Raw genomic sequence first — 72,089 nt, forward strand, 5'->3', positions numbered from 1 at the left:
TGAGTTGTGGGCGATATAAGTCATACTGCCTACCAGCATGTCATACTTTGGTTCGGCGGCATTTTTGGACGAGACGACCCGGACCAACATTACGCGTACGCTTACGCGAGACCGGTTCCCCCGACGTGCTTTGCACATAGGTGGCTTGCGGGCGACTGTCTCTCCAACTTTAGTTGAACCAAGTATGGCTACGCCCGGTCCTTGCGAAGGTTAAAACAGAGTCTATTTGACAAACTATCGTTGTGGTTTTGATGCGTAGGTGAGATTGGTTCTTGCTTAAGCCCGTAGCAGCCACGTAAAACTTGCAACAACAAAGTAGAGGACGTCTAACTTGTTTTTGCAGGGCATGTTGTGATGTGATATGGTCAAGACATGATGCTGAATTTTATTGTATGAGATGATCATGTTTTGTAACCGAGTTATCGGCAACTGGCAGGAGCCATATGGTTGTCGCTTTATTGTATGCAATGAAATTGCGATGTAATGCTTTACTTTATTACTAAGCGGTAGTGATAGTCGTGGAAGCATAAGCTTGGCGAGACGACAACGATGCTACGATGGAGATCAAAGTGTCACGCCGGTGACGATGGTGATCACGACGGTGCTTCGGAGATGGAGATCACAAGCACAAGATGATGATGGCCATATCATATCACTTATATTGATTGCATGTGATGTTTATCCTTTTATGCATCTTATCTTGTTTTGATTGACGGTAGCATTATAAGATGATCTCTCACTAAATTATCAAGAAGTGTTCTCCCTGAGCATGCACCGTTGCGAAAGTTCTTCGTGCTGAGACACCACGTGATGATCGGGTGTGATAGGTTCTACGTTCAAATACAACGGGTGCAAAACAGTTGCACACGCGGAATACTCAGGTTATACTTGACGAGCCAAGCATATACAGATATGGCCTCGGAACACGGAGACCGAAAGGTCGAGCGTGAATCATATAGTAGATATGATCAACATAATGATGTTCACCAATGAAACTACTCCATCTCACGTGATGATCGGACATGGTTTAGTTGATTTGGATCACGTAATCACCTAGAGGATTAGAGGGATGTTTATCTGAGTGGGAGTTCTTAAGTAATATGATTAATTGAACTTAAATTTATCATGAACTTAGTCCTGGTAGTATTTTGCAAATTATGTTGTAGATAAATAGCTTGCGTTGTTGCTTTCATATGTTTATTTTGATATGTTCCTAGAGAAAAAATTGTGTTGAAAGATGTTAGTAGCAATGATGCGGATTGGATCCGTGATCTGAGGTTTATCCTCATTGCTGCACAGAAGAATTATGTCCTTGATGCACCGCTAGGTGACGGACCTATTGCAGGAGCAGATGCAGACGTTATGAACATTTGGCTAGCTCAATATGATGACTACTTGATAGTTTAGTGTACCATGCTTAACGGCTTAGAATAGGGACTTCAAAGACGTTTTGAACGTCATGGAGCATATGAGATGTTCCAGGAGTTGAAGTTAATATTTCAAGCAAATACCCGAGTTGAGAGATATGAAGTCTCCAACAAGTTCTATAGCTAGAAGATGGAGGAGAATCGCTCAATTAGTGAGCATGTGCTCAGATTGTCTGAGTACTACAATCGCTTGAATCAAGTGGGAGTTAATCTTCCAGATAAGATAGTGATTGACAGAATTCTCTAGTCACCATCACCAAGTTAGTAGAAACTTCATGATGAACTATGATATGCAAGGGATAACGGAAACGATTCCCAAGCTCTTTGTAATGCGGAAATTGACGAAGGTAGAAATCGAGAAAACATCAAGTGTTGATGGTAGACAAGACCACTAGTTTCAAGAAAAGGGCAGAGGGAAGAAAAGGAACTTCAAGAAGAACGGCAAGCAAGTTGCTGCTCAAGTGAAGAATCCCAAGTCTGGTCCTAAGCCTGAGACTAAGTGTTTCTACTGCAAAGGGACTGGTCACTGGAAGCGGAACTACCTCAAGTGATTGCCAGATAAGAAGGATGGCAAAGTGAACATAAGTATATTTGATATACATGTTATTGATGTGTACTTTACTAGTGTTTATAGCAAACCCCTCAATATTTGATACTAGTTCAGTTGCTAAGATTAGTAACTCGAAACGGGAGTTGCAGAATAAACAGAGACTAGTTAAGGGTGAAATGACGATGTGTGTTGGAAGTGGTTCCAAGATTCATATGATCATCATCGCACACTCCCTATACTTTCGGGATTAGTGTTAAACCTGAATAAGTGTTATTTGGTGTTTGCGTTAAGCATGAATATGATTTGATCATGTTTATTGTAATACGGTTATTCATTTAAGTAAGAGAATAAATTGTTGTTCTGTTTACATGAATAAAACCTTATATGGCTACACACCCAATGAAAATAGTTCGTTGGATCTCGATCGTAGTGATACACATAATCATAATATTGAAACCAAAAGATGCAAAGTTAATAATGATAGTGCAACTTATTTGTGGCACTTCCGCTTAGGTCATATTGGTGTAAAGCGCATGAAGAAACTCCATGCTGACGGGCTTTTGGAATCACTTGATTATGAATCAGTTGATGCTTGCGAACCATGCCTCATGGGCAAGATGACTAAGACTCTGTTCTTCGGAACAATGGAGCGAGCAACGGATTTGTTGGAAATCATACATACTGATGTATGTGGTCCGATAAATATTGAGGCTCGCGACAAGTATCATTATTTTCTGATCTTCACAGATGATTTGAGCAAATATGAGTATATCTACTTGATGAAACATAAGTCTGAAACATTTGAAAAGTTCAAAGAATGTCAGAGTGAAGTGATAAATCATCGTAACAAGAAAATAAAGTTTCTACGATCTGATCGTAGAGAAGAGTATTTGAGTTACGAGTTTGGCCTTCAGTTAAAAACAATGTGAAATAGTTTCACTACTCATGCCACCTGGAACACCACAATGTAATGGTGTGTCCGAACGTCATAACCGTACTTTATTGGATATAGTGCAATCTATGACGTATCTTACCGATCTACCACTATCGTTTTGGGGTTATGCATTAGAGACAGCTGCATTCACATTAAATAGGGCACCATCTAAGTCCGTTGAGACGACACAATCTGAACTGTGGTTTGACAAGAAACCAAAGTTGTCGTTTCTTAAAGTTTGGGACTGCGATGCTTATATGAAAAAGTTTCAACATGATAAGCTCGAACCCAAATCGGAGAAGTAAATCTTCATAGGATATCCAAAGGAAACTATTGGATACACCTTATATCACAGATCCGAAGGCAAGACTTTTGTTGCTAAATTCGGAAACTTTCTAGAGAAGGAGTTTCTTTCGAAAGAAGTGAATGGGAGGAAAGTAGAAAAACTTGATAAGGTAATTGTACCTTCTCCCTTATTGGAAAGTAGTTCATCACAGAAATCTGTTCCTGTGGCTACTACACCAATTAGTGAGGAAGCTAATGATGATGATCATGTAACTTCAGATCAAGTTACTACCGAATCTCGCAGGTAAACCAGAGTGAGATCCACACCAGAGTGGTACGGTAATCCTGTTCTGGAAGTCATGTTACTAGACCATGACGAACTTGCGAACTATGAGGAAGTGATGATGAGCCCAGATTCTACAAAATGGCTTGAGGCCATGAAATCTGAGATGGGATCCATGTATGAGAACAAAGTATAGACTTTGGTTGACTTGCCCGATGATCGGCAAGCCATAGAAAATAAATGGATCTTCAAGAGGAAGACGGACGCTGATAGTAGTGTTACTATCTACAAATCTAGAATTGTCGCAAAAGATTTTCGACAAGTTCAAGGTGTTGACTACGATGAGATTTTCTCACTCGTATCTATGCTTAAGTCTGTCCGAATCATGTTAGCAATTGCCGCATTTTATGAAATCTGGCAAATGGATAAACAAAACTGCATTCCTTAATGGATTTACTAAAGAAGAGTTGTATACGATGCAATTAGAAGGTTTTGTCGATCCTAAAGGTGTTAACTAAATATGAAAGCTCCAGCGATCCATCTATGGACTGGTGCAAGCATCTCGGAGTTGGAATATACGCTTTGATAAGTTGATCAAAGCATATAGTTTTATACAGACTTGCGGTGAAGCCTGTATTTACAAGAAAAGTGAGTGGGAGCACTACAACATTTCCGATAAGTATATGTGATTGACATATTGTTGATCGGAAATAATGTAGAATTATTCTGTAAAGCATAAAGGAGTGTTTGAAAGGAGTTTTTCAAAGAAAAACTTCGGTGAAGCTGCTTACATATTGAGCTTCAAGATCTATAGAGATAGATCAAGACGCTTGATAAGTTTTTTCGATGAGTACATACCTTGACAAGATTTTAAAATAGTTCAAAATGGAGCAGTTAAAGAAAGAGTTCTTGCCTGTGTTACAAGGTGTGAAGTTGAGTAAGACTCAAAGCCCGACCACGGCAGAAGATAGAAAGAGAATGAAAGTCATTCCCTATGCCTTGGCCATAGGTTCTATAAAGTATGTCATGCTGTATACCAGATCTATTGTATACCCTGCACTGATTTGGCAAGGGAGTACAATAGTGATCTAGGAGTAGATCACTGGACAGCGGTCAGAATTATCCTTAGTAAAATAAGGATATGTTTCTCGATTATGGACGTGACAAAAAGGGTTCGTCGTAAACGGTTACGTCGATGCAAGTTTTTGACACTGATCCAGATGATTCTAAGTCTCAATCTGGATACATATTGAAAGTGGGAGCAATTAGCTAGAGTAGCTCCGTGCAGAGCATTGTAGACATAGAATTTTGCAAAATACATACGGATGTGAATTTGGCAGGCCCGTTGACTAAGATTCTCTCACAAGCAAAACATAATCACACCTTAGTACTCTTTGGGTGTTAATCACATAGCGATGTGAACTAGATTACCGAATCTAGTAAACCCTTTGGGTGTTGGTCACATGACGATGTGAACTATGGGTGTTAATCACATGATGATATGAACTATCGATGTTAATCACATGGTGATGTGATCTAGATTATTGACTCTAGTGCAAGTGGGAGACTGAAGGAAATATGCCCTAGAGGCAATAATAAAGTTATTATTTATTTCCTTATAATCATGATAAATGTTTATTATTCATGCTAGAATTGTATTAACCGGAAACATAATACATGTGTGAATACATAGACAAACAAAGTGTCACTAGTATGCCTCTACTTGACTAGCTCGTTAATCAAAGATGGTTATGTTTCCTAACCATGAACAATGAGTTGTTATTTGATTAACGGGATCACAACATTAAGAGAATGATCTGATTGACATGACCCATTCCATTAGCTTAGCACCCGATCGTTTAGTATGTTGCTATTGCTTTCTTCATGACTTATACATGTTCCTATAACTATGAGATTATGCAACTCCCGTTTGCCGGAGGAACACTTTGGGTGCTACCAAACATCACAACGTAATTGGGTGATTATAAAGGAGCATTACAGGTGTCTCCAAAGGTAGATGTTGGGTTGGCGTATTTCGAGATTAGGTTTTGTCACTCCGATTGTCGGAGAGGTATCTCTGGGCCCTCTCGGTAATGCACATCACTTAAGCCTTGCAAGCATTGCAACTAAATGAGTTAGTTGCGGGATGATGTATTATAGAACGAGTAAAGAGACTTGCCGGTAACGAGATTGAACTAGGTACTGGAATACCGACGATTGAATCTCAGGCAAGTAACATACCGATGACAAAGGGAACAACATATGTTGTTATGCGGTCTGACCGATAAAGATCTTCGTAGAATATGTAGGAGCCAATATGGGCATCCAGGTCCCGCTATTGGTTATTGACCGAAGACGTGTCTCGGTCATGTCTACATTGTTCTCGAACCCGTAGGGTCCGCATGCTTAAGGTTACGATGACAGTTATATTATGAGTTTATGCATTTTGATGTACCGAAGGTTGTTCGGAGTCCCGGATGTGATCACGGACATGACGAGGAGTCTCGAAATGGCCGAGACGTAAAGATTGATATATTGGAAGCCTATGTTTGGATATCGGAAGTGTTCCGGGTGAAATCGGGATTTTACCGGAGTACCGGGAAGGTTACCGGAACCCCCCGGGAGCTAAATGGGCCATGATGGGCCTTAGTGGAAAAGAGAAGAGGCAGCCCTACATGGGCTGTGCGCCTCCCCCTTCCCCTAGTCCTATTAGGACTAGGAGAGGTGGCCGGCCCCCTGTCTCTCTTTTCCCCCTCCGCGAATCCTATTCCAACTAGGATTGGGGGGGGGGGGGAATCCTACTCCCAGAGGGAGTAGGACTCTCCTGGCGCGCCACACCTTGGCCGGCCAGCCTCCCCCCTCTAGTCCTTTATATACTGAGGCAGAGGCACCCTAGAACACACAAGTTGATCCACGTGATCTATTCCTTAGCCGTGTGCGGTGCCCCCAGCCACCATATTCCTCAATAATACTGTAGCGGAGTTTAGGCGAAGCCCTGCTGCTGTAGTGCATCAAGATCGTCACCACGCCATCGTGCTGACGGAACTCTTCCCCGGCACTTTGCTGGATCGGAGTCCGGGGATCGTCATCGAGCTGAACGTGTGCTCGAACTCGGAGGTGCCGTAGTTTCGGTGCTTGATCGGTTGGATCGTGAAGACGTACGACTACTTCCTCTACGTTGTGTCAACGCTTCCACAGTCGGTCTGTGTGGGTACGTAGACAACACTCTCCCCTCTCGTTGCTATGCATCACATGATCTTGCGTGTGCGTAGGAATTTTTTTGAAATTACTACGAAACCCAACACATATCACATCACAACATGCCCTGCAAAAACAAGTTAGACGTCCTCTACTTTGTTGTTGCAAGTTTTACGTGGCTGCTACGGGCTTAAGCAAGAACCAATCTTACCTACGCATCAAAACCACAACGATAGTTTGTCAAGTTGATGCTGTTTTAACCTTCGCAAGGACCGGGCGTAGCCACACTCGGTTCAACTAAAGTTGGAGAAACTGTCACCCGCAAGCCACCTATGTGCAAAGCACATCGGGAGAACCGGTCTCGCGTAAGCGTACGCGTAATGTCGGTCCGGGCCGCTTCGTCCAACAATACCGCCGAACCAAAGTATGACATGCTGGTAAGCAGTATGACTTATATCGCCCACAACTCACTTGTGTTCTACTCGTGCATATAACATCAACACATAAAACCTAGGCTCGGATGCCACTGTTGGGGAACGTAGTAATTTCAAAAAAAATTCTACGCACACGCAAGATCATGGTGATGCATAGCAACGAGAGGGGAGAGTGTGATCTACGTACCCTTGTAGATCGACAACGGAAGCGTTTGGTTGATGTAGTCGTACGTCTCCACGGCCCGACCGATCAAGCACCGAAACTACGGCACCTCCGAGTTCTAGCACACGTTCAGCTCGATGACGATCCCCGGACTCCGATCCAGCAAAGTGTCGGGGAAGAGTTCCATCAGCACGACGGCGTGGTGACGATCTTGATGCACTACTGACGCAGGGCTTCGCCTAAGCACCGCTACAATATTATCGAGGACTATGGTGGAAGGGGGCGCCGCACACGGCTAAGAATATGATCACGTGGATCAACTTGTGTGTCTATGGGGTGCCCCCTGCCCCCGTATATAAAGGAGTGAAGGAGGGGAGGGCCGGCCCTCTCTATGGCGCGCCCTAGGGGAGTCCTACTCCCACCGGGAGTAGGATTCCCCCTTTCCTAGTCCAACTTTTTTTTGAGACAAACCAAGCTTTATTCATTCATAAGCCACATAGTGTGGGATACAATTTGGGTTATGGGATTAGCCATACCAGACATGGCGTCCCAGCCCTAACGAAAGAGAATGCTTGGCTAACTTATGAGCTTCTAGGTTCACTTTATGACTCTCAAAAGTAAAATTACACTGAAATAAACTAGAATAGGCCTTGATCTCAGAAATGATTGCTCCATACACTCCTTTTGATGAAGTATTGATATCATTCACCACCTTCTTAGCATCCGAAGCAATGACCACTTGGTGTAGATTTAGATCCTGCGCCAATGCAAGGGCTTCTCTGCATGCAATGGCTTCAAGGGCGGCTGGATCATCTACTCCGCTCACAACCAGTGAGGAGCTGCCCAGGTAGGTACCGCGATCGTCTCGGCAAACTGCCGCGGCAGCACCACCTCTTCCTCTCCGCACTCCTGCATCGATGTGTACCTTTGCAAAACCTGCTGGAGGCGCTTTGGGTCGTAGCGTACGGGCCCCAACTAATCCATTTGGCTGTCTCGGCTGTGGTGCCTTTTCCTTGATCATCTCGAGCTCACTTATAAATCTGGCGGCGAAAGCATGGATTGATTGAGGGCTTTGGAAAACTCCCTCATGAATTGCTTTCCTCCTTGCTGACCATAGTGCCCATAATGTTACTGACAAAGTGACAAAGAGATTATGTGGAAGTTCCTCCATCATGTTAAACAGCCAACACTTAGCATTAAGCTCAGCTGCTGTTGACATTTTATGTACGAGGTCCTCATCCGCCAATGCCCAAGTGCACCGTGACATATTGCAGTCCAGCAAGGAGTGTCTCCATGAATCTGGCGCGCCACACAGGCCGCATGTAGAGGTATCTGACATGTGTCTGTGAGCTCGAACATCCTCCATTGGCAATGATTTCTTTGACAATCTCCACAAAAACATTCTGACCTTCCCTGGTACCGCAGTTTTCCATAGGTAAGTCCATGCCTTTTGTTCTCCATTATCGCTGGAGGAGCCAGCGTCTCCATTAAGCCAAGCTTCTCGTCGGGTTTTTGTATCCACCAGCATGTTATAGGCAGATTTGACAGAGAACGTCCCACGTTGCTCAAAGTGCCATCCCCAGAAGTCTGACATATTCCGAGTACACAAGGGGATTGATAGAATAACCCTCGCATCCATAGGCATGAAGATTTGTTCCACCATGTGCCTATTCCATGTTGCAGTTGTGGGATTAATTAGCTCCGAAACTAGCTCCGGAGGGTTTTGAATTAAACATCCATATGGCTTCAGCATCTCACTCCTAGGGAGCCAATTATCCTCCCAAATTCTGGTAGACTGTCCATTGCCTATCCTCTTTATAATACCTTGCTTCATAACATCCCTGCCTTCAATAATGGCTCTCCAAATTTGGCTAGGATGACCTCCCAAGTCGGCCTCAAGGATAGAACAGTGGGGAAAGTATATGCTCTTCAACAACCTAGCTTTTAGTGAGTCGGGAGATTCCAACAAGCGCCAGGCCTGTTTAGCTAGCATGGCTAGGTTAAATAACTAAAAATCCTTAAAACCGAGGCCACCCATACCTTTCGGTTTCGTCATAGCTTCCCAGGACACCCAGTGTGGTTTACGTTTTCCTTCCTTGCTCCCCCACCAAAATTTGCGTATCAACATATTTAAGTGCTCACATAGTCCTCTAGGCAACTTAAAACACGACATGGAGAAGACAGGCACAGCTTGAGCGACGGATTTTACTAACACTTCCTTCCCAGCAGTTGACAGAGTCATCTCAATCCAACCCTGCACCTTGCTCCAAAGACGGTCCTTAAGATATTTGAAGGCCCCGTTTTTTGAGCTCCCTATATCTGAGGGCATCCCCAAATATTTCTCATTCAAAGTTTCATTTGGCACATTAAGCAAGGTCTTGATCTCCTGCCTAACACTTTCAGGCACCCCTTTGCTGAAATATATAGTTGATTTTGCATGATTTATTCGCTGGCCTGTGGCCTGACTGTATATGTCCAGAACCTGGTTTACCTCAGTAGCTCCCACACCGTTTGCCTTAAAGAACAGCAGGCTGTCATCTGCAAATAGGAGGTGGGTCCTTCCATGTAGTAGGAGTAGGAAACAAGGAAGGGGCGCAGCCCCTCCCCCTTGTCCAATTCGGACTAGGCCTTGGGAGGGCGCGCGGCCTGCCCTAGGCAGCCCCTCTCTCTTTCCCGTATGGCCCAATAAGGCCCAATACTTCTCCCGGCGAATTCCCGTAACTCTCCGGTACTCCGAAAAATACTCGAATCACTCGGAACCTTTCCGATGTCCAAATATAGTCATCCAATATATCGATTTTTACGTCTCAAACATTTCGAGACTCCTCATCATGTCCCCGATCTCATCCGGGACTCCGAACTCCTTCGGTACATCAAAAATCATAAACTCATAATATAACTGTCATCGAAACCTTAAGCGTGCGGACCCTACGGGTTCGAGAACAATGTAGACATGACCGAGACACGTCTCCGGTCAATAACCAATAGCGGAACCTTGATGCTCATATTGGCTCCTACATATTCTACGAAGATCTTTATCGGTCAGACCGCATAACAACATACGTTGTTCCCTTTGTCATCGGTATGTTACTTGCCCGAGATTCGATCGTCGGTATCCAATACCTAGTTCAATCTCGTTACCGGCAAGTCTCTTTACTCGTTCCGTAATACATCATCTCGCAACTAACTCATTAGCTGCAATGCTTGCAAGGCTTAAGTGATGTGCATTACCGAGAGGGCCCAAAGATACCTCTCCGACAATCGGAGTGACAAATCCTAATCTCGAAATACGCCAACCCAACATGTACCTTTGGAGACACCTGTAGAGCTCCTTTATAATCACCCAGTTACGTTGTGACATTTGGTAGCACACAAAGTGTTCCTCCGGCAAACGGGAGTTGCATAATCTCATAGTCATAGGAACATGTATAAGTCATGAAGAAAGCAATAGCAACATACTAAACGATCGGGTGCTAAGCTAACGGAATGGGTCATGTCAATCACATCATTCTCCTAATGATGTGATCCCGTTAATCAAATGACAACCCATGTCAATGGCTGGGAAACTTAACCATCTTTGATCAACGAGCTAGTCAAGTAGAGGCATACTAGTGACACTCTGTTTGTCTATGTATTCACACATGTATTATGTTTCCGGTTAATACAATTCTAGCATGAATAATAAACATTTATCATGATATAAGGAAATAAATAATAACTTTATTATTGCCTCTAGGGCATATTTCCTTCAAGATCAAGACGCTTAATTGGACTTTCACAAAGCACATCCTTGATAAAAGTTTTGAAGAAGTTCAAAATGGATCAAGAAAAGAAAGGGTTCTTGCCTGTGTTACAAGGTGTGAAGTTCAGTCAGACTCAATGCCCGACCACTGCAGAAGACAGAGAGAAAATGAAAGTCATTCCCTATGCTTCAGCCATAGGTTCTATCATGTATGCAATGCTGTGTACCAGACCTGATGTGTGCCTTGCTATTTGTTTAGTAGGGAGGTACCAAAGTAATCCAGGAGTGGATCACTGCACAGCGGTCCAGAACATTCTGAAATACTTGAAATGGACTAAGGATATGTTTCTCATATATATATGGAGGTGACAAAGAGCTCGTCGTAAACGGTTACGTCGATGCAAGCTTTGACACTTATCCGGATGACTCTAAGTCACAAACCGGATACGTGTTTTTATTAAATGGTGGAGTTGTTAGTTGGTGCAGTTCCAAGCAGAGCGTCGTGGCGGGATGTACGTGTGAAGCGGAATACATAGCTGCTTCGGAAGCAGCAAATGAAGGAGTATGGATGAAGGAGTTCATATCCAATCTAGGTGTAATACCTGGTGCATCAGGTCCAATGAAAATCTTTTGTGACAATACTGGTGCAATTGCCTTGGCAAAGGAATCCAGATTTCACAAGAGAATCAAGCACATCAAGAGATGCTTCAATTCCATCTGCGATCAAGTCAAGGAGGGAGACATAGAGATTTGCAAGATACATACAGATCTGAATGTTGAAGACTCGTTGATTAAGCCTCTCTCACGAGCAAAACATAATCAGCACCAAGATTCCATGGGTGTTAGAATCATTACAATGTAATCTAGATTATTGACTCTAGTGAAAGTGGGAGACTGAAGGAAATATGCCCTAGAGGCAATAATAAAGTTGTTATTTATATTTCCTTATATCATGATAAATGTTTATTATTCATGCTAGAATTTTATTAACCGGAAACTTAGTACATGTGTGAATACATAGACAAACAGAATGTCACTAGTATGCCTCTACTTGACTAGCTCGTTGAATCAATGATGGTTATGTTTCCTAACCATAGACATGAGTTGTCATTTGATTAACAAGATCACATCATTAGAGAATGATGTGATTGACTTGACCCATCCGTTAGCTTAGCACGATGATCGTTTAGTTTGTTGCTATTGCTTTCTCCATAACTTATACATGTTCCTATGTCTGTGAGATTATGCAACTCCCGAATACTGGAGGAACACTTAGTGTGCTATGGAACGTCACAATGTAACTGGGTGACTATAAATATGCTCTACAGGTGTCTCCAATGGTGTTTGTTGAGTTGGCATAGATCGAGATTAGGATTTGTCACTCCGAGTATCGGAGAGGTGTCTCTGGGCCATCTCGGTAATGCATATCACTATAAGCCTTGCAAGCAATGTGACTAATGAGTTAGTTGCGAGATGATGCATTACGGAACGAGTAAAGACTTGCCGGTAACAAGATTGAACTAGGTATTGAGATACCGATGATCGAATCTCAGGCAAGTAACATACCGATGACAAAGGGAACAACATATATCGTTATGCGGTTTGACCGATAAAGATCTTTGTAGAATATGTGGGAGCCAATATGAAAATCCAGGTTCCGCTATTGGTTATTGACTAGAGACATGTCTCGGTCATGTCTACATAGTTCTCGAACCCGTAGGGTCTACACGCTTAACGTTCGGTGACGATCGGTATTATGAGTTTATGTGTTTTGATGTACCGAAGGTAGTTCGGAGTCCCAGATATGATCACGGATATGACGAGGAGTCTCAAAATGGTCGAGACATAAAGATTGATATATTGGATGACTATATTCGGACACCAGATGAGTTCCGGGGGTCATCGGATAATTATCGGAGTGCCGGGGGGTTATCGGAATCCCCGGGGGAACTAATGGGCCACATGGGCCTTAGTGGAGAGAGATAGGGCCGGCCAAGGCAGGGCTGTGCGCCCCCTCCCCTCTGGTCCGAATTGGACTAGGGAAGGGGGGGGCGCCCCCCTTTCCTTCTCTTCTCTCCCTCTCCTTCCTTCCCCCTAGTAGGACTAGGAAAGGGGAGTCCTACTCCTACTAGGAGGACTCCTCCTCTCCTGGCGTGCCCCCAAGGGTCGGCCGGCCCCCTAGGACACACAAGTTGATCATTGATCTCTTAGCCGTGTGTGGTGCCCCCCTCCATCGTAATCCACCTCGGTCATATCGTCGTAGTGCTTAGGTGAAGCCCTGCGTCGGTAGCTTCATCATCACCGTCATCACGCCGTCGTGCTGATGAAGCTCTCCCTCAACACTCAGCTGGATCGAGAGTTCGTGGGATGTCACCGAGCCGAACGTGCGCAGATCGTGGAGGTGTCGTACTTTCGGTACTAGGATCGGTCGGATCGTGAAGACGTATGACTACATCAACCGCGTTGTCATAACGCTTCCGCTTACGGTCTACGAGGGTACGTGGACAACACTCTTCCCCTCTCGTTGCTATGCATCACCATGATAAATCTTGCGTGTGTGTAGGATTTTTTTTGAAATTACTGCATTCCACGACAAGACCAAACCCACCTGAAATTCCACCAAATCGCCTCCTACCTAGCCGGACCTGCCTTTTTCTCCTCCTCTCTTCTCCCGTGTTCGCCCACCCCTCATTAGCTCCGCCGCTGACCCGGCCTCACAACGCTGCCACTACCATCAAAAAACTTCTCCCCGCCATTCTCACCGCACTGTCCACCGCCGCGGTGTGTCCCGCTTTTCACGTCATACACCTTGCCTTCTATGTGTTCGAAAAATGCCCGAGCAAGTTTTTTTGGATTCTTTTGTAGGCAAAATGATGGATTCATCAAGTTTCAGACAATGAGTATCAAGACATGGAGCTTGATGAATTCATTCAAAAAGAGTTCTTCGATTCGCTCGATTTGGACAATGAAGATGCTGACTTGATGATGATGATGATCAGTTTCCAGGAGGAAATGGAGAAGAAAGTGGAGCAAATTAGTGGAGCACATTGTGAACTTCAAGGGTTCGGTCAAAGGGAGGAGAGTTCTAAACCGGGATAGGGTCACTGGCGCACGGTAGCTCTACAAGGACTAGTTCTAGCCTGGACCAACATTGCTTGATACATTTTTTATCGACGCTCCATATGCGCAAACCCTTTTTCTTGCAGGTGGAGGGAGTAGAAGCACATCAGTCCCTACTTTAGGCTCAAGAGAGATTGTTGGGGACAACTGTCATTCTCTCCTTTGTAGAAATGAAAGGCTGCTTTAGGATGCTTGCATTAGGTATCGTCGTCGATGTCGTTGGTGAGATGGTCTGGATAGGGGAGAGCACATACCTTGATACCACTTCGAGATTTTCCTATGTGGTGGTGAAGGTGTTTGGAGCAGGGTGTATGAGAGAACCCACTATGCAAGATACAGAAATGCTGATGGCTATTGAAAAATGAGAAGTTTTTCAGGTATGCTCAGTTGAGTCGATTGCATGCATTGACAATAGAATAACTACCCCAAAGGGTTGGGAGGGGTGTACCAATGCCACACCAGAAATGCCATCATATACTAGAAGCAGTGGCATCAAGGGACCTGTGGGTTTGGCATGCATTTTTTGGTATGCCTATGAGAACGACACTACAAATTTAGAACCTATGAGAACAAAATGAGAGAACGAGGGTATATTAATTTCTTTTGTTTTATTTTCATGATGGGTACAACGTGTATGTGACATGACCCATATTGTAGTTACCTAGGTGTACTTCGAACCAAGATAACGGTTAAAGGCTTTTGAGCAGAAAACATAGGATGATACAAAGGGTGCATATATTTTTATAGGGGCAAAATGAGCACCCTCGTAAACAAGCGGCAAAACTGTCTAGGGTGAGTCAACTAAGGGCATGAATGTAATTTTCCCCTTTAGTTACTATCACAGTCAGTGCAACCAGTGGCAAAGCTAGCCCAATGGGTCAGGGCGTTCCAACAATAATGAAATTATCTATATGCATCCATTTGTTTTTATTTATGCCCCTAAGTGCAACCCATGCCATTTATCTCATGGTAAAACAATGAATGACTACCAACCTTTGTGTCCATCAATAGCGAATTTTTGGTCATTGCCCCTTTATATACAACACCGCAACTTCATTCGAGCAGATTACAAACATTCCTATCTCCATTTGATCTCAAGACGTTGGTAGACTTTTCTTCTTAATATTGCCAACAATAGCTTAGTACATCAAATAGGAGATAGTCACATACACGCATCGAGAGGTTGAGAGAAGAAACAATGCAAAGGTTAGAATTCCTCCCAAAAAAATGCAAAGGATGGAACCTATGGGAACGGAAGACATCAGGAATAGCCGTGGTGGAACATTTCCACCTCAAAGAGCCCTAAGAGAAGCATAAGATTTTAGATCTTCATGAGAGGGAAATGCTACATGACCCCTGTTCTCTCCGTTTTATCTACTGTACTAGCCAAGTGGTGAATGATGCAGTATAGTTTATGGATAGATCACTGTCCTCAATTTTGATCCCGAGTGTGGTAATCAGAAAAACAAATAAAGGGTGTATCCTTTTTCCATTTCCCGTGTTTCTTTCCTTTCTGATATATATATAGAAGAAAAAAAGTTTATTTTAAGAACATAGCAAGTGAAACAGCCGATGATTCGAACTCAGTGACTGGCTATATTAGTTGCGTTTGTTGTTGTTTTTTCGCGTGGCGTGCTTTTACTGTGTCTAGTTCCTTCTGCGCCGAATCCAAGCCATGCCGCTGACACAGAAATGTACCGGCACACCTGTTCGTCGTCGAAACAGACATTACTATGCTACTAAAAGAAAGAAAAAGAAAAAAAGATGACTACAGCCATGAGAACAGGGCCGTGGATTTTCTCACAAGCAGCATCACCAAAGTGTGCGTGCGTGTCTATTGGACGGATAAGACTAGCCACAATGGGAGAAACATAGGTGGTAACATCACACATATCTAGATAAAATAGATGACGTGACAAGCAATTAATGAAAAAAGATAGGTATGTGGTAACATAACTAGTTACTAGTAGTGTGAGTAACATCACATATAGCAAGGTAAGATGAGTCTATAACCTAATAAATGAAGTGTTGCATTATCCTACACATATATTACTCCCCACATATGCATGTTACTAATCTAAGTTGTGGATTTTCTCACAAGCGGCATCACCGATGTGTGCGTGCGCATCTACTGGACGGATAAGACTAGCCATAATGGGAGAAACATAGATGGTAACATCACACATATCTAGATAAAATAGATGATGTGACAAGCAATTAATGAAAAAAGATAGGCATGTGGTAACATAGCTAGTTACTAGTAGTGTGAGTAACATCACATATACCAAGGTAAGATGAGTCTATAACCTAATAAATGAAGTGTTGCATTATCCGGCTGGCCATAGTGGAGTAACATAAGTAGTGTCATGTACTTGGGACTCGCAAATATGCTTATGTGGCAAGCAATTAAAGAAGAGAGAGATGGTTATAGTAACATAGATAGATATCGTAACATAATAAATATGGTGCTACTATGTGTCATGCATGACAATAAATAAGGCTACCTATGATACTAATCTATGATACTATGCACTATAGATGTAGTAACATATACTAATAACATATGTATGTTACTAGTGTAAGTTACTCCCCACTATGACCAGACTCCCCACATGTGCATGTTACTAGTCTAAGTTGTGGATTTTCTCACAAGCAGCATCACCGCTGTGTGCTTGCGTGTCTACTGGACGGATAAGACTAGCCACAATGGAAGAAACATAGATGGTAACATCACACATATCTAGATAAAATAGATGATGTGACAAGCAATTAATGAAAAAACATAGGCATATGGTAACATACCTAGTTACTAGTAGTGTGAGTAACATCACATATACCAAGGTAAGATGAGTCTATAACCTAATAAATAAAGTGTTGCATGATCCTACACATATGTTACTCCTCACATATGTATGTTACTAGTGTAAGTTGTGAATTTTCTCACAAGCAGCATCACCGATGTGTGCATGCGCATCTGCTGGATGGATAAGACTAGCTGCAATAGGAGAAACATAGATGGTAACATCACACATATTTAAATAAAATAGATGATATGGTAAGCAATTGTTGAAAAAAGATACGCATGTGATAACATAGCTGTGAGTAACATCACATGTATCAAGATAAGATGAGTCTACAACCTAATAAATGCCCCACATATGTATGTTACTAATCTAAATTGTATACTATTTATCGTGGCTAGTCTAACAGTTGGAGAATTTTCAAAAAAGATGCATTGAACGGCTATTGGAGATGCGGGGTATCGATGCCCGTACCTCACCTCTCGCCTAAGCGAGCGTTCTACCATCTGAGCTACAACCCCGGCGATGTGCAGCTTGAAAACTTGCTTTCTTATTACTCTGTAACTCGTGGTAGAACGTACATCGGCCCCATCCATTTTTTCGATTCACGGACGAACTACTCCGCGATCACACGAGAGTACACCACAGAACCGGGCAGTACAAATGGCATGATCAAACGAGAGTACCTTAGGGTGTGTTTGGTTGGGGAACGAAGTAGAACGTAATGTCATGGTTCTATTCCACTAGAATGGGTTGCTTCCATTCCTATGTTTGGTTTGGGCAAGTAGGTGAAATGGAATGGTTCCATTTTAGTGTTCGGTTGGGGATATGGAATGGAATGCATTTTGGTTCATCTCACCTCTTGCATAAAACTAATGATGTTTCTTCTCACATATATATGCACAATTGACATTAGTCTTCATGTTTTTAACACATAATAAAGAATTTCCAAGGAAAATACTACTTATTCACTCATATACATGTTAAAAAAGTCTACCAAAATACAAGCATCCACCTATATTCATGTCAAAACACAAGGCATCCACCCATGTGAGGTCAAAAGATCTGTCAAAATACAAGTCATTTACTCAAAATTGAGCTTGCCGTGATTAGGAAAAGGAAGCTAGCAAGGGGCAAAACACAATTCTCTTCCCCGTCAGAGGTTGATGTGATTACGACAAGCTAGCAAGTAAAAATGGTCGTTACTGCCGCTGCTTGCTGTGACTGCTTGCCGCTGCTTGCCCAGCTGCAGCACGTAGCCCATGGACGGGCACTGCAAAGCATGTGCGAGGAGGCAGGGAGAGCCCAGCAGAGCAGAGATGATGGACGATGGTGCCGGGAAGCCGCGCGGAGCAGGAGGTAGTGGGAGTCGCGGGCGCGGCTCTGCCTCCCAGATCGGACGACGCCGCTGCTCTGCTTGTCAGATAGGACGTCGCCGCCGCTGATTCGCCTGTCAGATAGGACGCCGCCGCCGCTGCTCCGCCTGTCAGATAGGACGCCGCCGCCGCTGCTCTGCCTGTCAGATCGGATGCCCGCCGCTGCTCCTCCTGTTCCCGATCGGACCCGAGGATCCGGCCGCAGAGCGACAGGAGTGTGCCGGTGGTGAGACATGAGGGGAGGGTCAAGACGGGGGATTGGAGGGAGAGAAGGCAGAGTCAGGGAAGAAGGGAAGACACGAGGCGTTCCGCCTGGTTCCTCCGATTTGGAGGTACCAGCGGGTTCGGCATCTGGGGCGAATATGCCGTTCCACGGAATGACTTGGTTCCGGTTCTTGGACCGAACCAAACGCGAGAACCACCCCTGGATTTGGGACGGACCCGTTACATTCCACTCGATGATCTAAACCAAACACACCCTTAAAGGCTACAAGCAGACATCTCAGCCTGACGTGGCCCAACCGCGCCTTTGGAATTCCCGAAAAAAAACTGCGCCTTTGGAAAGCCTATCCAACTTTCAGGCCCAAATCAGAATTCGATCCAGCGCCCCACACGCCCCCTCGGCTGTACCTACAGAAGAAACCCAAAACGTCCCTTCACGTCACTAGATTGGGCGGACACTTGGTTGGACAGCGCAGGAGACATGTCCTCCTAAATTTCCCAAGCCAGCCATTCCGAATTGCAATCCAAACTCAAAAAAAAAAAAGTTATACTTCAAATGTAAAAAAACGGAAAAGCAGTGAAACTGCTGCTTCAGGAAGAGAAAGAAACCTCATACGTCTGACTAAAATTCTCCTACTCCCTCCGATTCATATTAATTCTGGCTCCCTTAGTACAACTTTAGTATAGAATTATTCCGCAAAAGAAAAAAGAGCTTTAGTACAGAATTTCGCATTTGACGACCTCTGGCCGCTACCACCATGTAGTTAAAGCAAGTACTCCCTTTGTTGCAAATTACTCGTTACAGAAATGAATGTATGTAGAACTAAAATACATCTAGATATATCCATATTTGCGACAAGTAATTCGGAACGGAGGGAGTAGCTAGTTTCAGCTAAACCTAGGTGAGGTGGCCACAAAATCATGAAATGCGACGCATAGTTTGTATCTTGCGTCCATACCACACATTGTTGATTTGTTCCAGCACCCCTTCGCCAATCACCAGCCCTCCTTCCGCGGCCAATGCGACCCATGCTAAGCCTCGGGTGGCCAACAACCGATGCTTGCAAAATGCCAAGCCGTGGGAGGCCGTCAGCTCCCCTTGCAGAAATTTAGAGCTGCGGCCAGCTCGTGGGCTAGCTATAAGATGGACATGCAGGGCTCCGTTCATTGCACCACACGCAAAGCAACGAAACAACTAGTCCAAGAGAGCAACTGAGTACGTAGCAACGCGCCCATGGCCTCCACGCCGACGAGCTTCGTGGCCGTGGCGCTCCTCATGGCCGTCATGCTCAGCACGTGCGGTGCTGCGCGCCTCCTCGCCGACATCCCGGCCTTGCCCGAACCGACGCTGCCGGCCTTGCCCCTGGTCGTTCCCACGGTCCCTGCCGTGCCAGGCGGCGTCGTGCCCACCGTGCCGGAAGTGCCGACGGTGCCGCTGCCAACAGTACCCAGCGGCGTCGTGCCAACCATCCCGACGGTTCCCACCGTGCCGGAGGTGCCGACGGTGCCCACCGTGCCAGGTGTGCCGGCGGTGCCGCTGCCAACAGTACCCGGCGGCGTGGTGCCGACCGTCCCGACTGTTCCCACCGTGCCGGAGGTGCCGACGGTGCCCACTGTGCCAGGTGTGCCGGCGGTGCCGCTGCCAACAGTACCCGGCGGCGTGGTGCCGACCGTCCCGACTGTTCCCACCGTGCCGGAGGTGCCGACGGTGCCCACTGTGCCAGGTGTGCCGGCGGTGCCGCTGCCAACAGTACCCGCTGTGCCGACCATCCCGACAGTTCCCGCCGTGCCAGGCGTGCCGACGATGCCGCTGCCGGCAGCACCCGGCGCCGTCGTGCCCACAGTGCCAACCGTGCCAGGCGTGCCAACGTTGCCTCTGCCGTCGATGCCGTCCATCCCCGGTGACCTGCCCATGGTACCAGTGCCATTACCACCGGTTCCGTCCATCCCCGGCGACCTGCCCAAGCTGCCGGTGCCTCTGCCGCCTCTGCCGTCCCTTCCCGACCTGCCCAAGGTGCCACTGCCGCCGATGCCGTCCATCCCTGGCGTGCCTAAGATACCACTGCCGTCTGTTCCGGGTGTGCCGGCCGTGCCGTAGTTCCTCCTCAGCCGACGCACTAGAGGAGTATATATACGTACGTCATGACCGTGCATGCACGGGTGTGGGTGGTCGTTGTTGCCCTACCCGATTTACGAGTGTAATATAACTTTGACTTGACAGCATTTGTTTGAGCACTACATGTACAAGTCAAAGTACGTGCAAGAGAGAGGGAAAAAAAGTGAAGTACTCTCTTGTGTGCGTGTGGTCTATTTGCAAGTGAGTGTGGTGTGGATGTATAATGTTTACCTGTCTATACTTGTCCCTTTATGTCATTAGGTGGGAGTCATTCTTTGTATAGGCTAGGGGTATTGCTCCATTTTGTACGTGTGTGCACTGTATGTTGTTTTCTTTTCACTTGTATCAATATACGCACTATTGATGCAGGTATCATAAGTTTCAAAAGCTTGCCTTTGCCTTTACGTATGTATGTCAAATTATTCTGCCGTGGTCGCCTTATCTTGTAATTGTTCTGTCATGGTTGCCTTTGTTCTGTACTCTGTGTAATAATCAATAAGAATGTTTGTGTGCAATGCAATGATGCAGAGGCTAGGGGGCTTTAACCTCATTTAAAAAAAATGTATGCATGTCAAATTCAAGAGCTTACATGGATCCAGAGGGTTTTGGATTATGTGACTCTTATCTGCGTTTGGAATTTTTTTTGTATAAATATAATTGATTCATATGTTTTATATGAGTTGTGTTAAGAATAATAACCGATGCATTCATATAGTTGATATCTTAGGTTGTTACTCCATCCGTCTCAAAAAAGAGTGTTTATTATTTCAAACACTCACATACTAAGGAGGAGTTAAGAGAGATTATTTAGGGTCCATGCAATCCCATCACATGTAGCTATAGATGCGTAAAGGGTCTCAATCTATGAATTTATGGGTGTACTGCCTATGTAATCACATCACATCATACATGTTCTAGCATAAGTACGAAATATTTCACTTCTCATATCTATGCTATACATCTTTGTCACACTTCTATCTTTGCAGAGTTGTTATTAGTGCAACTATAAACACTGGTCCAATTTCACAAATAAGAAACACCTTTGAACATCTTCTTTTTTGTGATGCCTTTGAACATTTTACACGAGCTTTCAGTTTCCATCATTATTTATTCTGAAAATACACAAATACTTCAAACCTTATTATATGTTAATTACTTGTTGCAACTAGCAAAGCTAGTGAGTAGCAACAATCTTATTGTCTAGACCCGACCATTTACGAAATTTGTCTATTGTCTAGACCCAACCATAAAAATTGTTTGACCTGCCTTCCATGCAGCTTGGCAAGCCCAAATTTTAGGCCTACTACAACCGTAAATTCTCTAATAGGAGAAACAAAATATGCAGCATTAAGATACAACCCACAAGGCCCACAACATATTGATCTGGGCATCTAGCTCGCTTCTCTCCCATACGTAGCATGGCAGCGCCCACGGCTCTTCTATGTCTCTTTGCATAATCATAGGGATGCAAGCGGAAAATAAGCTAACCACTGCTACTTTAATAACCGTGCTAATGTAAAGTCGATCGACGTGGACGGCCGCAGACTTCGTGGACGTTGTCCCGCGTGCACCCCTAGGCCTAATCTGCCTCCTTGATCCTCAATTTTCACACCGTGAAAGACTATCTAGTAATCTCAATTCCTCTATCGCCTCTCCGTGGATCTACATAAGGATGACCAATGACAATCCTATTTTGATTTGTTGTCGGCCGATCAGCCACAACCGCACAATCTTTAGTCTAATAATCCGCTGACAATGAGTGTCCGAGTCTAGGTTTGCACTCTTCAGGTTGACCTCTGGCCTTCTTGCTGCACAGGTATGCTAGTGTAAGTTTCATACTAAAATTTCTCACCTTCTTTATATTGAATTTCTCTTCCTTGATTCATTTAGGAGTGATTGACTTATTTTTTATGTGGAGAAAGATATATTTTCACCATTGTGTAATGATGTCATGATTCATCTCTTTAAGACCATAAAAGACCAAGGAGGGAAGTATAAAATGTGAGTCTCACATTACATTACATTCTAATTTAATGATATTTTTATATATGCTTCCTGTTTTGTACCATTCTTGTGAATATAGTATGTTATTTGCTTCATCCGTAGTTGCAATTGAAGCCTTAAATTCATATATTTTTCTTGGTTCATTTTTGATATATGACTTTGCTCTGTGATTACTCTAACTTGGTATGAAAATCTTTTGAATATAAAATAATATCATTGGCTTCTTGCATATTTTCATTCTTTGTACTACACGCTGCAGTTATTTATATTGCCTTGCCATGGTCATAGTCGGCTGTGAGGCAGGGCTCTTCCATTTCCCTATCTCGGAATACCCATCCATCACCGCAAACTCACCAACAAGGAGCAAAAAATTATTGAAGTGTGATTCGAAAATAAGTTCAATAGTTGGAAGGGTAAACTCGAGTCTCATAAAGGAACTTTAACTCTCATCAATCATGTTTTTTAGTGAGGGAAAACTTATTGCCTACTACCAACCCGTGCGCTTGGGGCGCCCAACACAACAATCACTAGGCCCAGGTGACAGTTTACCATAGTCAATATTTGTTGGTTCTATGCGTTTATAGTTCACAACACATTTTGAACTTGAGATTTCAAACATGTGGGGCTGATGAATTACTAGCATAACCAAAGGGGTGTTCAAAAGGCTAGATTTTATCGTTCTAGATTTTTCTGGCAATGCGATGAGCGGAAAAGGAAGTACAAGCTTGTGAAATGGGATATTTTGTGCGGGCCTAAGGATCAAGGGATTTTGTGTATTGAAAACCCGAGGAAGAAAAATAGGAGCTCACTCAACAAATGGTTGTATAAATTACTTAATGAGAGGAAGGTGTTTGGCAGGAGCTCTTACACAACAGAACCTGCATTCCAAAACGATTTCTCAAGTAGTTGCTAGGACAACTAAGTCACCGTTTTGGAAGAAATTGATGAAGGTTAAGTATTCATTTCTAATAAAGGTTATTTTATGGTTGGTGATGGCTAATCAACTAGCTTTTGGGAGGACACATGGTTGAGGGATATTCCATTAGATCTCCAATACCAAACCATATATAACATTGTGCACCGAAAAGAGGCCTCGGTGGCCTCGGTGCTTGAGGCAAACCCCTTGAATATTCAATTTCGTAGGGCTTTAATTAGTGATAGATGGACATCATGACTCCATTAGATTAATGTCGATCATTTCATCACAAACGTAAGGATGCCAATTTACCCATGGGTACCTGACCCGCATGGGTTGGGTATGGGCATATTTTTGTGCCCATGGGTAGTACCCCAACCCTACATGACTAGTCATGGATAGGGCATGGGTACAATTATGTGCCCATGGGTAATGCCCAAACCCGACCAAATGACCATATATGCATGTGATTCACATGTGTCATAAACCTAAGGCACCGAGTCTCTCTATATAAGTTGTGAAGAACTACGCATCCATACCTTAGTCATCATCTGCTCGCAAACCAAACCTCTTTGTGGAGCCAATGGATCTAGCAACTTTGCCTGGTAGGCCCGATAGGTACGGATACCCATAGCGTATGTGCACTGGCATTGATTCATACCCGATGGGCAAGGTATGCGAACGATTTTATGCCCATGTGAAACATGGGTATGGGTATGTGATTATTGTACCCGCACCATACCCTAAACATTGCCATCCTTACACAAACACCGAACATATTTTGATGGAGGTTGAATACTAATGGTGTCTTCACCATTAGGTTTCTATATGTGGACCTCATTAATTTTGGGACTATTTACCATAAACAAAATATCTAGAAAACCATGGTTCCCAACAAGAGTAAAGTGTTCATGTGGTTTTTGCAGAGGAAGGTCATTCTTATAAAGATATCTAGCCAAAGAAAACTGCCAAGGTAGCAAACAAAATGTTGCTTTTCTGATCAAGACAAAAATATTCATCATCTTACGATCCAAGTTTGGCACCCGATTCATGTTGCATATAATTTGTTACCACTAACAAGTATATTGATTTTGTGCGGAAGTTGGTTGGGTGATATCTAGCCAAAGCTCAAGCGACACCTCTGAGTGGGAGTTTGTGCCCTTCTATGGGCGATTTGAAATTGTTGCAATGATTCCATTTTTAACAGACCATCTATATCGATTTTTTTGCAGATTATCTTTGAGGCTACGGTGTTGATCCTTGTGTGAGCATTACTTCAGCGTGCGGACACTCAAGAGCATATGGCCTTTGGTTGCATCTATTTAGAAATGCTCGCATGGTAATTATTCAACAAGTTTGGTTGTTGTGCCAGTAATAGGTTGTGTGTCTAAGTCATGTAGTGTCATTATCAACTGATAGTGGTCTTAATTTTTTTTCCTTTTTATAGAATTGTTGTGTACTTTGAGTAATGATTTAATAAAATGGTTATGTGCATCACAATAATGTAGAGGCAAGAGCTATCGACGCGGATTTTTGGGACATGGTGCCACGCGATGCCGAAATCTCGACCGCCCGCTTGTGCTTTGAGATTACTAATTAATATAGGACATTTTCCAATAAGATCACAGCTACTCAATAATACATTGGAATACGCAGCAGTGAGTGGGCCATGGCACTTTAAATTCGTATGCACTTTGTCTGGTAGTTGGGTTTTGGCACTTTGTCAGATATGTTGAATTAATCCCTGCTGGGTACTTGATGGCCTGCGTAGCATTTACAAGTCTATGCAGTCAGTACGAGTTAATGGGGGTGGCTTGTGCAGGGCATGTATTTTAGATATGCTTCATGCAGGTGGGTGTATGAAGGACATTGTTGAATCTTATCATCAGATTGGCTGGGTATAGAGCAAATTTATTTACACGGGATTACTTGATGTGTGAGCTATGATTCAGCCACATCGTAAAAAAACTCCCATGGGAGGAGCTAGAGAATCGATGTAGGACATTGATGAAGACATGAATAACACTATGACATGAACATAAAATGATGTTGTTGTAGGAGCTGATGGATATAAAAAGTTGGCACGACAGAGAAGATTTGAGAGAAAGAGAGGGTGAGAAATATGGATTGCTCTTAGCTAGACAGTCATTGAGTGACACATAACTACCAAAGCTGAGAGAGAGAGAGATGAACTACTATAGCTACAATTCCACATCTCCATTTTTTTGAAAAGAAACTCTAAATCTTCATGTATGAGTTCTAGCTAACCATGCCCTGAACGAACAGCAAAAACAAGAGAAGCAAGATGAGTGCGAGAGGAGCTGCGGAATGAACAAGGGATGGGAGAAAATACATGCAATGGTGCAGGTTGTGGTTAATGTACGCTGCAAATAATTGAAAGAACTCCTCTAATCAATAATGTGGGATCAGTGTGGTCATCAATGGGGCTTTAACTGCACTTGTGCAGATCCGTGGGCCATACTCATCTATTATCCATGGAATATGACCAATATACGTTTTGGCATTGTAAATACAACACGAATCACGAAGAAATGAATGGTCTGGATACCATCCTCGCGTGGCACCATGTCCACTCGTGATTTATCGCAAGAACTATCCCCTTTTTGAAGAAAAAAGGTAAGTTTCTTGTGGTGAAATACGAAAATATGGCAAAGGTGGTGAAGACTAAGAAGGTGGCGACAAACTTGGAATCTTACGCTGGATTCATTGTTCGTGGTCTACAACACTCCTTGCATAGTTAGTAGGACTCTCATCAAAGACCTCTTATGCTACTTATGGCCCATAAAGTAGCATCATGGTGCATGAGTGCACTATAAAAGTTCATACTCAAGTACCGTTCTTCCTCCTAAGGTCCCGCCTTCGAGAGAACTATAAATTTCTCTGGGAAAAATGTAGAGCTACAATGTTGTTTCTTGATAAAATTGGACCGCTCTTTATCCGGATATCTCGCTAGCCGAGGCCCTCTGCACTCCCCCACCTTTGATCGCTTTTCGTCGCGAGCTTTCTCCCACTGAAAGTAACCGTTGGACCATGTTGTGTCTGAGGCTTGGTTGTGTTAGCCTGTCAATGACACATACACGGTGTCGTGCCGCGTCACCACTTCTCGCCAAATCGGTCAAATTGATGTACGCCCAATTTACGGAAAGCCAGCTTGTTGCTTATCAAAATTTTCATGTGGCAAATGTTTAGAATATACTTTTGACCTCTAACAACTAGCCAAACGTAATGGGCATTCAGATGGGAATTGCGTGATTTGTGCTATTCTAGAAGATGCTGACCAGACGATCTTCAGATGCCCCCTAGCCCGCTTCACGCGAGTGCCGTTAGGGAAGCCGCGGGCACGAGCTGGAACCCTTCGTCTGGTGCCGAGCTTCTTACGATCATCTGAGCTCTTCATGGCTCGATTTAGGGCACGATATAACGTTGTGTTGGGGCACTTCAGTGGGTTGTCTGACATATCCGCAACAAAATTACTACCAAGGCCATTTTCCTGGCTCACCCGGTTGTCTGTCTTTCCAAATGCATTCTTGTAATGCCCTCGATGCGGCTATATCTCCCACGTGTCGAAGCACGACTTAGAGGCATAACCGCATTGAAAGCAATGTCGCAAGTGAGGTAATCTTTGCAAACAACCCATGTAATACAATAAGGGAAAAGAGATACATAGTTGGCTTACAATCGCCACTTCACATAATACATGAATAAAGCATTACATCATCCAGTTACACACAAGGTCCGACTACGGAACCAAAATAAAAGAAGACTACCCCAAATGCTACACAGATCCCCGATCGTCCCGACTGGGCTCCACTACTGATCAACTAGAACGAAACAACACGAAGGACAAGATCTTCATCAAGCTCCTCCTTGAGCTTGGTTGCGTCGTCTGCACGGACTCATCGGCACCTGCAAGCTGGTTTTGGAAGTATCTGTGAGCCACGGGGACTCAGCAATCTCGCACCCTCGCGATCAAGACTATTTAAGCTTATGGGAAAGGTAAAGGTATGAGGTGGAGCTGCAGCAAGCGACTAGCATATATGGTGGCTAAACATACGCAAATGAGAGCGAGAAGAGAAGGTAAAGCACGATCGATAAACTATGATCAAGAAGTGATCCTAGAACAACCTACGTCAATCATAACTCCAACACCGTGTTCACTTCCCGGACTCCGCTGGAAAGAGACCATCACGGTTACACACGCGGTTGATGCATTTTAATTAAGGTCAACTTCAGGTTTTCTACAACCGGACATTAACAAATTCCCATCTGCCCATAACCGCGGGCACGGCTTTCGAAAGTTCAAATCCCTGCAGGGGTGTCCCAACTTAGCCCATCACAAGCTCTCACGGTCAATGAAGGATATTCCTTCTAGCGGGAAGACCCAATCAGACTCGGAATCCCGGTTACAAGACATCCTCGACAATGGTAAAACAAGTCCAGCAAAGCCACCCGATGTGCCGACATCCTGATGGGAGCTGCACATATCTCGTTCTCAGGGCAACACCGGATAGGTCAAGGTACGAGTAAAACCAGCCCTCAAGTTTCCCCGATGTGGCCCCGCAGGCACTGGTAGAAAAAGGGCCTATAGTCCCGGTTCGTAAGGGCCTTTAGTCCCGGTTCAGGAACCGGGACTAAAGTGTCGGTACTAATACCTCCACCCTTTAGTCCCGGTTCAATCCAGAACCGGGACTAAAGGCCCTCCACATGGGCAGTGCGCAGAGCCCAGTCAGGAGACCCTTTGGTCCCGGTTGGTGCCACCAACCGGGACCAAAGGGTCTCCTGACTGGGCTCTGCGCACTGCCCACGTGGAGACCCTTTGGTCCCGGTTGGTGGCACCAACCAGGACCAATCGGCATCCACGCGTCAGCACTTCTGTGGCTGGGGTTTTTGTTTTTTTTAAAGGGGGAGGGTTGGGGGTTTTAGGGGGTTAATTTAGGTGTTTCATATATTGTGTTAGCTAGTTATAATTAATAGAGAGAAGTGTCCTCTGTTATGTCTGTGCTTGGTCGACGCTACGTACTATACATACGTATATAGAGAGGACTAGACACGCTAGCTAGCTAGTAAGCAAATGAAGGAAACAGAAGATCGTCATGAACATATATGCATCTATACAGAGAGAAGTGATATCGACCACCTCTCCTTCTCTGAGAGATTGGTCGAACAACAAGTTCTCGTATATCTATCTGACACTACCGGCTACATATATACAGTAATTATCTCTTACAAATATAATCATACGGACTCAGGGTTAACATAGAATTCTCCGTCTTCAGGGATCACGTGGTCAAGAAAGAATGCCGCCAATTCCTCTTGAATTCCTCGCATGCGAGCTGGTGCTAGGAGTTCATCCCGCTTCCGAAACATCTAATTTAAAGAAGGGGGTCAATACATATATATATATATATATGAATGAATGAAACTCAACATAAATGATGGTAATAAAATAAAATTGTGAATGTTGTTATTTACGTACTTCATATTGTTCGTCAGTGTAGCCCCGCTCACAGGTCGTGTGGCGGATGGACTCGCAAACATAGTAACCACAGAAATCATTCCCTTGTTGCTGCCACAACCACTTTACAAGAAATAGAGGTTAATCAAACTGATAAGCAAGAATGCCAAATGGTATTGATGAAACTAGCGCTTGAATGACTAGTAGATGCGCTTAAAATGCTACTATAGCTAGTACTTACTTTCGGGTGTCTAAATTGCAGCTCCTTCGGCAGTCCCGGAGCTTTTCTGGTGAATTTTCTCCAAACCCTACCGGACAAAGAAAACAATTACTTGATATATCAGGAAATGAACAAAGTTGCTGATATGGTGGATAATGATCGATTTAACTTACTTCTCGAGTATTTGAGTCATGTCTGCATAGTCCTTGGGATCTTTTCGTCTTGAGTCTAAGACGGTTACTAGTCCCTGCTCAAGCTTAATATGTAGGAGAATATAGTGGAAACTGCACACGCATGCATAACTCATCAATTACATTACTATAACCTTGACAAATATATAAGGGAAACCGAATACGCACAAGACAGTAACACTCACTTGAAGTTGTAAGGAAAGAGTATTATATCTTTGTTTTGATTTATTATCAACGATTCTAGCATGCTGGCCTCGGTTTCTGCGGCATGAAATTTAACCTGAGTTGCATCTATGAGATTTGTGTTAATGAACCCAATATCACCGACTTGTCTTTTCTTCAATTCGATGATCTTCAATCTGCATAATATAGTGAGGATGATTATAAATACATGCAATGAAAGAGCTAAGCTATATAGAGAAACTTAATGACAGAAGTAGTACTACTTACAGACAGTAGCAGGTGACAGTTGCTTTATCGAGGGCCAATTGATTGAAGAACTGATAGAACTCCTCAAATGGAACAGGCAACAGATCAATTCCAACGAGGTCATGCTTCGGTTTAACTCTCGCATACAAAGTACTCCTCCCCCCAGAGTCTCTGCAGATTTTCAAGTACCAATCATGCAATCTTCGCATCATCGTTGATAGAGATCTTTCATCTTTGACGAGAGGCTTCCCGTACTCGTATCTTTGTATCTGCACGTCCATGGGGTCATAATGTACTTCGTCGGGCAGGTAATCTGCAGGATTGCTATAACCGGGCACCATCCTTGGATCATTATCGACGTTGTGGCTAGGCACCTTGAGCGGGGGGCACGATTGCTTCGCTTGTTCGCCGAGCTGGGCAATTTGTTTCCCAGCTCGTCGTTGTTTCAGCCTTTGATCACTGACAGTACTTCCCGACCGCTCCGCTTCGGCAAATTCCTTTCCAATAATGCGGTCATAGTTTCCTTTCGGCGAATCAGACTTCGGTGTTTTTGTCAGGGCAGCCAGAGTGCGCTTCACTTTCACCCGATCTACCTTCTCCTCCGGAGGTGGATGTTTCTTTGCTTTCACCCCTTCAAAGAATTTCTTCACTTCTTCTCGCGCGATCTCGGCGTTCTCCTCCTGGGTCCTCTCGTATGGTAACTTCTCTGGAGTCTTCAGAGAAGGACCGAATCTGTATGTCCTCCCGCCTCTGGTTGTACTGCTAGACGCCGACCGAGCAGACGTAGCAGTTGTCTTCTTTACTTGCTTAAGCGGCGGAGGAGAAGGACTACGACGCGCCGGAGCAGCTGGAGCGGCGGCAGGTCTCTTCCGCCCTTGCTGACGAGGCGGAGAAGGAGGAGGCGGGCTGCTCGGGCGCGTCGGCGCAGGCGGAGAAGGAGGCGGAGTGCCGCCGCGCACCGGAGAAGGAGCCGGCCGAGGGCCCTGATCGTCACTCGACGGAGGAGGAGGAGGAGGCGGTGGCGTCCAGTTCGGAAGGTTGATGAGGCCCTTCCGCCATAGGCATGGAGTCTTCAGAGCAGACCCCAGCCGAGTCTCCCCTTCACCGGTAGGGTGGTCAAGCTGGAGGTCCTCAAATCCCTCCGTTATCTCATCCACCATCACCCTAGCATATCCTTCTGGAATCGGCCGGCAGTGAAAAGTTGCGCCGGGTTCAGTAGGATAAACAGAGCTAACAGCCGCCTTGACCTTCAAATTCATCCATTGCGTCATAAGGTGGCAATTTTGAGACTCCGTGATAGCATCCACGGGATAGCTGGCAGGAGCCGTCAAGGCATGCTCTAGCTGAAGCAGCTCGGTGGAAGCCACGCTGCTTCTGCGCTGAGATGGCGGGGTAGCTTCGGGGGAGGCTTCGGCAGTACGTTTGCTGCGATTTGCTTCTCGTTCCTCTATCGCGTCCACCCTTGCTTGCAGCGCCTGCATTTGGGTCTGCTGCACTTATTTCCTCCTCTCATGGGATTTGTAACCGCCTGCGTCCGGAAACCCAACCTTCCACGGAACGGAGCCTGGCGTGCCTCGTGTCCGTCCAGGGTGCTCAGGATTCCCGAGGGCCATTGTGAGCTCGTCGTTCTCTCTGTCTAGAAAGAACGTCCCATCCTGCGCTGCTTCGATATACTGCTTAAGCTTACTAACTGGTATGTCCATTTGATCGTTCGTCCAAATGCACTTCCCTGTTTCAGGGTCCAGGGTTCCGCCAGCCCCGAAGAACCAAGTCCGGCAACGGTCTGGCCAGTTATTTGTCTCTGGTTCAATCCCTTTATGAACCAGATCATTCTCACTCTTGGACCACTTAGGCCGGGCTACGAGGTAGCCACCTGACCCCGTGCGATGGTGAAGCTTCTTCTTCGCAGCATTTTGCTTGTTTGTCGCCGACATCTTCTTACTCTTTTCTGATGTCTTGTGGGCCACAAATGCGGGCCAGTGATCTCTGATCTTCTCATATCTGCCCTTGAATTCTGGTGTCTCATTTTTTTCGACAAACTTATTCAGCTCTTTCTTCCACCTCCTGAATAGTTCTGCCATCCTCTTCAGAGCAAAAGACTTGATTAATTTCTCTTTAACTGGGTTCTCTGGATTATCCTCAGGCGGTAGGGTGAAATTTGACTTCAGCTCAGTCCAAAGATCATTTTTCTGCATATCATTGACATAAGACACCTCAGGGTCTTCTGTAGCCGGCTTAAACCATTGCTGGATGCTTATCGGGATCTTGTCCCTAACCAGAACCCCGCACTGAGCAACAAATGCGCTCTTTGTCCGGAGGGGTTCAATAGGTTGGCCGTCGGGCGCGATTGCTATGATCTCAAACTTTTCATCCGAGCTCAACTTTTTCTTCGGGCCTCGTCTCTTTACCGAAGTTGTGCTCGATTCGGAGGGCTAGAAAAAAGAACAAAGACTTAATTAATATGTGTACATACCAAAACAATGAATGCATCAATCATCTAGTCAGCATAGGCTTAACTAATATATATACCTGGCCGGACTCGGTTCGGTCACCGGAGCCGTCATCACGGTCTCCTTCTTGCACCGGCATTGGGTCACCGGAGCCGTCCTCATGTTCTTCTTCTTGCACCGGCATTAGGTCACCGTAGCCAGCTTGTTCACCCTGTCCTTCCAGACCATCGGTTTCGTTGAGAAACAACGAGATGGCATCACTTCCTTCTGCGATTATGTCCCTCAACAACGCTTCTTTTGTTGCTTCGTCTAGGGCGGTGTCCATAGTTTCTACAAATATTTACAACATGGATATTATTATTCAAACATGATAGATGGATATATTAGTGCCAAACGTAGAACTAGCTACCTAATCATAGTAAGCTATCGGGAGGGGGTATATATCGACAACGACGACACTACATCTATGTCCCTCGACGACCCTCGTTCCCGATAAAAAAAAGAGGAAGAAGAAGAAGAAAAATAAGAGGAGAAGAAAGAATAGAGGAGAAGATCTCCTCTATTCTTTCTTCTCCTCTTTTTTTCTTCTTCCTCTTCTTTTTTTATCCTCTTCTTCCTCTCATGTTCGATAGGATCGCTGAGGGGTCGGGAGGTTGCGTAGTGTCTCAGGATTCAACAAAACCATGTCTTCATCATTAGGCGAAAGTAACATGTGCATGATGGTACGAAGCTCTTCAAAGTTGTTCTGGAACGGACTCCCAGATAGGATAATCCGCCTTTTGGTACAAAGTTCAGCAAGAGCCTTCCAAATATCGCTATTTGGAAGGCCTTTGCTGAATTGGTACCAAAAGGCGGATTATTCTATCCGGGACTCCATTCCAAAACAACTTTGCAGAACTTCGTACCAACATGCCCTGGTTACTTCCAGCTAATGATGAAGGTATGGATTTCTTCAATACTTTGATACTAGGAAACCTCTCTCGACCCCTCGGCGATCCTCGACCCCTCGAACCCTCGACGACCCTGGAACCCTCGACCCCTAGACGACCCTCTTCTTCCTCTCATGTTCGAGAGGATCGCCGAGGGGTCGGGAGGTTGCCTAGTGTCAAAGGATTCAACAAAACCATGTCTTCATCATTAGGCGAAAGTAACATGTGCATGATGGTACGAAGCTCTTCAAAGTTGTTCTGGAACGGAGTCCCAGATAGGATAATTCGCTTTTTGGTACAAAGTTCAGCAAGAGCCTTCCGAATATCGCTATTTGGAAGGCCTTTGCTGAATTCGTACCAAAAAGCGGATTATTCTATCCGGGACTCCATTCCAGAATAACTTTGCAGAACTTCGTACCAACATGCCCTGGTTACTTCCGGCTAATGATGAAGGCATGGATTTTTTCAATACTTTGACACTAGGAAACCTCTCTCTACTTCCGGCTAATAAGAAGAAGAAGAAGAAGAAGAAGAAGAAGAAAAGAAGAAAAAAAAGAGGAGAAGAAGAAAGGAATAGTGGAGAAAAGAGAAAATAGAATATATTCTATTTTCTCTTCTTCTCCACTATTCCTTTCTTCTTCTCCTCTTCTTTTTCTTCTTTTTTCTTCTTATTATTTATTTCTCCTCTTCTTTTCGGTAGAGGAAACCCTAAATAGCTAGCAAGTATCGTGGGTGTGAGATACATGTGGCCTTCGGTGTCGGACACTACATCCACGTCCCACAAGTGACGTGGGGGTCGAAGCCCGCGCCACTTGTGGGATGTGGATGTAGTGTCCGACACCGACGGTACATGTATCTCACACCGACGATACTTTCTATTTAGGGTTTCTCCTCTACCGCTCGGCGACCCTCTCGACGACCCTCGTTCCCGATAAAATAAAGAGGAAGAAGAAGAAGAAAAAAGAAGAGAAGAAAGAATAGAGGAGAAGACTTCCTCTTCTTCCTCTCTTCTTCTTCCCCTTCTTCCTCGCCTCTCTCATGAATGTCCGGCGTTCTCGACCCCCCCCCACGTGTCGAAGAAAAAAAAGAAGAAGAAAAATAGGAGAAGAAGAAAGGAATAGAGGAGAAGAAGAGAAAAATAGAATATATATATATTCTATTTTTCTCTTCTTCTCCTCTATTCCTTTCTTCTTCTCCTCTTCTTTTTCTTCTTTTTTCTTCTTCTTATTTATTTCTCCCCGTCTTCCTCTCCCCCCTCGGCGACCCTAGACCCCCTCTCGACCCCCTCTTCTTCTCCCTCTTCTAATTCATTTGTTCATATGAATATACAAACATTTTCATATTTACAATAATTAATATCACCAAAAAAATCTATGAACAGAAAAAAATCCTATATTCTTTCTTCTCCTTCATATTTACTATTTTTTGCATATGAACAGAAAAAAATCTATGAAAAAAATCATATGAAAACAATCCTATATTCTTTCATATTTACTATTTTTTGCATATATACATGAAAAAAAAGCATATAACAGAAAAAAAAAGCATATAACAGAAAAAAAAGCATATTACAGAAAAAAAAGCATATAACAAAAAAAATATGCTAGCTAGGGCGCCGCGGCCGGACCAGAGGACGACGGCGACGGCGACGCGGGCGACGGCCACGGCAACGATGGGGGCGGGCGGGCGACGGCGACGGCGACGATGGGGGCGGGCGGGCGACGGCGACGGCGGGGCGGCGCGCGGCGCGGGCGACGGCGACGATGGGGGCGGGCGGTGTCAGGGCAGGGACGAGGGTGGTGCGGGGCGGCGCAGGGACGAGGGCGACGGCAACGGGGGCGGGCCGGGGTGGCGCGTGGCGCGGGCGACGGCGACGATGGGCGCGGGCGACGGCGACGATGGGGGCGGGCGGCGTCGGGGCAACTGCAGGATGAGAATGAAAAAATGCTAAGTGCTTCCTTATATAGAATAGGCTTTAGTCCCGGTTCTTGGCAGCAACCGGGACCAAAGGTGGGCATTAGTCCCGGTTGGTGCCACGAACCGAGACCAAAGGTCAATTTTCGGCAGGCCAAAGGGCGGGAAGCGGCGACCTTTGGTCCCGGTTGGTGCCACCAACCGGGACCAATGCCCTTGTGCGCCCCGCGCCCAGAAGTTTAGTCCCACATCGCTAGCTGAAGGGCGCCGATACTGGTTTATAAGCGCTGCTCTGCCTCCCCTTTCGAGCTCCTCTCAAATGCAGGCTTTCGGGCCTAAACTGCTACTGCCTGTGGGCCTATTGGGCCTCTGCGGGGCTGAATCCTGGCCCATGTAGGGTTTCTAGTCGTATTCAGGCCGTGGAGGCCCAGTAGGTGGCATTTTTTTTGGTTTTTTCTTTTCTATTTCTACATTTTTTTGGTTTTTTATTTTTTTGTTTCTACTTAAAACTAAATAATTATAGTTTTTTTAGTGATTTCTTTTTGCTTTTAGGTCACAAAAATTATAAACTTTCTGTTAGTGCCATTAATTTTAAATTTTAAATAGTTTAAATTTGAATTTTTAAAAATTTGTGTGAATCACTAGTTTATGAATAACTTTACTATAAAATTAGAAATTTTTTTCTATTTATTTTTTATTTCTACTTACAACTAAATACTTACAGTTTTTTAGTGATTTCTTTTTGCTTTTAGGTCACAAAAATTATAAACTTTCTGTTAGTGCCATTAGTTTTAAATTTTAAATAGTTTAAATTTGAATTTTTAAAAATTTGTGTGAATCACTAGTTTATGAATAAATTTACTATAAAATTAGAATTTTTTTCTTCTTTGCTATTTATTTTTTATTTATACTTACAATTAAATACTTATAGTTTGATTTTAGGTCACACAAATTATATTCTTTTTGCTATTGAAGAATATTATAGTTTTATTTAGTTGATCATAACATAATATTTTAATTGATTGTTTTTATTTTCATAAAAGTTTTGTAGTTCATTCTGTTTGCTATTAATTCATTCTTTGAGCTAAATGACTCTGAAATTGGAAAGCATTTCAAAATTAACTCTGAAAAGGTTGAAAGTTGGCATGGTATCATCATTTCACCCACATAGCATGTTCCAAAAAGTAGAGTGGGTTACGACAAAAACTTGATGCACTTCGTGTACAAAATGGACAATCACTTTCGAAGTATCAAAGTTTCGAACCATAAGACATGAAAGCATTTCAAATGAACTCTGAAAAAGTTGAAAGTTGGGATGGTATCATAATTTCACCCACATAGCATTTGCTTATTGCGGGAGAAAGTCTTCACTTTTTCTTTGCTTGTGTCATTTGCTTATTGCGCCGTAACCATGGATAATCTTCATTGTTTATCAGGATGCTTGGGTCAGCCTTGACATTGAAGGGAGGAATTTCATGAAACTTTTCATAATCTTCAGACATGTGTGTCTTGCCGTCCACTCCCAGGATGTCCCTTTTTCCTGAAAGAACTATGTGGCGCTTTGGCTCATCGTATGATGTATTCGCTTCCTTATCTTTTCTTTTTCTCGGTTTGGTAGACATGTCCTTCACATAGATAACCTGTGCCACATCATTGGCTAGGACGAACGGTTCGTCAGTGTACCCAAGATTTTTCAGATCCACTGTTGTCATTCCGTACTGTGGGTCTACCTGTACCCCGCCGCCTAACAGATTGACCCATTTGCACTTAAACAAAGGGACCTTAAAATCAGGTCCGTAGTCAAGTTCCCATATGTCCACTATGTAACCATAATATGTGTCCTTTCCGCTCTCGATTGCTGCATCAAAGCGGACACCGCTGTTTTGGTTGGTACTCTTTTGATCTTGGGCGATCGTGTAAAATGTATTCCCATTTATCTCGTATCCTTTGTAAGTCAATACAGTCAAAGATGGTCCCCTGGAAAACAAGTACAACTCATCACAAACAGTGTTGTCACCTCTGAGACGTGTTTCCAACCAACTGCTGAAAGTCGTGATGTGTTCACATGTAATCCAGTCGTCGCACTGCTCCGGGTGTTTGGAGTGCAGACTGTTCTTGTGTTCATCGACATACGGGGTCACCAAGGTAGAGTTCTGTAGAACTGTGTAGTGTGCTTGAGACCAAGAATATCCGTCCCTGCATATTATTGAGTCTCTTCCAAGAGTGCCTTTTCCAGTCAGTGTCCCCTCATATCGCGATTTAGGGAGACCTATCTTGTTAAGGCCAGGAATGAAGTCAACACAAAACCCGATAACATCCTCTGTTTGATGGCCCATGGAGTGCTTCCTTCTGGCCTAGCGCGGTCACGGACATATTTCTTTAGGACTCCCATGAACCTCTCAAAGGGGAACATATTGTGTAGAAATACGGGCCCCAGGATGACAATCTTGTCGACTAGATGAACTAGGACGTGCGTCATGATATTGAAGAAGGATGGTGGGAACACCAGCTCGAAACTGACAAGACATTGCGCCATATCACTCCTTAGCCTTGGTACGATTTCTGGATCGATCACCTTCTGAGAGATTGCATTGAGGAATGCACATAGCTTCACAATGGCTAATCGGACGTTTTCCGGTAGAAGCTCCCTCAATGCAACCGGAAGCAGTTGCGTCATAATCACGTGGCAGTCATGAGACTTAAGGTTCTGAAACTTTTTCTCTGGCATATTTATTATTCCCTTTATATTCGACGAGAAGCCAGTCGTGACCTTCATACTGAGTAGGCATTCAAAGAGGATTTCTTTCTCTTCTTTCGTAAGAGCGTAGCTGGCAGGACCTTTATACCGCTTCGGAGGCATGCCGTCTCTTTCGTGCAAACGTTGCAGGTCCTCTCGTGCCTCAGGTGTATCTTTTGTCTTCCCATACACGCCCAAGAAGCCTAGCAGGTTCACGCAAAGGTTCTTCGTCACGTGCATCACGTCGATTGAGGAGCGGACCTCTAGGTCTTTCCAGTAGGGTAGGTCCCAAAATATAGATTTCTTCTTCCACATGGGTGCGTGTCCCTCAGCGTCATTCGGAACAGCTAGTCCACCGGGACCCTTTCCAAAGATTACGTAGTGTAAATCATTGACCATAGCAAGCACGTGATCACCGGTGCGCATGGCGGGCTTCTTCCGGTGATCTGCCTCGCCTTTGAAATGCTTGCCTTTCTTTCGACATTGATGGTTGGTCGAAAGAAATCGACGATGGCCCAGGTACACATTTTTCCTGCATTTGTCCAGGTATATACTTTCAGTGTCATCTAAACAGTGCGTGCATGCGTGGTATCCTTTGTTTGTCTGTCCTGAAAGGTTACTGAGAGCGGGCCAATCGTTGATGGTCACGAACAGCAACGCCTTAAGGTTAAATTCCTCCTGTCTGTGCTCATCCCACGTACGTACACCATTTCCATTCCACAGCTGTAAAAGTTCTTCAACTAATGGCCTTAGGTACACATCAATTTCGTTGCCGGGTTGCTTAGGGCCTTGGATGAGAACTGGCATCATAATGAACTTCCGCTTCATGCACATCCAAGGAGGAAGGTTATACATACATAGAGTCACGGGCCAGGTGCTGTGATTGCTGCTCTGCTCCCCGAAAGGATTAATGCCATCCGCGCTTAAAGCAAACCATACATTCCTTGGGTCCTTTGCAAACTCATCCTAGTACTTTCTCTCAATTTTTCTCCACTGCGACCCGTCAGCGGGTGCTCTCAACTTCCCATCTTTCTTTCGGTTCTCACTGTGCCATCGCATCAACTTGGCATGCTCTTCGTTTCTGAACAGACGTTTCAACCGTGGTATTATAGGAGCATACCACATCACCTTCGCAGGAACCCTCTTCCTGAGGGGCTCGCCGTCAACATCACCAGGGTCATCTCGTCTGATCTTATACCGCAACGCACCGCATACCGGGCATTCGTTCAGATCCTTGTAGGCACCGCGGTAGAGGATGCAGTCATTAGGGCATGCATGTATCTTCTCCACCTCCAATCCTAGAGGGCATACGACCTTCTTTGCTGCGTATGTACTGTCGGGCAATTCGTTATCGTTTGGAAGCTTCTTCTTCATTATTTTCAGTAGCTTCTCAAATCCTTTGTCAGCCACAGCATTCTCTGCGTTCCACTGCAGCAATTCCAGTATGGTACCGAGCTTTGTGTTGCCATCTTCGCAATTGGGGTATAGCCCTTTTTTGTGATCCTCTAACATGCGATCGAACTTCAGCTTCTCCTTTTGACTAATGCATTGCGTCCTTGCATCGACAATGACCCGACGGAGATCATCATCATCGGGCACATCGTCTGGTTCCTCTTTATCTTCAGCAGCTTCACCCGTGGCAGCATCATTGGGCACATCGTCTGGTTCCTCTTGATCTTCACCAGCTCCCCCCGTTGCAGCATCACCGTATTCAGGGGGCACATAGTTGTCATCGTACTCTTCTTCTTCGCGCGTCTTCCATCATAACCCCTATTTCTCCGTGCCTCGTCCAAACATTATAGTGTGGCATGAAACCCTTGTAAAGCAGGTGGGAGTGAAGGATTTTCCGGTTAGAGTAAGACCTCGTATTCCCACATTCAGTGCATGGACAACACATAAAACCATTCTGCTTGTTTGCCTCAGCCGCACCGAGAAACTCATGCACGCCCTTAATGTACTCGCGGGTGTGTCTGTCACCGTACATCCATTGCCGGTTCATCTGCGTGCATTATATATAATTAAGTGTCCAAATTAATAGAAGTTCATCATCACATTAAAACCAAAGTGCATACATAGTTCTCATCTAACAACATATAGCTCTCCAGAGCATCTAATTAATTAAACCATACATTGAAACTATGTAAAACATTTCAATGCGAAAACAAATGCGATCATAATCGCAACCAAGGTAACAATTAATCCAACGGCATAATGATACCAAGCCTCGGTATGAATGGCATATTTTCTAATCTTTCTAATCTTCAAGTGCATTGCATCCATCTTGATCTTGTGATCATCGACGACATCCGCAACATGCAACTCCAATATCATCTTCTCCTCCTCAATTTTTTTTTATTTTTTCCTTCAACAAATTGTTTTCTTCTTCAACTAAATTTAACCTCTCGACAATAGGGTCGGTTGGCATTTCCGATTCACATACATCCTAGATAAATAAAATCTATGTCACGTTGGTCGGCATAATTTTCATAAACAATAAATGAACCAATAGTTATGAAGATAATATACATACCAAATCCGAATCATAGACAGGACAAGGGCCGACGGGGGCGGATACCAAAACCATCGCACTATATAAGATGCAATAATAAATGTAAGAAAATGATACAAGTATCTATCTAAACAGACAAGTAAGAATATTTTTCCTTTCAGAAAGAAGATAAGAACAAGAGGCTCACCAAGGTGGTGTCGGTGATGAGATCAGCGCGGGTGATCGACGACGGTGAAGACGGGGACGGGGCGTGACGGACCGCTAAATCTAGACAAATCTCGAGGAAAATGGAGCTTGGAGGTCGAGCTTCGAGAGGAGAAAGTTTAAGTAGTGTGGCTCGGGCATTCCATCGAACACCTCATGTGCATAGGAGGTGAGCTAGAGCACCACAAACCCCTCCCCTCGCCGGCCAGAGAAAAACAGAGCACTGGAGTGCTCTGCTCGCGGGCGAGGGTATATATAGGCACCTCATTGGTCCCGGTTTGTGGCAAGAACCGGGACTAAAGGGGATCCTTTGGTCCCGGTTCAAGCCACCAACCGGGACCAATGGTGGTGGGCCAGGAGCGAGGCCCATTGGTCCCGGTTCGTCCCACCAACCGGGACCAAAAGGTCCAGACGAACCGGGACCAATGGCCCACGTGGTACGGCCGGCCCCCTGGGCTCACGAACCGGGACCAATGCCCACATTAGTCCCGGTTCTACACTGAACCGGGACTAATGGGCTGAGCCGGCCTGGACCATAGCCCTGTTTTCTACTAGTGAGGCTGCCCATTTCGGACCAACACTTAGACAAGCACTGGCCCGGGGGGGTTAAAATAAAGATGACCCTTGGGCTGGCCTAACCCAAGGGAAAAAGAGGCTAGGTGGCGAATGGTAAAACCAAGGTTGGGCCTTGCTGGAGGAGTTTTATTCAAAGCGAACTGTCAAGGGGTTCCCATTATAACCCAACCGCGTAAGGAACGCAAAATCCGGGAACATAACACCGATATGACAGAAACTAGGGCGGCAAGAGTGGAACAAAACACCAGGCATAAGGCATAGCCTTCCACCCTTTAGCAAGTATATAGATGCATTAATTAAATAAGATATATTGTGATATCCCAACAAAACATCCATGTTCCAAACATGGAACAAGCTTCAATCTTCACCTGCAGCTAACAACACTATAGAGGGGCTGAGCAAAGCGGTAACATAGTCAAACAACAGTTTGCTAGGACAAGGTGGGTTAGAGGCTTGGTTCAACAATATGGGAGGCATGATAAGCAAGTGGTAGGTATCGTAGCATAGGCATAGCAAAAGAGCGAGCATGTAGCAAGCAAAGATAGAAGTGATTTCGAGGGTATGGTCATCTTGCCTGAAATCCCGCAAGGAAGAAGAGCGAGTCCATGAAGAAGACAAACGGGCGTAGTCGAACGAATCCTCACAACTCCGGAACGAAACCGAAGCTAAACGCGAGAAGCAACCCGGAAAGAAGCAAACAACAAAGTAAACAACCATCACATAAGCATGGCATGATGCACAACCAGGTATGATGCATGTCCGGTTTAAATGAGGCATGGCATGATGCACAACCAGGTATGATGCATGTCCGGTTTAAATGAGGCATGGCATGGCAAAATGCACAAACAATCCTACAAATTAAATGGAGCTCAATATGCAACGAGTTGCATATTGACGAAACACCACATGACTTATTTAGTTCTCTCTCGTTTAGGTACTCAACAATATTAAATGTTGTTAGCATGGCAAGAGGTGAAGCATAATGAAACTATCTATCTAGGCAAGTTTAAATGAGGCCGGAACAACAAAACGACAAGTCCGGAAAATCCCCATATGCATTTAGCAATTTAAAGCAAACAACAATTTTAAACATTTTAGTTGTTGTTATCATGATGCGGATGACATGAGCAAGTTTTATGCAATATTTATGAAAATGTTGGCATGATAAGATACGATGCATTTGTCATCGTGGCGGAAACGAAAGGGGTGCCACGGCAACGAATCCGAAAGTGATGCCACGGCAACATATCGGTTCCGATAGCTCATAGAGATACCGGTGCAAAAGGAAGTGGCGGGAGCGAGCAAAAGAAGGTGGGGCGCTCCCGGATACCGGGTGTCCCATGTGTCGACGGCATGGCAACCAAGGGTCGTGCACGTAACAAACGGGCACGCTGCAAACATGGGGTTCATCTCGTATCACATAACATGCATTCGGTCCATGGACGGTCGTGTCGATGGTTATACCTTTCGAAGCGTGCCTTATCGGAACGGATCAAGTTCGTAGAGGGAAGTAGGCGTTCTCGCGACGGCGGTAGTGGAAGTAGTTGTTCACACGACGGTAGTCGGACTTGACGATTCCGTTACATGGGTCTTCGGCAATGGTAGTGGTACCCATTTTGTAGTCGTGCACATTCCGTAGATGTTTGAGGTCACGGCGAGGATCTTGACGTCCACGGAGTCTTCGAGGGTCGACGGTAGTGGTACTCGGGTCATCGGCAACGGTAGTCGTTCTATGCATCGGGCGTCAAGGTACTTGTCGTTCTTAGCGGTGCCGAAAACGGCGGTAGATGAACAAGATGCGTCGTCGTGGTACTTGGCAAAAATCTCAAAGAAAATGCCTGATGGTCCCCGTACGGGTCTTGGCGACATTCTTGCCCATCCAAAACGAAACAAGACATAAGGGCCTCTGGTGGGCAGCGGGCGAGCAGCGGCAGAAGATGTCGAGCCATAGCTGCTCATGCCCAACAATGAAACAACCAAATCGTCCATGACTTGGTGCTGGTGCAGAGCATCAGGAGGCAGGGCATTGCAGGAGAACGGGTCGGAGATGGGGGCAGTAGCAGCGGAGCGAAGCAGAAATGACAGAGCTCGGGGTTCGTGGTGCAGGGGAGCATGAGAGGCACCATGGACGCAGAGGAGACAAGGTGCATGACGGCAAGGCGAAACAGGCCCGGGGTCGAGGTCGCCAAGGGAGGGAGGCAGCAGGGGTGCGGCGATGCTGATGGCCTCGCAGGCCATGGCGGGCGACGGGCGTAGTCTAGAAGGAGTAGGGCCGACCGAAGCCGGGAGTTGCAGCAGCGAACATGCGGTCGGGCGTGACCGAGAGAGCCGAGGGCTTCGCATGCCAGGAGGATGCGGCAGATGGCAGCGCGACGACCGGAGGGGTCGCGGGCGAGGAGCTACTCTCCTGTGTGTGTAGTGCGTGGAGCGCACAGGGAGAGGAGATCGAGCAGGAGGTGGCGGACGACATCCATGGCCATGGCGGTTGTGGGCGACGAAGCAGCAGAAGCGCGGGCACCGGGCCATGGCGACAGGGAGACGAGGCTTGGGACGACGCAGAGGCGCGAGGGTTGAGGGGATCGGGCGCAGACGTGATGATCTTCCCCTCTCTGCGTGTGGCGGCGCAGGAGGAGGACGAAGAGGAGAGGGTGGAGATGGGGATCGAGAGAGAGGAAAGGGAGGAGGGGATCGGGCCTAGGTGGCTCGGGCGCCTAGGGTTGGAGGAGTTAGATGGGCCGGCTGGGCCTAGCAGGCCGGCCTAGGCTGGGCTTTTCTCTCTCTCTCTCTCTCTTCTCTTATATCCTTTAGCAGAAAAGAAAATCAAGAGAGGGAAAAGAAGGAGAGGGTTACGGAAGGATTTTGCGCATAGGGATAATTTCCCCAGACTTGCAAAAATGAGCTTGATCCCGCAAAATAGAAGTGGGCACGCGCTTGAAGTTGAATTCAAACTCATCTGAAATTAATTCAAATGATTTGAATAGGAAGTGAGGTTTGGGAAGGTCCAAAAATATTGAGACTTTTGGAGGAGCCTCAAAAAAAGAAGAAAGAATTTTCGGCAAGGTTTGGAGATCAATTCGAAGCAGAAAGGCATGGGATTATCTGCACGTGTGTTATGGGTGATTCCAAATTATTGGAATATAATTTATATAGATCCCTAAAATATTGGGAGAATAAGTTTTAAAGAGTAATCACCATAGTGAATATCCCTCGATTTAAATGGACCGAAGATCCATGCAATTTATTTAGTTGAGTTAAGAAAAGAAATGACATGATGCAAAGATGAAAGCGATGAACCAAACAAATCACACGAAGAAATCCGGAAATCCTGGAAGGCAACTGAAGCTCTGGTCTTGAGGCGTTACAATTCTCTTCTTGCAGCAATGGGAATCATTGGGGAAGAACATGGACACTAAGGACATGCATTGGGCGTTGAACAAGCTACACTACATCCATAGCATCGCCAGAACCCCGTTCCGAGCCTACGTGCTCTTGTTGGGCGTTCCTAGTCTAATCCCCTAGAATTATCTTTAACTCGATCGAACTCCCTTGTTATGTTTTAGGTTTTGTGTTGGGCTCCATGTACTCTGCCTATTGTGGGATTTATTAATTAAAGTCGGACGTTGTTTGCGTTTTCGTTCTAAAAAATGTTACTTGGATGTGAAAGAAATTTTCTCTATTTTTGCTCACACAATTATATCTTATGTTTTCTCTACCGGCTTAGAACTTGAAATTTCCAATAAAAAATTCAAACTCAAGAGGAATTGCATCGTGTCACATTGCATGTTAATGCACACCTCTTCAAAATTAATCACACCAATGCTCATCTTCTGAAAGACCTGCGGTAATTAAGGGCCTATTCAATCCATAATATTAAAAAAAGTAAGAAAATGAAAAAAGCAAAATTGTAACATGTGCAAACGATTCCTACTAAATGGTTGAATTCGCACTGAATTACAGATTATTTGATTATAACATATGAAAAAATATTTTCAAGAGATACTACTCAACGAACAAAGAATATATTAGGATGAAAATGTATATGACTCAATCATACAAAACAAGCAGACCCATATAGCAAAAATCCCTAATTATTCTGATCTTAAAATTTCATTATGAAATCTTTTGACTCGTAGAGGTCCTAAGTACATATGTAGTATTGTTGCAGCTGATGCATACATTTTCTGATCCCTCTCGTGGAAGTTTTGAACTTTTCATATTTTTCTAATATTTCAAGGATCTCAGATTTTCTAATGGAATACTAAGACGAAGAAAACTGAAGTATTGGAAAGGAAATATTAAAATAATTATAAAGCTATTAAATTAAAAAAACCTTAAAATTATCTATGAACACTCATGAAAAATATGGAAAATGAAAAAAATTCGGTTACACTATATTTAACCTTATGTGGATATATGAGTGCCCCTTCATGTGTGAGCGATTTTATTTTATGTATGAGGTTTGTGATTTTCTTCTTTGCTTTTTTTCTTTTGTTGGCAGTTCTTTTTTTTTTTTTGCAAAAGAAGCACAGAAAGCCCGCATCGTGTTGATTACATATTTATTGAAAAAGTGTGATATATACAAGGTATGTTATATGCCCAAAGGCCAGGAAGATATAAACTTCACAGGTTGATTTTCTAATTTTATTTTTCCCTACTTACTAAGCTTTCCTCGTTAGCGAAAACCACCATCCGGTTTGTTAGACACCAAATCTAGAGTTGGACGGATAATTAAAGGATAAACGTGTTTTCAGAATTTTTGTTCCCTATCACAACTAGTGCGCCCCATGCCATTCAGCTTATGGGAAAAATAATGAATGCCTACCAACCTTTTCTGCTTGCATGAATAATGCTTTTAGGCCATAGCCCTTTATATACACCACTGCATCTTCCTCGAGCAGATTACAACCTTTGCATGTCCATTTTATATCTTATAAGATGTTGGTAGAACTTTTCTTAGTATTGGTAGCACTAGCTTCGAAAATCAAATGGGTGATGGTCACATTTACATATTGAGTAGAGAATGAGAGAAGAAACAACAGAATGTTAGAACCAATGGGAACAGAAGACATCGAGAGCAGCGTTGGAGACACGGGTAAAAGAATCCGAAGGGAAATAGGACATTCTGGATCTTCACGAGAGTACAATGTTACGAAGCTTTCCATTGATCTCTACTCCTAATCTCTACTCCTAATGTCTCAGTTGGTAGATCGCGTTCCGGGTTTTATTTTCGTCCCACCATTTTCGTCCGGATTTTTTTCGTCCCACCATCCACTGGTTTTTTTTCTAGGTTTTTTTTTCGGGGTTTTTTTCGTCCGCTCCTCTCGATCCCCGCCGCCGCCCGATCAAGCTCCGGCTCCCCGACGCGGCCGCACACCGGCGCCTCTCCTCCTTCCTCGCGCCCCGCCTGCTTCGCACCGACGCCCCCGCGCGGCCCCTCGCCGCCGCCACCCCTGCCCAGCGGGTCCGCCTCTACGGCACCGACGACCGCGACCCCTCCCGCGCCGTCCTCACGCTCAAGCGCCGCCCGCGCATCGACGCCGGCGTCAGCCGCGTTGAGGAGGTCGTGGAGCCCCTCGACCCCGCCCTCGTCCTCACCTGCGTCGACAACCCCGCCCGTCTCGGCGCGGTCGACTCCCCCATCGTCCGGCTCGTCTCCGACGAGTACGGCCTCGGCAGGGACAAAGCGCCGTTCGTCTGCCTCGGCGGCTTTCGGAACACCCGCGGTGTGTATGAGCTCGAGGAGTGCGAGGGGCAGGGGCTCATGCTAGAGCTCGACGAGACACACTTCGATTTCGGCACAAACTATGAGATGGAGTGCGACACCGCGGAGCCCGACCAGGCCAAGGAGGTCCTGGAGCGGCTGCTCACCGTGCCTGGGGTGCCGTATGAGTACTCCCGGAGCAATAAGTTCGCGTGCTTCATGGCCGGGAAGCTGCTTCCGTGACTAGGTTTGTGGTTGGTCTTTACCGTGTCCCAAATGATGATTAAACCGTGGTTGCTATAAAACTTGTGTTTCATTAGCACTTTCTTGCGACAATAGGCTTTGTGGCGAGTGATTTCAAATCTCACAAATGTAATGTTTAGTTCTGTTACATTCTGGTATTTGATAACTTTCATCCAAGAATACTATCTTGGGTGGCAGCATAGCAACACAAGGGTTTGCATTTCAATCCTCGTAAAAAAACTTGTCCTGGAGCATGATCCGACAACCTCTGGGAAGAAGCCGGGGCTGGTATGTCTGGTTCATTTATATACAGGACATACAATCTACTCCCTTTGTTTCTAAATATAAACCTTTTTTAGAGATTTCAATACGGACTACATTCAGATGTATATAGACGTATTTTAGAGTGTAGTTTCACTCATTTTGCTTTGTATGTAGTCCACATTAGAATATCTAAAAGGGCTTATATTTAGGAACAGAGGGAGTAGCTAGGAACAAACTGAATTTCGTATGTCCGCCACACGGTTATGGGCAATGGGCCTGTTATTGCAGTCTCACCACACCACATCTTGTTCTGCTCTCCGGTGCAGATGGGCATCCTTAGATTCACCACCTCCCTGATGAGATGCTTCTTGTCTTAACCCACCTTCCTGATGAGCTGCTTCTTAGTCTCAGGCATACACGGTCATCGTTGGTATCTAAGTTGCCACCTGACAGATCTGTTCTTATTTCTTATTAGGTACCTAAAAGGCTGAACCTGATCTTTGATGAACTAGAAGACCAAGATACCAAGGTATGCCTGAGTTCATAGCTTGATTCCTTACCATATAATTGCTGAAACATGCAGCGACATATGATTAACCTTTGTACTTTATACTTTGCTAAAACATTTAGGACTCGAGTGGGCGACTCCAAGAATGGGTACTCCTGAAACTTTAGCCAGTGGCCATGTTGATGGTATTTTTTGGGAACAGGGGAGGGCGTGTGTTATTGTTCAAACCAGGCGCCTGATTTTTTTTAATCTTTAGCCAGTGACCACATTGCTGCCCTAAGCGATGAATAGGGGAGGGCGTGTGGTATTGCAGTTAACTATGTGTCATCTGATCATCATAGTGATTGGTAGATTAAAACCGTAAGCCACCTCTGAATTCATATCGAAGGTAGTTCACCAAGATCTGCGGTTTTTATTTGCATTTTATAAGTTTTAGAGTTTCATGTTACCGCTTTAAATACGTAATTATGGTTTCATCTTCCCTTTTTGGCGCCAGTCATGCGAGCTGGTCTTTTTCTGCTTTGATCTCCAGGATGTGGGAAAACACTAATGACAATTTATTTTGAGATTGCCATATTCTTTCTACCTAATTTGTGTTCTGTATAAACTGTACAATGTTTCCTTTCCTGGAACTTTAGGGGCCTGAACAATTGAACAAGTATATTGGGGAGAGTGAATCAGAAGTAAGGAAAATATGAACCCGTGGAAGCACTAACTCACCATACATCCTATTTTTTTGAGGTAATTTTTTATGTTTAGCTGATTGCGTGTGTGGATTTATTCTTTCGGGAACACTTGGTAGTTACTTTGTACAATTATGAATGCGTGGTACATCTGTCATGTGATTTATGAATGTGCAACGCGTGGAATTAAATTGTTTGACCATGCCTTCCTTGTTTAGGTAAAACTAAGTAGTTGTGGCAGCTTTGGATGAGAGAACCTAATTCCTGGTAAATTGGACACCATCAATGAGTTCGTCGAGTTTGATTGAACTCTCATACTTTGAACATGCTCTATTGAAAGCAAGGCCATCCCTGTCATAACAGGTACAGTAAAATGCCAACACATATATGATTGATGTTATGGCAGTATACTTGACTTTGGGGATGACGAGATCGACGGAAGCAACAGGAGCCCACGACTCATGAGTTCAGCGGCGTCTACACGCTCTACATGTAGTTGTGCACCTCCTCCTCCTGTTTTCTTGCATGTGATCAATGGTTTCAGATCTCTATTTATCACGGATTAGAATATATATTCTGTAACAATGCTTTCCTACATTTGGTGGATTATTGCATTTGTATTTTTTATCGTTATTATCTAGAAGATTATATTCTGTATGAATGCTTTTAACAATGCTTCGTCAGGCTGTTCCCGCCGATGCTGCTGTTCATGCCGTACCCCCAGTGCCTAGCATCACCGGCAACAAGTTCAGCGCTGTCCGACAAGGTGTCCTGCAGGGACAACCTCCGTCGACCTGTCATCGAACTTCAGTATGCATGCTTTGTTCTCTGAAACTGAATTCAGACTTTGAGTACTACTTTTATTTGAAAGAAAATATGTGCGTGATTCCACAACTTATGCCAAAATGCATAGCATAGCTTGGTATACACGAATTGCAATCTGAACGTTGTTCTCGGTGTCTTCGTCCTGCTTTCTGGTTCTCTGTATCTGTCATCTTATATCTCTGCTTTCTGCTTTCTGGTGCCTAAACCGAACCGTCGAATCTGTAAATATGTACCAGTACCAGTTTGAACCAGGGGATGGTTGGTTGTTTATGTGTGCTGTTAATGAGTTCATTCTGCTCTCTAACTCATTGAATTTTTGGATGTCAATCAACAAGCTTCCCCTGACTGACTGATTGATTGATTGATTGATTTTTGGCCGGTGCTAGCTTGTGTGTCTTGTGTCGGGCGAGGGAGAGGGACGATGTGCATACGGGGTTGCAGTGCAGAGGCGCCGGTGGTTTCAAGTTGCAGGGCCGGGAGGTGAGGGAGCATAACGACAACAACACTACGTCTCCCTTCTCTCTGTTATCTCTCTTTGTACTGAATTGTCCCCTCTTTGTTGTAGAAATTTCACGGCAACCAGGAGTAACAATATTTTTGGTTACTTGGGAATACGATGATGTTCTGGTGACATGGAACATGCTGAGATTTGGACTTCAATCCTTGATTGTGCACGGGTATGCATGCTTCACACCCATGCTGCAAACATATTTTCATTTTCGAAGAAAGTAATAATACTATAACTACAAAATTCATGTTGCAGATTTATGCTCCATGTAGTATACTGGCCCATTATAGCTTTATTCAGTTCACCGTTTGCACCATCATGTTCTGAAGTTTGAAATGTACTCCCTTTTTATGTAGGGATTTCCGAAACAAGCAGAAGACTAATAACTTCTACGACATCAAAGATCTCTGAGATTTTAGAGTATGCACCATATTGATTTACTTATCGATTTATTCACACGTATATTGAGTTCATGATGGAAATATATACGAGTATTTTCATTGTATGGAATTATTTTAATTACTACCAGATGGAATTTGGGAATTAGTCTTACAAAGCTTCCAAAATCACTAAAGTTATACAGCTACTACAGAACTGGTTAAAATCAGTGATGTTCTATAATATCTACATGACTGATTATAACACTGCTCATGTGATTTGGTACTTTACTATATGGTAGCTTGTTTCACCCCTGAGGCGAGCTAATGATTGGGAACTTATAGTGCCAAACTGACCTGCATATTCTGTCAAACATTTTGTTGCAGTATTTAGGATCAGCATGGAAGCTGAATTTGTCACCTGATGTTGTTTAATTGTGTGCTACTAAATTCATTGGTTGCCAAGCCTTAAAACTATCTGTAATAGCATACCTTGTTTTCAACATCATTGGCTTGTTTAGAATGCTAAACTGAAGAACTGAAGTACTGAACAAAACAATACAGAAGTCAGTAAAAAGTGTTTAAGAGGAATTTTTGGTCTGTAGTCTGTACTAATAAAATCTTGTGGTCATTCGTTTTGACCTGATCCAAGGCAAGGCCTATCAGTGTTAACTCCCAGGCTGTAAAAATTGAATTGATGATTGCATACTCTCGTGTGGATTTTTTATGTGCATGCACGACAACCATTCATTTGTGCCTTTCATCATCAGATCAAATGGCAAGTTTATTGTCTGATTAATTAGAGGTAACTATTTTGGAATGAAATTTTCTGAATTTTTGCTATCCCACTGGTCCTTACTAATTCAGTATATACTAGGATTTGAAGTTGTGATCATCCATTGTTCTACTGTGGAGACTAGGATAAATGATTGCAGTTGCAGGGCCGCCGCCGTTGCTGAACACAAACGGGGCTCGGAGCAGGCCAAACTCCGAGGTGGACCGGGCAACGGATCGTGGAGAGGCGCCCAAGGATTTTTTTTGCTTCTGTTGATTGTGCCATCCGATTGGTTTAGACTTTTCACCATTGCTAATTACTAGGGGAGTATGGGTACCGGACCTGGTAAGTGGCCTACATGCTACGCTCTTGCCAAATAATTTGCAACCATGCTTGCACTGAATTTTTATTTATTTCCTACTGTACCTTACAACAACTTCGTGATGTAGCACTACTTTGCACTAGCATGCACCTGCAGATATAATATGGAAAATGACTGACATTTAGAATTACTTCCAAGCTGCATCGTCTATCTGAATGTCAGCCTGAAACCACTGGCTGGCACACATAAAATTTTGGAAGTTGTACGTAGTCCTCCTTCTTTGAGACAAAATTTATGTCTATGATTGATGAATCAATATAATTTTTTTGTTCAAGCTGGATCCAATAGAACATGGCTTTGGTGGTAGTTCCCAGTACATGTAGAATTTCTATCCTTCTATATGTGTACTGAAACTATTTAAGGTCACTATGTAGTAAATTCATCATACTATATGTCCACGGAAACCACTTAAGGTCAAAAGTGGCAAGTAGAACCACATGCATCGTTTTGGGTAGTCTAACTTGACTCTATTACTTTTATCTCATAAATCTATGATCGGTGCTTTTTTATGTGGAATATATTCTGGAGCGGTTGCAGGTGTTAGGGATGCATTTATATATGGGATAATTGCATTAGCTATTTCATACGATTGGCATGCAAGGATTTTTCTTCTTTAGTATAACTCTCTGTATTTTTATTGTTTCTTTTATTGTTTCCAGAATGCATTTCCATAATAGTGATGGGAAATGGATAACTCGTTGTCGTCCTTCAGTGAGCAGCCGAGGAGGAGCTCCTCCATGCTGATGATGTGGAAGACAGATATCCTGTCCGCGACGCCCGGTTCTGGCCTCATATACATGTAAGTACCCGTTCGTTCATTAATAGATAGCATATAAGAAAGTGTGTCGTCTGAATTTGGATCATGCCATGCACAAGACTATTCAGATTGTTTTCTTGAGGAAAGTGAGTATTCAAGTTGGTTAGATGAAAGTGTATCATCATTTTTTCATGAAAAATAATTTCATAATACCATATTGCAGTGACTTCCTATGTCATCAGCAAATGCAGTGGAGAAGAAGCCGGTTCACCACATGATCATTTATTTTGTTATTGTTTTTTTACTATTCCCTGTTGCATGTATAATCAGAAAAAATAAAACTCCTCCTTTCGGCCCATACTAGGAGTCTGGAAGTGATACTTTTGTGAGGAGTGCTGGAACATGACTGGATCAAGCGAGACAGAGAACGATGGATGAAAGAAAGAGATCAGAAACGGGATTCACTCTTGACCACCTCATACATACATGTGTAAGAGCTTGTCACCTCATACATATCTCTTGTAGCTATATAGGGCTCTTTTCGTATGCTAGGAAATTTTAAAATTATATTTTACTAGGGATGTAAGTATCAAATGCTAGATATGTGATCTAGAGATTTTAGACTTTCAGGATTCAACCATTAGTTGTCTTCCTTGAATATTTCTTTATTTTTGAAGGGCAATCTATTTTTTTAATCCTTGAAGCGCCATTTAGAACATATGATCGTGGTTGTCAAATTCCTGTGAAATGCATACCTTTGATCTCAGTTTTATAGGGAAATTAACATGATCTCATTTTTATCATGCTGACAATATATTATGTTATACCTTTGATTTTGGTAATGGTGTGTTTTCCCATGATTGCTGTCATTTTGTTGTCCTACATGTGTCTGTGCGTTGGGATATTATGAAGAAAAGTTGCAGCTATCCATACATCATTATTTATGGCAGAAGGGAAATCTACTGAATCACAGTCACATTTCCTAAAACTCTCGAATTCCAACTTAGCGGTGTTGATGACCATGATGAAACTGTGAAATATTAAGCGGTACTTTTCCATTGATTCTTTCATTCTCATCGTATCATTGATGTGACTGTGTGACTCAAGTTTTGATTTCTCCCTCACCTTTTAAGTTCAAAGTAGTATTCAACAAGTTGTTGTGTCGAATATAAATCTCTGAAACACTTGCTACATAAAGGTTCAGTTATATCATCAATAATGCCAATGCTTCTGGCTGCTGTTGCTGGCTCCTAACAGCAAAATCAAGTCTGGAAACACGTATGGTAATGGTGTAACAAAAAAATCGAGAGAGGTTTTGAGTATGCTTTCTTAGCTATGACAGATTGATTTAGCTTACTTTGCTAGGATACCAGAACTAGCACTCTATGAGTGAAATAATTTATTTATTTAGCACCATTGTCAAATTATTACTTTGTATTCCTGAAATTTTAATATAACTGAATGTGGTGAAATGCAGTGAAAATATTGTTGTTTTTGATTTAAAAATGGCTAAATTGGAGGAAAGCATTTCTGCTACATTCATCAGCAATACTGCACCATATACTATAGAAGCTTGGGCCACTAAATCAGCTGTTTCTGATGGATCTTCTTGGACTCAACAGTATCAATCTACTTCCGAGGCATGTGATTTATTTTATTCTTCAGCTCAACGGAAAACCATGGCAAGTTCTGTTGTACCTTTAGGGTGTTGTAAAAATGATTTCAATGAGACCAATTAAGTGACTAGCCTATGGAACAATGATGATCTGTTGTTAAAATAAAATAAAAACAGATAAACAAAAAATGATGATCTATTGTTGATTGTCTTCAACAGAAACAAACATGTTCATAGTTTTCTTGTATTTTTTCTTCGATGTGACTCTTTGCCTGACATGTTGATGTTACTATGTATCCCATATTTGATTTCACATAAGGAATGTCCATCCCTGAAGCACAACCTTGCGTACATTGTTAAGTGAACCAAACTAAGTCCGGAAGAAGATTGAAAATTTCAAACGTGAGAATGACAACTACATGAAGACTATAAGACTATATCGATTCTTCTTGTATAATCACTAGAAACGCCTAGGGCCAACTTTATAATAATTTTTTTTCTAGACAGGAGCGCCAAGTGATTGAGTCATTTATCGCTATGGACGTGAATAGCTGACAAGGGCCACCTTGATCAGAATCGCTCGATAAACCAGTCCTTCCAGAAAGACAAGCAAATCCTGCCAGCAAAATCATATTACAAATAGACAGGACACAAGGCATCCCAGACCACACAAGCAAGTAAATGATCGATATAGAGGTTTCAATGATTGATCCACACAATATGGGAATACATGCTACATGCTAAACAAGTTAGATGGATCAAAGTAATGATGGTCAATAAAGACGGAAAAATCATGGCACGCAACAGACGAGTGACCGAGTATAATGAACTTTTTATAGTCATGGATTAGTCATGTGTTAAACAAGTTCTGTTCATGGATTAGTTATTATCAAGCCTGCTGTTCTTTCTATAGTCATGCGCTATTTTTTCAATTGAACACATTGAAGTTCCTATAGATTTTCATGGTTTATGCAAAATAGCTGAGCCTGGTTGTATTATTCATACATATTCAGGAGTGTTAGAGTCTAGAATTCGTCGGTTTATGTCGTGGAGAGAGCAGTAGTGTTGTTCATCTTCTGGTTTTGATATAATTACTAACATTTATTCATTTCAAAGATTAGTGGATTAGTGCATGCTAACAAACCCTGTACTGTCAAAGCATTGTTCCAATGTCTCTTAAAATATATTTTTTCATAGAGGGTCGTTCTAACAAGTGTGGTAGCATGCTGATCCAATAAAAGACCGGCGAAGACAAGATCAAGTTCCGCCACTTCTGCTTTGAAGAGACTGCTACCAAGCTGTACCTCAGCCTCAAGGACAAGAATGACTCCAGTTTGGGGTTCAACATGCTGCTCGCAAATCCTAATACGATATTTGAGTCTCACCGTGTTGCTTCCATTATAAAATGTGGCTTCGTGATGGCAGTATTGCCAACATTGACCTCATCGAGTCCACCAAGATGAATAAGCCTGGGATCAAGGATGCAGGTCCCTATCACATTCAGGCACATATATCCTCATATGTAGTCTGATATATTCAATGGTAGATCCACCAGGTATACCATCAAGGTTAAGATCAACATGAATAACTCCATTGTGTAGGGCTAATAACTCCAGGTTCAGTGGGAGGGAAACAATTGTGTAGAATGCCCTATCGTTTGATGTGATATATGCCCAAGAGATTAGGAGTCCTTGATTGTAATATGTGCCAATTCTTAAAGAAAGCAAGGAGTGAAGTAGAAGCTTCACCATTTGAGCACCAAGGACGTATCATTGACTACAATGTTCATCAGGTTGCTTAGAAGATATATGAGCAAAAGTATTATCATCTGTAAATATTCTTTTCAAGTGAGATGAGCAGCAGTATGAAGATAGATAACAATGTTAAAGTATCTTTAGATTTTTTTTTTCATTTTTTTGATAGAGCTGGCATTTATTTGGATATAATTTTCCATGGTGGGGAGAGATGGCGACGGCGCGGGGTGAGTAGGTTGGGGGAATGAGATATGAGTGTGAGCAATGTGTTGTGGGCTGAGAGAGTGAATTGCCTTTTTTAGATAAGAAGAAAAGGAGTTGTTGATTGCTTTTTTAAGGGAAAAGCCACCGTTTGCTTTGAAAGAAATGTCACACATTTTTATATAGTGAATAATATCATGTATCCTAATAAGTCATTTCTATGGAATAATTACCAACAAATGATTTAAAGGTGAGCCATATCGAAATTGGATGTGACCCACTCTAATAGAAGGCACGATGCCACTCACTTCGACTAAAAATGTCACATGCTGTTATCTAGCAGCTAACTGATGAATATATCTTTACTTTTTTGGGTCAGAGTTTAAAACTGATGGCTTCGGATGATGCTTTGATGGATTGGACTGAGACCTCGTCGAGTTTTACACAATCAGAAGAGGTGCATACAAATAATTGTTATTTTTTGTATATATTTTGCACATGATAACACAAAAGGTATATTTCTACATATATGTTTATTATTGTAGGGGATGAGAGAGATAAAGATGGATTATGTCGATGTTTAAAAACATCGACAAGGGTCCCCATGCGATGTCATTGAAAGGCGCAAAAATATCATCAAGTTTTATACACCAACATGAAAAAAAATTAAAGGCCCGTGGCAACGCACGGGCATTGTACTAGTCGTTTTAATTACTAGCCATTCATGTATTATTTGTGGCTAAAACCTTGCCATTTGAAGAAAGCTCGTTGAGGTACCCTGCTACATGGTAAACTGGCTAGATCATCAGAGTGGTAATCTGAAAAACAGATAATGGATGTTTATTGTATTCCATGTTTTTCTTTAATCTAGAAAAAAAAATAGATTTCAAAATGGAGAGCTGAGACAGATGTTTCAAAATCATGGCTCGCAACATTACTTGTTGAATCTTCGTGGATCCAATCATTGTTCGTGTGTCTATAGATTGGATTCTTTTGGCCCTGTGTGTCTAAGGGTTCCCGAGTCACGGTCCCTAATGCGCCCGAGTAGCAGTCACATGGGATAAGAATATGGAGCACTACTTTAGGGACTAGATAGAAAATGCGGCTTGCCGCACCCCGGCAGCCCAGACAGCAAGCTGCCGGTATATCTATATACAACCACCAAAACATTTCAAGTATAAAAAAACCACAAACACAAATCCATAAAAAAGGAGCAAAACAACAATCTTACAAAGAACAATATTGCAAAAAACAATGACCCTACTCATTTAGTTATTGTGAGGAAATCAATCAGACACAGGGAACAAAACGATGCCATCCACGCGTGCTAACAAAAGGGACACACCGGGCGTCCAAATGAATAAGATCTCAAAATTTCCACACGCAACAAGCAGTATCAACCATACATGTATAAGGATGAATTAAAGCATGAGCACTGCCAACAGAACAGAATTGTAACAAAAGCGATACAAAAAATATATATATATGTGCACGATCATCCCAGACGTAATTAAAGAAATGGACAACAGGCACACATAGACATATTTAAGTCATTTGCCAACAACAGCCATAAGCACCACAAGTTTGCGTCTGCTCATACTCCACTACATTGTCGGCGACACACATTCAAGCAAACAGGTAATAATAAGGTAGGTTTTGTTCAAATTTAGAAGTACCTGCAGCACATACCCCCTAAAGGAAATAAAGCAGCAGATTGTATACTAAGTGACAGGTCTTCATGTAGACAGGTCCGTACGACGAAGGGGCTTCATCGTTGAGCACGTAATGAAGCACCACGGATATCAGCAAATCCAGGTATCGTCATACGTCCATAGCCAACCGTCATGGACCTGAGACATGAAAAGCCGAAATCAAAATAAGAACAGCACACGCACAACGCGAGTGAAAAGACACCAAAGATAAGGACAAGGCATATATACCAAAAGAGTGGATCAATCGGCGTCAGCTGCTCTAGAGCTTATGCCTTTTTCTGGCACTGGGATCCTCGCCTCCCTCCTCTGCATCAACACCCCTTCAAAAACAACCAACAGTTGAACACAACAGAATGGAATCGCATCAACAAACATAACAGCTGATTCAAAATATCTGGAAAAGGGCAAGCACCTTAAAGTAACCCCATCAACATCCTGTGTTTTAGGATCAACAACTGGATCCGTGACCTTAAGAAAGAAAGCCAAACAGGCGTCAATGCTAAATTAAGAATCATCTTGTCAGTCGTAAGATAAGACAGAGCAAGCACCTCATTAGTAGCAGGAGGAAGCAGAGGCACATGCACAACATTCTTCGATGCCTTATTCTTTTCCATCTGCTTTGCACTGGTACTGCAATCCAAAAACATAACATAGATTATCCTGACAAGTTGGAATGTAGTATTTCCCAAGGAAGTAGAAAATGCTGATTTTCAGTGCGCTTGCATCACTTACACTTTGTTGACAGATGCCGGAGCTTTTTAGAGTGGATCTTGTTCACTCCCTAAGCACCGCTAAATGGCAAAAGGTATATAACATCTTCTTTGATGTGTTTATTTTGAAATAACCAAAACTCAAAGCTTCCCTGAACACTTTTTAGCCAAGTTAACATGAACAATGCATAAAACAATGGACCATGGGAGGATATAGCTTCCAAGTAAATTTATATTCCGTGAAATGAGATATATTAGACATGAACCTAAACCTATCTTGGCTTCCATAGGGTTTAATATAAATCAGTAAATGGTTATGTGCTGACGACTGTTATCCAAAAAATGCATTTGCAAGAATTTCTTGAACTCAACTCGCACATATGTACAAATGAGAATAAGCACATGTCATGCAATTTCTAGAGCAAGATTACCCTGGTTGTTTTTGTTGCCTTTTTCTAAGTGAATAAGAACTTATGCCATTTAAGCTACCCATGCATGGTTACATAGTAGTCAACAGAGACTGGTATGAAATAAGAAATGACTACAATGGCAGAGGTAGCTTGTAATTAAAAGAAAACTGGAAGAAAAATAGTACATGAAGAAATAGGAACCACGACGTCTATATCTATCAATTACCTCCTCCAAGTCTCTATCAATCATCTACTTCCACAAAATCACAGGAAATCTCACCCTGGAACAACAGGGTACAAAACACATAGTCAACGGACGATGCTAACTATCTAAATGTACCACCGAACAGTAAAAACCATATAGAAACATGACCTTCATTAGAAATAGTGCCCTGGTTGACCTATGACTAAAACTACAATCTTGAGCTCTTGTAATTTCACGCATTCAAATGGAACCATCTTCAGGAGTAATAAATCAGGGGAAAGTGTATTCCAAGGAATGAAACAACACATGAATTATTAAAAAATAAATTCATAAAACATCACACGAATGTAGCCAGCTATTTTCCAATTTAGTACAAGCATAACATTAGTTCTTCGGGCATGTAATGCAAATATTAAGCTGAAACCTAGACATTTATAGCAACTACCATAACTCAGATTTGACCGAGCAAAAGGCCTGACAAAGAATATAAAGGACAATTTCTATAGCTATTTCTCCTTTTAGTTTAAACCTAGTAGAAACAACAAAAAAGGAAAATAGGTAAGGTAGCATTTGGAAACTACTCTAATAAAATGTCATTCAAAATCTTCAAAGTATGTTTTAAGGAGAAGGGTCAATTACCTAGAACGACTTTCCGATTAAAGGAAAACATCAAGCATCTAGCGCAACAGGACACTCTAATTAGTTTTTTTTGTAAGAATGCAGCATCATGACAATTTCATCGGGTCACGCTCGATTCCACTTTATGTGTGTACCACACCTGTGATAGTGACAGGATCAGGAGTGAACATACAAGCACTATAACATGGCCATTAGTTCGCAATGTTGTGAAGTTATACATAGTATCAGTATTGCGCAACCGCCAATCCAAGAAAGTTGACGTGCCTGATGCATCCCTACATCTCAATATGAACATACTGATCGAAGACACTACAACACTGGATCCTAAGCTACAGTTGAGGCATACAAAACTATAAGTGTCCGTTCTTTTCATATATAAACAACCTTTAGTATCTCAACCAGAACCAAAGCAAAACAAAAAACATGGTTAAGTAACCAGCAAAGGAAGAATGAACCTTTTGGAATTTTAAAGTAGCAAGAATGAAAAGTTCTTTTTTGCCTTCAATATTACACACATTAGGGGAGGTAGCTGCAGTTTTATTGCATAGTGGGCTCAGATTTTCCTTTCCTCGATCATATAACCTACCCCCATCATCTCTTATCACCAGATCGATCTGTTTATACAGTAGAGCTGCCCTGGTTATCACTCAACAAGAATGACCATCCAAGGACAACAACAAGTATCACAGGATCAAAAAGGATTCTAGAGACAAGAGGGAGGATCCAACTTGATACCCACTGGTGCCTCGATTGCTCAAAGGCATACTAATTCCAGCCAAGGTAATCATCATCGCCCTAGCACGAATAAGGTTGAGCATAAATAAGCAACACCTTTAAATACAAATAAAAAATGGTTCAGGGCTCATTGCATGGCCGCCACGGACGCCATCACCGGCGCCGCTGATATGCCGCTCTCCTTCGTGGTCGCTGCCGCCATCGCCATGGGAACCACCTGCGTGGGAGGGAGGGAGGCAGCTACAGGAGCGAGTGAGAGAGAGGAGGCGGCAGCTAGGTTTTCATCGCAGGAAGCCGCAGTCATTTTATACCCCTGCGCCCCTAAGCGAAATGACCCAGATGCCCTGGTGGGGGCACGGTATTTACATTCTATTGCCATTGGAATTTTATCCGACGGCTCACAGCGATTAGGCAAATATCCGACGCCTCACGTGAGTTGAGCCCGAGATCCGACGGCCGGAATCGCATCAGGAAACCGATCGAACGGTCCAGAAGCTCCATTTTGCTTCAGACTCTAACAAGGGGATGGGATGGGATTCTCGATTCAGGGTTCATTGCATAGCAGGCTCAGATTCACCTTTCCTCGATCATATAACCTAGCCCCGTCATCTCTTATCACCAGATCAATCTGTTCATACAGTGGAGCTGCCCTGGTTATCGCTCAACAAGAATGACCATCAAAGGACAACAACAAGTATCACAGGATCAAAAAGGATTCTAGAGACAAGAGGGAGGATCCAACCTGATACGCACAGGTGCCACGATTGCTCAAAGGCACACTTATTTCAGCCACGATTAATCATCATCGCCCTAGCACGAACGCCACTGATCAATCTAGCAAATCCAGGAGAATAGCTATAGGACCAGGGCATCCATATGTAAACCAGAGCATCACATTAGCTCCTATGATAGCAACTAAACATGAACAACATCCCGCAAACCCTAAAATGGCATGGATCCACAACTACAGGAGCCGATGCATGAGTAGGGCATAGAGCATCAATCAGACGAGCACCACATCAATATAGCCATGGACATGTCCCATAAAGTAGCCGAAGCAGAGGAGCGGGAGGAAGATGGACCTCACCGAGGGAGGCTGTAGCTGAGGCAATACTCAGTGCATGTCGGGGTTGCGCCTGAACGCCGTCCAACCGGCGAGGAACCGCATCGGAGTTGCGCCTTGCACCGTCCCGCCGACAAGCACGAACACATCAAACAACCTGTGTAAGGACGGCATCGTTGTTTATCAGAAACAATTAGTTAGGAATTACTATTTAACAAAAATGCATTTTTTAGCACAAAGATATACACAGAAAAAATACAGAGCTCAAGTAGGAACCCTAACCTCTCACCACTTCTTTTGAACATCAATATAGCCATGGACATGTCCCATACAGTAACGATATACACTGGTTTTTAAAGTGTAAGTAATGGTCCAACTCTCTGGGTAACCAAAGCTTACCCAATCACTTGAAACCAGAAACTGCTCTATTTTTCTACTTTTTCTAAGCCAAGAAGGTGCACAATCAGAACCATGATCATGTAGTGTTTTCTCAAACTAATTAATAACAAAGAGTAAATCAGCGGCTAGCAGGTGATTCACTAACATGGGTTATGCACATGAAAGAGATTTGCTATAGCATAAATGATGAGACTGAGAGCACCAACATAGATCTGCAGATACCCTTCCAAATCCTCTTCCTATTTTTTTCGTCTGCTAAACCAACACAGAAGAGGAATAGGAGCTTACACATCTTCTTCTTCTTTCCAACCGCTCTGGAGGACTGCATCTTTGCCCCTTAGGATGCATACTAATGATGCATACTCATCTTTTGCATTTGATTGTTATTTTCTCCACATTAATCTCTAGAATTGAATCATCCATGATCTTAATGGATCCTTTAAAGGGGCCATGAGTGGAGTCATTCTTAAACATACAGACCTAGAAAAAGAGGAATGTTAACTTCAAACGAAACAAAAACACAACAAAATGCTACAACACATGCAAATATGGACTTGTTACTTCAGCAGTGAAGAAAAGAATATTATGGCAGAATTAAATTTGTCAAATTCCAATGCAGTAAATCATCCGACTGAATGATTCTTGTCATGGCACCTAACAGAAAAATAGGAAACCCAATTGCGTAAAATTAGGTGTTAACTAATGCTTCTATGCTCGAAATAAGTGCTACATGGTCTGATGCAATTTTGATACAAAAACGGAGATCAGTAAAGAGAGACCTTTGGCAGGTTGAGCAAGAACCAACGAGATCCAGTCCAGGTCAGAAGCAGGGGCGAGGCAACATCCTGCAGCAGCAACAACAAGAGAGAAGTTAGCAGAAAAAAATTGTGGCCTTTCTTTTTGTCTGGCAACATTTGAGCCCATCTACCAACCACCATCAGACCTTGCCTCTGCTCCCAATCTCAGTGATTCATCCACTGCCTAGAACTGGATGACTGATGTGAGCAATAGAAAGGAAGGACCTCATCTCACCAGGAACAGGACGGCGGGGCAAGGCAGAGAGACAGTGGCGGCGGCCGGATCCAGAGGCGAAAGAGAAAGGAGGGGGCGAAGCGAGGGTTGTGAGGGTCAGAGCATCAGCTAGGGTTCTCACCCAATCGCGACGACCTCGACGGAGACGTGCACCTCCTGCGTCCACCACGGCACGGGGAGGGGATGGTCGTGCATCTCCTTTGTATCGGGCTTGGGAACGGCACAGGAGCGTGTCAGCGGAAGCAACGCTGTGGGCATGGCGGATCTGGCCTCCACCTGACCTTCTCGAGAAGGTGAAACGGCAGCGGCGGGCGCCTATGGGAGAGAGGGAGGAGGCGGCACCGAGGTTGGGGGAGAGGAGATCGGCAATAGGGTGGGGGCGGCGGCTGGCTTGGGACGGGAGGGAGAACGAACCGGGAGAGGAGGAAGGGAGGGGGCAGGACTGCGAACCCACGCCTCGGGTAGGTGCCAGCGATGGCGAGGCGAGCGGAGGCGGCGGCGCGGCAGGGAGCGCAAGGAGAGAGAGAGGGAGAGGGAGAGAGAGAGGCGAGGCGGGAGGAGATGGCCGCGGGGGAGGCGCGAGTGCGGGAGGGAGGCGGCGGCTAGGATTCTACCACGGGAGCTGCTGCCTTTTATACCCCCACTACGCGAAATGACCGAAATGCCCCGGTGGGGGTAAGGTATTTACATTATGTTGCCATTGGAATTTTATCCGACGGCTCACAGCAATTTGGTAAATTCCGACGCCTCACGTGAGCCGAGCCCGAGATCTGACGGCCGGAATCGCATCAGAAAAACGATTGAACGGTCCAAAATCCAAATGAACGGGAGAGCTCCATTTTGCTTTGGACTCTAACAAGGGGATTATGCGGTTGTGGATGTGGAAGATTTATACCTCATAACTTTTTTTAGGGCAATTTATACCTCATAACTACATGATCCATTAGGGTGAGCGGGCGAGTAGGCCATCCAGTCACGACGAGCGGACAAGCAGTTTGAGCGTGCTAATGAGCCGACTTAGCCTTTATCAAGTGAAGTCACGCTGCAACTTTACCCTTCTAATCTCCATCCAATCCACATCCTACGGTCCAGTTCACACAAGGGGAAAGGCTCTCAACACTTAGCAGTTTTCTGCATAGCAGCAAACATCAATACAAACTAGGTGCAAACAACGATGCAGTGGCACTTAAACTCAGTTTTATTTGAACAGATTGAAACCCAAAAAATAAAGAATTGTAGATACTCATGAGCAAACTATAAAACAAAATTTGGTCTGGTGTTGAAACCCAAAAAATAAAGAACTGCAGATACTCATGAGCAGACTATAAAACAAAATTTGGTATTGTGACAGCGTGTATCTGCAGTTCTTATTTTTTGGGTTTCAACAAGTATCTGCAGTTCTTTATTTTTTGGGTTTCAACACCAGACCAAATTTTGTTTTATAGTCTGCTCATGAGTATCTACAATTCTTTATTTTTTGGGTTTCAATCTGTTCAAATAAAACTGAGTTCAAGTGCCACTGCATCGTTGTTTGCAGCTAGTCTATATTGATGTTTGCTGCTATGCTGAAAACTGCTAAGTGTTGAGAGCCTTTCCCCTTGTGTGATCTGGACCGTAGGATGTGGATTGGATGGAGATTAGAAGGGTAAAATTGCAGGGTGACTTCACTTGATAAAGGCACTGTATCCCACTATAGGGTCAAATTGTCGCAGAAGGCGCTAACGTGGAGCTCCCACCAGTGCATGCAACTCACACCCAGCAGCGAACGCTCTTTGAAGTGAGCTTGCTCATGTAAAGGTTCTCTCAACCGGTTTTGTGAAAATTTCAGAAGCTTCCCGTTGTTGTTTTTTCCTTTTCTTGTTATTTGTCAGGGTTTTATTCGCATATTTTTCTCCTTTTCCTGTTTTCCTTTTCATTTTTCTCTTTGGAATTCATTTTACATTTTAAAAAATTCATGAACTTATTTTCAAGTTCATACACATTTTTTCAAAGAATAAATATAATCAAATTTATATTTTTAAAAAATTCATAAACTTTCCACTTCATTAACCTTTCGAATTCGTAGTTTTTTTCAAATCTGTGAACTTTTTAAAATTCATGAACAATTTTCAAATTTGGGATTTTTTTAAATTACGGAAGTTTTTTAAAATTCACGAACTTATTTAAACCCATGCATTTTTTTGAAAGTACAAATTTACAATCTGTATAAAGAACCAGAGAGTCGTTTTTTTTTCTTCTAAAGCAGTAGCTGCTTGTTTTTGCTGAAACTGCAGCGAGCGAGCCGGGCCATCGGACGAGCGGGTGAGCGAGCGGTTGGGCTGAGCTAATGGTCGGACCAGCTGTGCGCGCGCCGAAGGCCCTAACGAGGACCTCCCTCTTAGATTGATGTCAAAAAAAGAATAAAAAAGTGTAAAAAAGAAAGAAAAAGGAGCTCCCTTGTAAACATGGCTCTAGCACGCAGGGCAGGGCATGCTCGCGCCGCATGTCGCCTTTGGAACCGGATCCTTTAACATTCTCAAGGGATGTCACGTAAACTACAGTAACCGTGACATCCCTTCTGCACATTTATATGGTTAAGCTTAAAATGATTATAATTAATTTGCAAATTACAAATCAATTGTATACATTTACAAAAATTACAAAGAAACAAAATTATGATGTAATAAAATTATTTTATGATTTATTTTTATACATGCTACACTAAATCTGCATAGTAGTTGCTACACTACCTTGACATTCCTTCTTCGCTTTACACACGCGCTCACTGTAGCTTCGTGACATCCTTGAGATCTGCTTCCCTCGCCCTTGTGCCACTGCTGCATTCCGCTGGCCACTGGCCGCTGCCTGAGCATTTCCGCACCGCCGCCGCCCATCCCCCCCCTGCGGCCCCGCCTGCTGGCTGCTCCGCGCGAGCACCACCGCGCATTCCCCTCCGCCCCCCGGTCTCGGCAGTCAGGTGCCGCCCCGCCTCCGCCGCACTGCCGCCGCCTGCCCCTGCCTCCGCTCCGCCGCGCCACCAAAGCAGAGGACCGCCGGCTCCGACTCCTCGCGCAGCTTACTCCGCGCACCGCTGCTCCTGCTTGGCCTGCAAGCCTCGCCGAATCGGTAATTTCTTGGACTGAAAGACTGCATAGTTTCTGAATTTATGCATTGAAGCTAACTTAAATCGAAATAGAGATGCGTATGCATTGAATTGAACTCGAGTCGATGCGTCTTGTCATCACTTGTCAATTCCATTTCATGCTATAGAAATAGAAGATGAAGAGGGCTTTTTCATCGGTGCCCGCAGTGGGAGTGTCTACACCCTATAGTTTGAGCTCAGGGGAATCAGGGAGTGTACTTGCAAGTATTGACGAATGACGATGATGATATTTTATATCGTTTTCAGTCCTATAGGTCCCACAAAGGGGTTTTTACCTCCTGCTGTAGTGGTATGTTTTCAGATTTGGTTCAGTGGTAATGATTTGACTTGATGTTTATGTCTTTTCTTATGAAAATACACTTTTGATTGATGTCTTGAAGGTGTTGCTACTTCTTCTACCTTGATCAGGTCATGGGAGACACATAAGAAGCAAACCATTAATTTGGTAAACTTTTGTATCTCAATACTGTTATTTGTAGTATTTCTCATGTTTTATATATTTTGTTGGATGTTAAGCATTGAGTTTAAATTCTAGATATATTGTGCAATTGAGCCATATTTTGTATATATGTTTCCAGATGGGGTGTATTTTTTGTGGTAGTTATGAGGTATTTTTCGGGTTGTTATAGGCACTGCTGATTCTTGTGCGCACAATGTCTAAAGTCGCCTAAGGTTGACTTAAGGTGCCTTATGGCCGACCTTATGCCCACATTGGAGAATGGAGATGCCTTAGAGTCGATCTCCTCATGTGTAAAGTACTCTAAGGTCCACCTTTTGAGACTTATGGCCGACATACACTGGAGACGCCCTAATGTGATATAAGCTAGTGTAAATCTGAAAACTTGCACATGTTAAATTGCTAAAAGTGTAATAACAGTAAAAAAAATAGTCCATTCTTTATGGTAGGCTGGTAGCAGATCAATATCTACCTGAACAATCAAATTCCAATCGCTTACCTGTAGCAATTTGCAGACTAGATTAAGTCGATCTGAATTCCACTAGAAGAAATGACCAGTAGGACGCCATTTCATAATGAGCATTTCCAAGGGCGTGAGTGAGCTCACCGTCTGGCAACAAAGTAGGCCTAGGCCATGACGGTGAAGATATAGGAAATAACCAGTTGAATACTTGAATGGGCTCCTAGTTCTTCCAATAGAGGATGCAAATGGAATATTTATTTGTTCTTTTGAACAAATAGCACGAGTCAGCTATATAAATATTTACAGCTAGCTAGTAGCTAGTAGCAAAAAGTTTCTCTGCATTGCTATACAAATATTTAGAAGTAGCAAATACCCAACCAACTAGGACTGATCAGCTTAGTATACTAGTCTTACTGTACAATCTTTTAGGGTAAAGCCAAAATAATCTATGATCGAAATGACTAATTATAGTATCTGATCAAAAGGTGCAACATAAGGAACACCAATGTGCTAAGAACATTCAAGACCACAAGCAAGGATGACGATGTCAGTGTGCAGGTAATCAAGATTACCGGGCCCTTCATCTGGAGAGAACACCTTGATTGCATCCTGCATTGTCGAACGGTGTGATGGGTCAGGTTCTATGCACCGAATAGCGATGGCAATCACTTTGAATATTTCATTTGCAATCTCAGCTTTAGGGAATGGGAGCCGGGTGTCCAGCAAATCCTTGGGTATTGTACTTCTCTTGTCCATGGACGAGAGGGACAAAAGAAAGTCACCCGGATGATGTCCCATGAACAACTCGAGCACGAGCACTCCAAAACTGTATACGTCGCACTTCTCCGTCACCCTTGTTGTGTATGCAAGCTCTGCCAAGCCAATAATGAAGAGTTAATTTTAGTAACCTTTTTGTATGCATGTACTGAAAAAAAGTTGTGTGGAGGGATAATAAGACTTATTCCCTGTCACACGAAAGTAAGAAGGCGAGGCTCGAACCCGGGCTGGCTAGCCCACCAACCATGGTACTAACCATTTGCACCCGTGAGTTCTCGTATGTAGATTGTAGAGAGCAGAGACAAGCATAGTATGGTCGATAGAAGTATATATAATATACTCCCTCTGTTCACTTTTATAAGACCTTGAAGACATTTCAGACAATATGCAAAACAGCCTATTTTGAGTTGTCTGAAACGACTTACAAAAGTGAATGGAGGGAGTACTAGTTTTCGACTGTACAATTGGTTACATTTACACAAACCAATAAGTAATAATCTACTTCCTGGAACAGTTAGGAAGATCTATGCAACTTATTTCATTATTGATGTGAAAATATATATAACACTATGCATGACATCAGTCGAAGTGACAAAAATAAATGTAACAACACATTGATTTAACCAACATAGATATATATTATTGTACCTGGTGCAAGATATCCTTTTGTCCCGGCAAGCCTTGTGCAGTTTGACCCATCCACATCTAATATTTTGGCAATACCAAAATCAGAGATGCATGCTCTAAATTCCAGATCAAGCAAAATGTTGTTGCTTGTTATATCTCTATGGACTATCGGCGCAAAGCAATCATGATGCATGTAAGACAAAGCATGGGCCACATCCTTAACAATATTTAACCTCCTTGTCCAGTCCAACTCTATTGCAGTTTCCTTGGTCCTTAAAGATGCTGCTAAGCTTCCTCGTTCCATGTATTCATACAAAAGAAATCTTCCTTGAGTAGCAGAACAGTAGCCAAATAACTTCACAATATTGCGATGCCGAATATGCATCAAGGCATCTATTTCACGATTAAATAGCTCATCATCTTCTATTGTATGAATCTTCTTTACTGCAAATATCTCGCATGTTGGTAACTGAGCTCTATATACTGACCCACTACTTCCAATTCCAATGCAGTGAGCGTCACTAAAATTTTCTGTGGCGTCAACAATTTGCCTGTACATATCTCCTCCATGAAAGTTCCAGATGGCAAACAGATTTGTCTGTTGCAATTCATTTGCGCTTTCCACCTTGGATTTCCTTGTTTTACATTGCAAAGTTACTAGTGCCATGATAAACAGAAAAGATACAACAACAGGTATTATAGCTAGTAAAATAGCTCTGGGCTTCTTTTTTTGTTCACCACTTTGATTAAGGTCACAAGGGGGCAAACCTTTCACTACACCACACAATTTCTTATTCTGCATGAACCATTGGATTGGAGCTTCTTCAAACAATCTACTCTGTGGCACTGACCCTTCCAATTTGTTGAATGACACATCAATGGATAGGAGGCTGAGCATGCGCTGAAATGATGGTGGGATGCTACCTTTCAATGCATTGTGTGAAAGATTCAAAACTTCGAGCATGCTCAAACCACCCAGCTGACTCGGAATGACACTAGCAAATGAATTATCACTTAGATCCAACAATTCTTGTAGGTTTACCAACATTCCTAGTTCGATTGGTATGCTGCCATTGAGGTGATTATGGCTCAAATTCAGGAAGTGAAGCTTGAGACAATGTTCAATTGACCCTTGTATCATCCCACTTAGGTTGTTTGATGATAAATCTAAGTACTCCAAATTCTTTAGCGATCCAATATCTTTAGGTATACTTCCTTGGAGCAGGTTATTACCCAGACTCAAGTTGAACAGCAACGTTAAATTGCCAATCTCCAGTGGAATCTGCCCTTCAAGTTTATTTGATGAAACATCAAGTATCCCCAACTGAGATAACTGCCCTATGCTTGGTGGTATGACTCCAGTAATGTTGTTGTTTGAGGCACGTAGCATTGTAAGTTTGTAACACTCACCCCAGCGATGAGATAATTGACCAAATAATTTGTTTGAACTGATATCAACATAGACAAGATCCGGGTGAAGCCCCATCTCGGAGATATCTCCTTGAAGCTGATTTCCTTCAAGACGAAGTTTGACTAGGCTTTTGCAACTTAGCAAGCTTGTTGGCAAGGGTCCAACCAAGTTGTTGCCATTAGCGGTGAGAAACTGTAGTCGGCCTCCCGCGCAAAGACCCGATGGCAATGCACCAGATAGATTGCTCAAAGAAACTCCAAACATTTCCAGATTCATTAACTCGCCAATTTCTTGAGGAATGTGTCCAGAAAATTGGTTGAAATTAAGGTTTAAGAAGGTGAGCTTAGTCAAATTTCCTAAACTATTTGGGATAGGACCTGTTAGGTTGTTCAAACTGAGCTGAAAGTCCTCTAAATTCACCATATAACCTAGTTCCCAAGGAATTTTTCCGGAAAGTTGGTTCTGGCCAAGGTACAAGATCTTGAGTTTGGTCAAATTACACAAATTTCTTGGAAAGGAACCTGTTAGTGTGTTGTAGCTGAGCCGCAAGTCCTCTATGTGCACCAAATATCCCAAAACCAGAGGAATGTGTCCAGAAAGTTGGTTACGGTGAAGGTGCAAGGTAGCGAGTTTGGTCAAATTCCATAAATTGCTTGGAACGGAACCAGATAGTGTGTTGTTGTTGAGCCTCAAGTCCTCTAAGTTCACTAAATAACCTAGTTCTCGAGGAATGCGTCCAGAAAGTTGGTTATGGTAAAGGTACAAGGTAGTGAGTTTGGCCAGGTTACCTATATTGCTTGGGATAGAACCTGAAAAGTTGTTTTGGCTTATGTCCAAGTGTTGTAGGTCGAAAAATTTCACTATATCTTTGGGAATGGGACCACTTAAGTTATTATGGGATAATGATAGCATATTTATGTTTTCTAAGTTTACTTTTGCAGTAGGCTGAGATGAAAAATTATTCATAGGATTTTGTATGGATGAGTTAGCTGGACTGAAGGAAACTGGTCCGGAAAGGTCATTGCTGGACAAATCTAATTTAAGCAAATGCTTAAGGTGACCTATTTCACAAGGGATAGGACCAACTAAGTAATTGTTTGACAAGTTCAGGCTCACAAGATTACCCATCTCGCCTATTTGCCTTGGTATTTCACCGGAGACTTGATTGTCATGGAGCATTAGGAGACGCAGTTTCGTGAGATTTGCTAAAACAGGTGGAATTGAACCTCTTATCTGATTGTCATGCAGGAGGAGAGCACGAAGTTCTTTGAGGAGCTTAATATTCACAGGGATGCTCCCGGCAAGCTCGTTGTGCGAGAGCTCAAGGGCCACCAAGGTCCTCAAAGCCGAGAAGTCAAGAGACTCAAGTGTCCCTCTCAGCCGCATCCCCGGCAGGGAGATGGCGGCAATCACCGGCCAGCGCCCACCACACCGGATGCCTTGCCAACGGCAAGGTGCTGAGATGTTTTCCCAGGATCGCAGGGCGTCTTGGCTTTGCTGACTGAGGCTGGCTTTCCAGGCAAGAAGTGCCCCTGCTTGTTGTTCAAGTGATGGCAGCGCTCCAGCGGCTGAGACGAGTGCGGTGGTGCACATCATCAGTATGGTGAGAGAGGCAAGTATTTTGGAAGCCAAGGGCGCCATGGCGAGGATAGGAATTGATTCTGCTTCTGCGTCTGCTGGAGGGTTCACCTTAAATCATTGCACCAAATATTGCCGCTGCCTCGTTCCCTGCAGGGAGTATGACTGATTAACCACCCCTCCTTTCTGTCCCTCTCGTTCCTTTATTAATCTTCATGATAAGATTTGACCCGCTCTCTGATACATTTCTCTTTTCTTTTCTTGACATAGATTATGACACCTGTTCTTTCAAAGTCAAAGTTACAGAACCCAAACATGTACGCACCCAGAAAAGGAAACCAGAAAGAAGGTGCCACAACACAAACACACCCCTAGAGGACCTGGTGCAAAGAAGACCATCGCCGCCGGAGAAGAGAGGGACATGACGCTGCTCACCCAGGTTCGGAGGAACACCATTGCAGACGGCACTACTCCCTCCGTCCCAGAAAGCTTGTCCCAAGCTTGTTTCTTAAATGGATGTATCTAGCACTAACTTGGTGCTAGATACATCCATTTGATGGACAAGCTTTTTCGGACGGAGGGAGTACTTTTCTGACTCGATTAAACGGTACACCGCAAGCGGCAGAATTGAGGCGATGTGGCTCGGCGGCTGGGTACTTTCCTTGTGTCCACTGTTCTGCCGTCTTGACAGTGGCGAAGCTACATGTAGTCTGTGATGTCCAGCGACATCACAGAAATGTGCTTAGAAGTTGACCCCGGGTATGTTTAAGTGTATATGTTTACATACATGGGCAGTTTTGAGCTGTTCCACTGGCTTCAATTGCTAGCGCTACCACCGCCGTCTTCACTTGACGCTGGTGAAGAAGAAAAGTGGGCCTGCCTGCTATGAAGTAACTATACGCCTGGTACCCTCAGCTTATGTTGCATTTT

The 72,089-nt window shown here is 43.7% G+C and overlaps 3 protein-coding genes, 1 long non-coding RNA gene and 1 pseudogene across 9 annotated transcripts in view; 3 read left to right on the forward strand and 2 right to left on the reverse strand.

Annotated features, from left to right (window-relative positions):
• Window positions 1-19,685: 19,685 nt before the first annotated feature.
• On the forward strand, window positions 19,686-21,055 carry LOC125510813 (uncharacterized). The gene has a single exon (XM_048676077.2). It carries the CDS (start codon window positions 19,770-19,772, stop codon window positions 20,631-20,633), a length of 864 nt encoding a protein of 287 aa, XP_048532034.2. The 5' UTR covers window positions 19,686-19,769; the 3' UTR covers window positions 20,634-21,055.
• A 21,621-nt stretch (window positions 21,056-42,676) lies between these two features.
• Window positions 42,677-43,444, reverse strand: LOC147973102 (uncharacterized). The gene has a single exon (XM_087524573.1). It carries the CDS (start codon window positions 43,442-43,444, stop codon window positions 42,755-42,757), a length of 690 nt encoding a protein of 229 aa, XP_087380699.1. The 3' UTR covers window positions 42,677-42,754.
• A 65-nt stretch (window positions 43,445-43,509) lies between these two features.
• LOC125510814 (triphosphate tunnel metalloenzyme 3 pseudogene) lies at window positions 43,510-55,628 on the forward strand (annotated as a pseudogene). Its single transcript, XR_015603573.1, has 13 exons — window positions 43,510-43,904; window positions 45,705-45,789; window positions 46,494-47,154; window positions 47,890-47,943; window positions 48,045-48,663; window positions 48,824-49,415; window positions 49,817-49,910; window positions 49,996-50,107; window positions 50,295-50,358; window positions 51,257-51,435; window positions 52,132-52,271; window positions 52,453-52,719; window positions 53,707-55,628. The product of XR_015603573.1 is annotated as a triphosphate tunnel metalloenzyme 3 pseudogene (transcript).
• Window positions 55,629-65,378: 9,750 nt separating this feature from the next.
• LOC125510816 (uncharacterized) overlaps window positions 65,379-72,089 on the forward strand; it is an 8,598-nt gene continuing 1,887 nt past the window's right edge. Inside the window, exons 1-4 of one of the 5 annotated variants that reach the window (XR_015602768.1) lie at window positions 65,384-66,135; window positions 66,227-66,291; window positions 70,830-71,318; window positions 71,430-72,089. The exon at window positions 71,430-72,089 is cut by the window's right edge and continues 1,043 nt beyond it. This is a non-coding gene — a long non-coding RNA (uncharacterized LOC125510816). Of the gene's footprint in view, window positions 66,136-66,226; window positions 66,292-70,829 lie in introns of all 5 variants that reach the window. The other 4 variants (XR_007284752.2, XR_007284751.2, XR_015602767.1 and 1 more) reach the window with 4 other exon arrangements.
• Window positions 67,088-71,222, reverse strand: LOC125510815 (uncharacterized). Its single transcript, XM_048676083.2, has 2 exons — window positions 68,192-71,222; window positions 67,088-67,638 (listed from the first exon to the last, which is right to left on the reverse strand). The coding sequence occupies exons 1-2, from the start codon at window positions 71,220-71,222 to the stop codon at window positions 67,277-67,279; spliced, it is 3,393 nt and encodes a 1,130-aa protein (XP_048532040.2). The 3' UTR covers window positions 67,088-67,276.

The sequence above is a fragment of the Triticum urartu genome, chromosome 5A (genome assembly GCF_056163025.1).
Source record: "Triticum urartu cultivar PI428250 chromosome 5A, HENAU_Tu73, whole genome shotgun sequence".
Lineage (NCBI taxonomy): Eukaryota > Viridiplantae > Streptophyta > Magnoliopsida > Poales > Poaceae > Triticum > Triticum urartu.

What these genes read in the sequence shown, in the direction of transcription:
- LOC125510813 (XM_048676077.2), top strand. Translation starts at nt 19,770, where the DNA reads ATGGCCTCCACGCCGACGAGCTTCGTGGCCGTGGCGCTCCTCATGGCC.
- LOC125510815 (XM_048676083.2), bottom strand. Translation starts at nt 71,222, where the DNA reads ATGGCGCCCTTGGCTTCCAAAATACTTGCCTCTCTCACCATACTGATG. An exon ending in AAAAGGATATCTTGCACCAG is followed by an intron (nt 67,639 to 68,191) that starts GTACAATAATAT and finishes TTGGCTTGGCAG; the next exon opens with AGCTTGCATACACAACAAGG.
- LOC147973102 (XM_087524573.1), bottom strand. Translation starts at nt 43,444, where the DNA reads ATGGCCTGCGAGGCCATCAGCATCGCCGCACCCCTGCTGCCTCCCTCC.